A 72089-nucleotide genomic window follows, 5' to 3' on the forward strand; every position below is an offset into this window, starting at 1 on the left:
CTATATATGCATGTTCAATAGACTATAGCACAACAATAAGAATGGAATCACATCTCATTTTATCGTAAATTGTGTAATAAGCGATAAGGTAAAAACTAGGGCTAAAATCCTTCCAGCAAAAATGAAACAGAGCGACCTCAATTGCCCTAATTCATTCTGCTTTTTTCCTTTTTCTTTTTTTTTAAGTCTCTTCATTTTCCCTCTGTTCACATTATTAGCTTACACATGAGTGCATTATTAGAAAATAACAAAGCCAAACAGGGGGGCTTCGAAGGAGCGGGAGATAGGTTCCTTCTACAGCTGAAAGGTATTCTCATTTCATTTGTTAGGAGTTGCAAAAATAGTTTTATAGCCAGGGAGGGACAATGACCTTTCTCTTTCAACAAGCTTGGTGGTTGGTCTTTTGATGGAAAAACTAGGGGATACAACATCTGGTAATTTGTGTTACTGAGCTTAGCTGAGGTCTTAACGATGTAAGCAGATTATTCTTGAAGAAGAACAAAAAAAAAATTCCGGAAGACTCAATGGACTATTTAAAGTTATTAGGCAGTGCATTCTAGCACTTCAGATCTCTTTTCTGATTCATTTTCCCTTTAATGCTATGCCTTCGAAGCAATTTTTTTTTTTTAGGTCTACCTTCTTCCAATTCCAGTTGACTTTTTTGGTGGTCCACAGCTGTTTTGTCATTCATACCGGCCTCCTTTTTTCCATCACAGCAGAAATGATTACTTTGCTGATTAAATTTTCTCCTTCAGAACTTTAGGAAGCTCTCCTTCACCCCCGGGAGTCATTGCTAGATCAGAAGGGTCAAGCAACACCAAATAGCAACAGCCAAGCCTCGGCAATTTTAAAGGAAGAAAAAAATGTGAACAAGAGCAATGCGTGAAGAAAATGACCCACCCTGTCCAGGATTCTAGGCAAAAAAATAAGTGAAAGATGGTACTAAGTAGTTGCTGTGAGATCCTTTCCCCGCATGCATCATATTAAAATCACATCTAAAGTTTGTGTTCCTTACTCTGATATAAATGATGTGGGGTTCATTTAGTATATTTACTTTGCCCCTGTAAGAAAAAAGAGACCCAAATGAGACACATCATGCAAAGCTCGGAAAGATTCTTGGCACTCTTTTTAAAGAAGAAAAGAAATATTCTATATTGAAGTAAGTCAGTAAATAAACATTAACTTGAATATTCAAGTTTATCTGACTTAACTCTGGCAAAAAAAAAAAAAAAGATATTGCTGTAACTTTAAGTTTTATCTGAAAGTCTAGGCAAGTCAAAGTACAGAACACAGAAGGAGCCTCAGACTGTAGCCCACCTGGAAATCAGGGGTTCTGCTCTGTATCAGGTCTGCCTCCCGGCCAGAGAGATCGCATGTGCACACAGACTGGCTCTTTGATTAGCACATTGCTTTACAGTTATGAAATGAAGGAAGCAATAACATTACACAGCAATTTCAATCTCTCCCGTGCCCACAATTCTTCGGGATGGCAGGACATTATCTTAGATCACTATTTCTTCAAGTCAAAGGGCTTCACACAGAGCAAAGTATGTTACCTTAAAAGAGAAATAGAAAGAGAAAGTGAAAGTGAAAGAGAAAGAGACAGAGAGAAGAAAAATAAAAAACAAAAAACCCACCAACATTCTGATGAAGGATTCCATTTGGAAAAGAACACCAAACAATTTTCTATCTTAGAATAGCTACACAATAAAAAATATTTCTGTTAACACTTAGACAAACCATTGTATGTTGATTCATTACATATTTGATATTAAGTATAATTTCCCATGTTACAATATTTTTCCACGTGACTTCTGGACTTTCTGGGATTGCCAGGAACAGGAGAGGTCTGTGCAATGTAAACAGTAATTCTAGCTCAGATTATTTTTGAAGAATGCAATATACTAGATACATTTGAATTTTATATGATATTTATATTACCTTCAGTATTGCTTTGCTACATTTTAATTTTATTATGTATGAATCATTTATAATTAAGATCCCTTTAGGTAAGAGAGCAGTCAACTTATTTCCAATGTACTTTAAAAGGTTTCTTCTTTTAATAAGATGGGCAGTTAAATAAATATTTTTCAAATTGAACTAAAATCTACACTGATCATTTCAATTTTATCAATATTTGCCCGACATAGTGTTTGAATTGACACTATTTAAAGTTAACAGAAACAGTTGGCTCCTATATAATCTCAATTTACCTCTATATTCTATAGAGTTTTTGTAATTAAATGTAATTTACTCAGGTTTACTATTTTTTCTTTCATTACTAAGATACAAAATACTTCAAATGCGTCATGTAGGATATACTTGAGCATTTGGTACTTGTCTTTCCATCAGTTCTGCCAGTTTCAGATTCAAAGCAGCATTTGTTGAAGTTCTACTGCAGGAAGAAAAAAAGTATCCATTTTTGGTTATAAAGGGCAACTGCATCATCAGGGTATTGGCAGATAAACAATGGCAAAAAAGAGACCATTTACACAGAAAAACTGATGAAATCCACACACATAAGCACAAAAATAGTTTATCCTTCCACCTAACCTAGCCAAGTCCTTCACAGAAAGTTATGCTCACTTATCAAACCAAAATTTTCACCACAATTGGGTTGGTTAATTTTCTTGTTAAAAACTTAGAACCCTACCCCATCTTAATGGCAGATACGTTTCTCAGTCAGCAGTGGGACTCTACTTTAGTAATGGAGACAGGGCAAAGGAAAGCCCCAAAGGCAGTTTGTGGTCCGGTAAATTGTGCTCATAAACAAGGATTTCATCAGAGGATTTTAATTTTTTTCCTTGAATCAGTCGCATGGTTTCAAGTACTCTCTGTACATGTCAGTTTCTTTACATAAAACAGGGAGGGTGGCCTAAGAAAGAGCTAACTAGGCCAGGAACTTCTCATTTGATTAATTCCCCTCCTTGGTTTTATCAATATCCAATCATGTCCTTTTACACATTTCATCTTTTTTTGTCTCATTCTGAATCTACTCTGCCACTTCTATCCTTAGAATCCCTTTCTTAAATTTACCCTTTTAATGATATTCTTTCGTCTTCATATTAACCATCCCATGGCACCACTTGGATTCTATCAAGATCCTACTCAAAGTCTTGGTTGGTCACTGAATACAATCTAAATCTGGGGCTGATTTCAAGGCTATTCACCATCTGAGCCTACCTCTCTATCCAGATTTCTCTTCCAGTTTTTCTAATAAGAAGATAATGTAGTGGAAAGGGCACGAGACATGGATTCAGAAAACTTAAATTTGAACATAATTTATTATACGATCACTCTGTACCATTGGATAAGTCATCTAGTCTCTCTGAACTTTAGTTTCCACATACCAAACATTGACAGCTGGTGATCTACAGGCCAGGTGTGGACCCAGGTGTTTGCTCGAGACAATTTATTTCACCCTTCGGGATTATCTGTGTGGTTCCGTGGTCAGTGGCATGTGGGTCCATGCCTCATCTCCAAAAATGGGTATTGATGCCTATCACACCATATTGCTAGTGGATTAAATTAGGTAATATAAGGAGAAGTCCCAGGCTAGTGTTTGTTACAGGAGAGATTTTCAATAAAATTCAGTTCAATTTAAAACTGTTTCACTTGACTATGTCCATCTTCTGATGTGAGTTGTATGGATAACTACAAATACATTCTGTCATTGTCCATTTCTGGGCTTTTGCTCTGATGTCCTCTAAAACCACTCTCCTTTCTCTGCCTAGAGAAATCTCAAGAACAGGCCTAAATGTCCTTTCTCTCCATAAACCTTTTCTTGAGCCCCTGATGACTCAGTAACCTCCAGCATCAGTCTGAATGGCAGTAATAACGCTACCGGACTTAGAATCTTCTGGCCCAGTAGAAAACTTGAGATCTTGGAAACCAATCTTTTCACCTTCCAAATGAGGAAACCAAAGGTTAGAAAGTACATAGGACAAACCCAAGGCCACAGAACCAACAAGAGTCCAGGACTTACATCCAGCTGTCTGATCTCTCACGTCAGTTCCGTCTTTCTACTTCGCAGTTTACTATATGATTTTTTTTAATTTTCATTGTTTTATATACAGATGTTCTCTTCCTTCACTCAATTATAAGACTCTGGAACACATGGATATTGTCTTAAACACATACTTGTATATTGCACACAAACCAGTCCAATGCCTTGCAATATTCAATAATATTTTGAATAAAAAGAGAAAGAAAAGCAGGCAACTTTTTATGGTTGTGGTTTCCCACGCAAGCACCCAAGGGCTCAAGGTATAACTACTTCATCCCTGTTCTTACAGAGATTTCTATGTTTCAGATGCACAAAAAATAAACATTTTTTAATTTGCTAGTCTCTACTATGACCAGGTATTAGTATAAATGCTTTAAACTTCTTGTTTTGCTTAAAGTTCACAACACTTTACAGTAGTTACCGATATTGTCAACCATATTTTAAAATGAGAAAAAATAAGTTGAAGAGGTTTAAGTACCTTGTTCTAAGTCACACAGCTACAGTGGATCAGGGCTCAAACAAGATCTGTCTCAGCTCACAGTCCTACCGCTTTTTGTAATGCCAGTTTCCAAAGCCACCTTTGTTGCCCTGGTTGAATTCATGTTGCTCCATGTCACACTTGCACCTGTTGTCATCACCTAGGATAAGGACATACATTAAATAATATAAATCATCTTGTCCTACCAACCTTCTCCTTTCAAAATTTCCAGGTGCCTACAGAAGCCACCTTGGTATTGACTTGACCATCTTAGCCATTTTGATCTGCCCACCACCACAAGCCCTCAATCAAGCTGCTGTGAGGTCACACAATACACAGCTTGTTCTATAGCATCTTCCAAACTTGACTTTGGGGCTCTCCTTTTGCTTTTACAGTTTCTTCAGCAAGCCCAGCATAGATATTCCTTCTTTGCTGTGCATCTTATGCCAAAGTCCTCATTTTGTTTTCTTCCTTAATTTAACCATTGCATCTTGTTGAGCATTGCCGTGTGACACAGTCTTGTTCTAGAGGGTGAGTTAGAGAAAGGGAAGTAGGCGCAGAAACCAAGTGATGCAGTGAATCATTAAATGAGGTATGAACGAACTTTCTGCGGGACATAAAGCTGTGAATACAAATGGGCAGTGGTCACTTGAATGGCTTATTGGAGAGAGAGTCAAGTGACCACTGGAGAAAGGGTCACTTGATGTGGGTGAGGAAACATCGGCAGGTTTTTCTCATCTTGATGTAGAAACCATTATATAGACTATCTCCCTCTGAAACGTTTTAGGCAAGTTGATCCCCACTGCCATAGTGCTACAGTATCCCTCTAATCACATTATTATTTCAATCCTGTCAAATTTTAGCTCCTCAGGTAAGAATCTCTGCACAATGAGTACAGAAATTAGGGCACTCACTGGAATAGAACAAAAACACCTAGAATTTAAGTTGTATGTTCAGTCTCTTTGTTTACTTTCTATGCATCTAATTATTATGCTTTTAGTATAAAAATCTTTAATAACATTTACATATATAATCCAATGTAAAGTTCATGATCTTTCATTTATACAAATTAAGAAACCATGTCTTTAAATTAGGAACTTAGAGATAAGAAAGTCAAACACAAGTGAGAAAAATGAGTCCTAATGCAGCCTGAGGGCCAGGGCAGCTGCTGACTCAGAAACTCAGGCCCCACAGTGTTACTAATCAGAAAATCAGGTAGCAAAGTGAGATTTAATAATAATTATACTTTGGATTTCTATACTACAGTATGTTTATAAAGTACACACTTTCTCATACATATTTTCACCCTTGATTGTTATGATAACTTGCTAAGATCAGTTATCTTCTACTACTGCCATTATACAAGTGCAAAAGGTGAAATTTAGATGGGTTCAGTGATTTTTTGAAGATCACATCACTAATAAGCAGCAAACACAGAGCTAGAGAAATGACTGGCAGACTATCATTTCTACTTTTCTTCCATGATTACAAACAGTTACCCATGTTTATGCAGCAGACTCAAGGACATATATATAGGATTCAGTTCAGCAAACCCTTATGGAATCCTTGTATGGAAAATACTGGGTAGACCTTGGAGGATGAAGCAAAGCTAGGAAACAGACTTGCTTCCTATCCTTGTGAAGCTTACTAACTTTTGGGAAGCTCTGCAAAACAAAGAGTTTAGTTTCCATGAAAAAGGCTGCAAGGTTACAACGATCCTTCAGTGGTCAGAACAATAGTTTCCACATAAAATAAAAGAATATTACAAACCTAATCCAATTATTCTAAACATGTAAAGTTGCAAGGCTAGAATAGCCCTACAGTGCTAAGACCAATCATTTCTACATAAAACAAAGAAGTTATTACAAATTTAAATCAATTAGTCCAAAAATTCCAGACCATTAGCTGCAAAACCTGAAACAATGGTACTCTCAAGAGAACAATTTGTTAGTGAGATACCACCCACCATGAACCAAGATAATTATCCAAGTCCCTGGACTGGGAAAAAAGTGCTAGTGGGTGCCAAACTTATGAAACAACTCTCGTCAATGGTATTCCAGCTTTTGCATGCCTATATTCTACCCCAGGGATAGCAAGGCGTGGAAAATATTCTCACTCACCATGCCAACTAGCGAAACCAGTAATTGAAGCCATAACTGCACAGGGCTAGAGTCGTTCTTCCTTCTTCCTTTTGTCCTGTCAATTCCATCTCAGTGCAACAGGCCAACGTTGAGGCCAGAGATTATCACAGAACTGAACTCCAAAGGATTTGTCTCTGCAATTATTTTGGACTCCAACTCATTAGCAAATGCAAATCTTACATTTCTAAAATTTGACAGAAACCAGGACTTTGTGAATAGTAAATGATTTAAAAAAGTTATGAAAATTTGTATGTTTATGTGTCTCATACATGTAGATAATTAAGTTAGAAAATTCAACTTTCACGGTGTTTCTTAGGTGCAGTACAATACCTGTACAGGATAACTTAAATACTATCTCACTATCCCTGACTTTGAAGACAGGGAAAGTGGGCAAGTTGTCAGACTGAAAACGTATCAACTGGTTTTCATTTGTTTCTAATCAAATTCGCTTCATTTTTTTCCCTTCAAAGGGCAACTGCCCATTTAGGAGAGGAACTAGATCATCTGCTCAGGGTACGGCAAGCCTCTCTTAAATAATTCATGGCAAAAATGAAAAATTTACCCTACTTTTGTGATATGAAAATACCTCATTGCTTTTCTGGGCTTGTAAGTAGATTCATCCAGTTGACTGTTTTGGTTTCTTGGAATTCAGAAGTAGGAAAGCCTTCTGAAATTTGACTCATACTGCATATCCCTCCTGAGTAGTTAAGTGCACACCCACACAGAACTTTTCCCATAAACACCACATGCCTAAGCACACAGTTAAATCAGAATTTTTTTTCCTACCAAGGGAGTGGGGGCGTAGAATATGATCACCAGAGTGAAGCACTCCTTTCTGCAAGATATAGTAAGAACATGAGGCTTCTTCAATAGGTGTACATAGCGTGGGCCACCTTAACTGCATAATTCATTTTTCTTCGTTAATAGTTTTTCAGTCTTAATTTCTTGTGAAACCTAAATTCTCCATCTTACTTAGAAAATGTGGATTCTAAATTTTAATCTGATATTTAAATAATCTATCTCACTATATTTCTCTATATTTCTTTCTGGCATTGGATGGGTTTATTTTGGTAACTTTATTGACCTTTAATGTCAATATGTGTGGTCTTCTGTTAGACTGGTTATATGGCTGGAAGAATATGGGAACTGAGTTTAACTCATTCAAAAATCTCTCTTCTATATAAATCAAAAAATTCAAAATTATCCAACATGCTACATCTCTATTTATTCAAATAAACTTTGACATGTGTTTCTATAGTCTTGTAATGAGTATAGATCCTTTTTTGGCATTTTCTATATTTGCTTCTAAAGTGACTCAGCTTTTCAGGTCATAGGGCAATGACAGCGTTGGGGTTAAATGAATGGTCTTCAATAGCTTCTCTGTTCTTTCCAACAAGACAATGGAGTTGCTTCTGCCAAGGAGAGAAGGTATGTAAAAAGCTGATGATGAAACTGGGAGAGAGAATTTCAAGAGTTTTCCCCCAGATAAAGATTAGTAGAGAAAATTCATATAAGGTCACAGCATGTGAAGTATAACTTTCTGTGGAATCTTCACTATACCCTAAGGCAGATGTTTTTCATCAGCAAATCCTTTTCATTAGATTTGTGGGGCCAGTTAAGAACAGCTTTGGGAGTTTCTCTATAGGGGTGGGAGCTGCCAGTGCTCAAGTTTAAGTCAGTTAAACTGAGTTAGCCAAAGCCATTTTCTCCCCTCACTGCCAAATCTTGCCTCTGAATAAACAACCTTAACTTTGTTTGTGCAAAGCAGGGATAATGTATAACTCTTTCAGCAAACAACAACAACAAACAAAAACAAACAAAAAACCCATTGGCTTTTATTTAGATAATAAAAAAGATATAATTTATTCACTTCAATATCAGGCATGTGCCTTGAAATTAACTTTCCCTTAGTGTTTGAGAAGAGCAGTTCAGTGGAGTATGGGCAGTGATATGAATATTTGTATTAGTAGCTTAATTGCTAACTTGCAAACAATTTTGGAAAATAATAGGCTCTAAAAATATTCCATTTGGATTCTAACACCAAAATTAGCTCAAAGTTTATTTTGCTTTATAAACCTTAAATATGAAGTTGTAATCAATTTTCATAGAATCTTCTGACTAAGAACATACTTATGGTGATTCTTGATTTGAAGAGTCTTACCGTGGGTAGTACTTGCCATTGATGATCAATTGTTTGGATTTGAGGAGGAGCGAATTGAATTATGTTGGCCTACAACAACAGGAGCAGGTCAGTGCCTTTATGGTCCAAGTGAAAGTTGAGGTATACAAAATGTAAATCTTGGAGGCGGAGCAAGATGGCCGAATAGGAGCAGCTCCAGTCTCCAACTCCCAGAGCGAGCGACACAGAAGACCGGTGATTTCTGCGTTTTCAACTGAGGTACTGGGGTCATCTCGCTAGGGAGTGCCGGACAATCGGTGCTGGTCAGCTGTTGCAGCCTGACCAGCGTGAGCTGAAGCAGGGCGAGGCATCGCCTCACCTGGAAGCGCAAGGGGGAAAGGAATCCCTTTTTCCTAGCCAGGGGAACTGAGACACACAACACCTGGAAAATCGGGTAACTCCCACCCCAATACTGCGCTTTAAGGAAACAGGCACACCAGGAGAATATATCCCACACCTGGCCGGGAGGGTCCCACGCCCACGGAGCCTCCCTCACTGCTAACACAGCCGTCTGCAGCGATCTATCCGCAAGTCAGCAGCGAGGCTGGGGGAGGGGCGCCCGCCATTGCTGAGGCTTAAGTAGGTAAACAAAGCCGCTGGGAAGCTCGAACTGGGTGGAGCTCACAGCAGCTCAAGGAAGCCTGCCTGTCTCTGTAGACTCTACCTCTGCGGACAGCGCACAGCTGCAGTCCATTAGGGGAAAGAGCAGGGGCGGTGCAGACGCGAACGACTCTGTCTGACAGCTTTGGGGAGAGCCGTGGATCTCCTAACGCGGAGGTTGAGATCCGAGAACTGACAGACTGCCTGCTCAGGTGGGTCCCTGACCCTGAGTAGCCTAGCTGGGAGACATCCCCCACTAGGGGCAGTCTGACACCCCACACCTCACAGGGTGGCGTCACCCCTGAGAGGAAACTTCCAAAGAAAGAATCAGACAGGTACACTCGCTGTTCAGCAATATTCTATCTTCGGCAAACTCTGCTGCTGATACCCAGGCAAACAGGGTCTGGAGTGGACCTCAAGCAATCTCCAACAGACCAACAGACAGTCCTTCTGACTGTCAGACGGAAAACTATCAAACAGGAAGGACACATATACCAAAACCCCATCCGTACGTCACCATCATCAAAGTCCAGAGACAGATAAAACCACAAAGATGGGGAAGAAGCAGGGCAGAAAAGCTGGAAATTCAAAAAATAAGAGCGCATCTCCCCCTGCAAAGGAGCGCAGCCCATCGCCAGCAACGGATCAAAGCTGGTCAGAGAATGACTTTGACGAGATGAGAGAAGAAGGCTTCAGTCCATCAAACCTCTCAGAGCTAAAGGAGGAATTACGTACCCAGCGCAAAGAAACTAAAAATCTTGAAAAAAAAGTGGAAGAATTGACAGCTACATAATTAATGCAGAGAAGATCATAAACGAAATGACAGAGATGAAAACCATGACACGAGAAATACGTGACAAATGCACAAGCTTCAGTAACCGACTCGATCAACTGGAAGAAAGAGTATCAGCGATTGAGGATCAAATGAATGAAATGAAGTGAGAAGAGAAACCAAAAGAAAAAGAAAAAAAAGAAATGAACAAAGCCTGCAAGAAGTATGGGATTATGTAAAAAGACCAAATCTACGTCTGATTGGGGTGCCTGAAAGTGAGGGGGAAAATGGAACCAAGTTGGAAAACACTCTTCAGGATATCATCCAGGAGAACTTCCCCAACCTAGTAGGGCAGGCCAACATTCAAATTCAGGAAATACAGAGAACGCCACAAAGATACTCCTCCAGAAGAGCAACTCCAAGACACATAATTGCCAGATTCACCAAAGTTGAAATGAAGGAAAAAATCTTAAGGGCAGCCAGAGAGAAAGGTCGGGTTACCCACAAAGGGAAGCCCATCAGAATAACAGCAGACCTCTCGGCAGAAACTCTACAAGCCAGAAGAGAGTGGGGGCCAATATTCAACGTTCTTAAAGAAAAGAATTTTCAACCCAGAATTTCATATCCAGCCAAACTAAGCTTCATCAGTGAAGGAGAAATAAAATCCTTTACAGATAAGCAAATGCTTAGAGATTTTGTCACCACCAGGCCTGCCTTACAAGAGACCCTGAAGGAAGCCCTAAACATGGAAAGGAACAAGCGGTACCAGCCATTGCAAAAACATGCCAAAATGTAAAGACCATCGAGGCTAGGAAGAAACTGCATCAACTAACGAGCAAAATAACCAGTTAATATCATAATGACAGGATCAAGTTCACACATAACAATATTAACCTTAAATGTCAATGGACTAAATGCTCCAATTAAAAGACACAGACTGGCAAACTGGATCAAGAGTCAAGACCCATCAGTCTGCTGTATTCAGGAGACCCATCTCACATGCAGAGACATACATAGGCTCAAAATAAAGGGATGGAGGAAGATCTACCAAGCAAATGGAGAACAAAAAAAGCAGGGGTTGCAATCCTAGTCTCTGATAAAATAGACTTTAAACCATCAAAGATCAAAAGAGACAAAGAAGGCCATTACATCATGGTAAAGGGATCAATTCAACAGGAAGAGCTAACTCTCCTAAATATATATGCACCCAATACAGGAGCACCCAGATTCATAAAGCAAGTCCTTAGAGACTTACAAAGAGACTTAGACTCCCATACAATAATAATGGGAGACTTCAACACTCCACTGTCAACATTAGACAGATCAACGAGACAGAAAGTTAACAAGGATATCCAGGAATTGAACTCATCTCTGCACCAAGCGGACCTCATAGACATCTATAGAACTCTCCACCCCAAATCAACAGAATATACATTCTTCTCAGCACCACATCGCACTTATTCCAAAATTGACCACATAATTGGAAGTAAAGCACTCCTCAGCAAATGTACAAGAACAGAAATTATAACAAACTGTCTCTCAGACCACAGTGCAATCAAACTAGAACTCAGGACTAAGAAACTCAATCCAAACCGCTCAACTACATGGAAACTGAACAACCTGCTCCTGAATGACTACTGGGTACATAACGAAATGAAAGCAGAAATAAAGATGTTCTTTGAAACCAATGAGAACAAAGATACAACATACCAGAATCTCTGGACACATTTAAAGCAGTGTGTAGAGGGAAATTTATAGCACTAAATGCCCACAAGAGAAAGCAGGAGAGATCTAAAATTGACGCTCTAACATCACAATTAAAAGTACTAGAGAGGCAAGAGCAAACACATTCAAAAGCTAGCAGAAGGCAAGAAATAACTAAGATCAGAGCAGAACTGAAGGAGATAGAGACACAAAAAACCCTCCAAAAAATCAAGGAATCCAGGAGTTGGTTTTTTGAAAAGATCAACAAAATTGACAGACCGCTAGCTAGACTAATAAAGAAGAAAAGAGAGAGGAATCAAATAGACGCAATAAAAAATGATAAAGGGGATATCACCACCGACCCCACAGAAATACAAACAACCATCAGAGAATACTATAAATGCCTCTACGCAAATCAACTAGAAAATCTAGAAGAAATGGATAATTTCCTGGACACTTACACTCTCCCAAGACTAAACCAGGAAGAAGTTGAATCCCTGAATAGACCAAGAGCAGGCTCTGAAATTGAGGCAACAATTAATAGCCTACCCACCAAAAAAAGTCCAGGACCAGATGGATTCACAGCTGAATTCTACCAGAGGTACAAGGAGGAGCTGGTACCATTCCTTCTGAAACTATTTCAATCAATAGAAAAAGAGGGAATCCTCCCTAACTCTTTTTATGAGGCCAACATCATCCTGATACCAAAGCCTGGCAGAGACACAACAAAAAAGAGAATTTTAGACCAATATCCCTGATGAACATCGATGCAAAAATCCTCAATAAAATACTGGCAAACCGGATTCAGCAGCACATCAAAAAGCTTATCCACCATGATCAAGTGGGCTTCATCCCTGGGATGCAAGGCTGGTTCAACATTCGCAAATCAATAAACGTAATCCAGCATATAAACAGAACCAAAGACAAGAACCACATGATTATCTCAATAGATGCAGAAAAGGCTTTTGACAAAATTCAACAGCCCTTTATGCTAAAAACGCTCAATAAATTTGGTATTGATGGAACGTACCTCAAAATAATAAGAGCTATTTATGACAAACCCACAGCTAATATCATACCGAATGGGCAAAAACTGGAAAAATTCCCTTTGAAAACTGGCACAAGACAGGGATGCCCTCTCTCACCACTCCTATTCAACATAGTGTTGGAAGTTCTGGCTAGGGCAATCAGGCAAGAGAAAGAAATCAAGGGTATCCAGTTAGGAAAAGAAGAAGTCAAATTGTCCCTGTTTGCAGATGACATGATTGTATATTTAGAAAACCCCATTGTCTCAGCCCAAAATCTCCTTAAGCTGATAAGCAACTTCAGCAAAGTCTCAGGATACAAAATTAATGTGCAAAAATCACAAGCATTCTTATACACCAGTAACAGACAAGCAGAGAGCCAAATCAGGAATCAACTTCCATTCACAATTGCTTCAAAGAGAATCAATACCTAGGAATCCAGCTTACAAGGGATGTCAAGGACCTCTTCAAGGAGAACTACAAACCACTGCTCAGTGAAATCAAAGAGGACACAAACAAATGGAAGAACATACCATGCTCATGGATAGGAAGAATCAATATCGTGAAAATGGCCATACTGCCCAAGGTGATTTTAGATTCAATGCCATCCCCATCAAGCTACCAATGACTTTCTTCACAGAATTGGAAAAAACGGCTTTAAAGTTCATATGGAACCAAAAAAGAGCCCGCATTGCCAAGACAATCCTAAGTCAAAAGGACAAAGCTGGAGGCGTCACGCTACCTGACTTCAAACTATACTACAAGGCTACAGTAACCAAAACAGCATGGTACTGGTACCACAACAGAGATATAGACCAATGGAACAGAACAAAGTCCTCAGAAATAATACCACACATCTACAGCCATCTGATCTTTGACAAACCTGAGAGAAACAAGAAATGGGGAAAGGATTCCCTATTTAATAAATGGTGCTGGGAAAATTGGCTAGCCATAAGTAGAAAGCTGAAACTGGATCCTTTCCTACCCCTTATACGAAAATTAATTCAAGATGGATTAGAGACTTAAATGTTAGACCTAATACCATAAAAACCTAGAAGAAAATCTAGGTAGTACCATTCAGGACATAGGCATGGGCAAGGACTTCATGTCTAAAACACCAAAAGCAACGGCAGCAAAAGCCAAAATTGACACATGGGATCTAATTAAACTAAAGAGCTTTTGCACAGCTAAAGAAACTACCATCAGAGTGAACAGGCAACCTACAGAATGGGAAAAAATTTTTGCAACCTACTCATCTGACAAAGGGCTAATATCCAGCATCTACAAAGAACTCAAACAAATTTACAAGAAAAAAACAAACAACCCCATCAAAAAGTGGGGAAAGGATATGAACAGACATTTCTCAAAAGAAGACATCCATACAGCCAACAGACACATGAAAAAATGCTCATCATCACTGGCCATCAGAGAAATGCAAATCAAAACCACAATGAGATACCATCTCACACCAGTTAGAATGGCAATCATTAAGAAGTCAGGAAACAACAGGTGTTGGAGAGGATGTGGAGAAATAGGAACACTTTTACACTGTTGGTGGGATTGTAAACTAGTTCAACCATTATGGAAAACAGTATGGCGATTCCTCAAGGATCTAGAACTAGATGTACCATATGACCCAGCCATCCCACTACTGGGTATATACCCAAAGGATTATAAATTACTCTACTACAAAGACACATGCACACGTATGTTTATTGCAGCACTATTCACAATAGCAAAGACTTGGAATCAACCCAAATGTCCATCTGTGACAGACTGGATTAAGAAAATGTGGCACATATACACCATGGAATACTATGCAGCCATCAAAAAGGATGAGTTTGCGTCCTTTGTAGGGACATGGATGCAGCTGGAAACCATCATTCTTAGCAAACTATCACAAGAAGAGAAAACCAGACACCGCATGTTCTCACTCATAGGTGGGAACTGAACAATGAGATCACATGGACTCGGGAAGGGGAACATCACACACTGGGGCCTATCATGGGGAGGGGGGAGGAGGGAGGGATTGCATTGGGGAGTTATACATGATATAAACGTCATGCACATGTACCCTAGAACTTAAGTATAATAAAAAAAAAAAAAAAAAGAACATACTTATGTATTCAGCAACCATTTATTGGGCATCATGTAGGTGGCAGGCACCAGCCCAGGTGCTGAGAATGCCTGGCTGCAGCCTTTGCTGTCTTGCTGTCTAGCACAGGAGACAGATAAGAAGACAACTAGCCCAAGGAAGTGGATTCAGATTGTAAAGGACCTTGTGTGTTGGGTTAAGAAGAGCTTGGTCAATGAGAGCCCTCAAATAACTTTCAAGAGGAGAGAATGTAATCAGAATATCTTTAGACACATCATTCCTATTACAGTACAGGCAATGAATTTCCAGATGCCCAGGCTGGAGCAAGGAGGCCCATAGAAGGTGATGGCAGTCAGTGATCCAGGGATGAGGTTCAGTTTAAGTTGTATACAATGAGATGGAGTAGGAGAGAGAGATGTGAGATGAAGGCTTAACCATATGGTCAAAGATCTCTCTGAATGTCAACTAAAGTGGGAAGGATGGGCCTGAAATCATTCCTAGGCTTCACACTCTGGTTTGCTCTTTTGGTGATATGTAGACTTACAATGTTTGGTAAGTCTACATATCACCAAATGAGCAAACCAGAGAATTTTGCTGTACACTTGCACCTAGGTTGCTATTACTTACAATTTCTTTGGGAGAGAGTATCTCATCTAAAATGTTGCTTATGTGGAGGCAGAAGCTTGTTGGAGTTGCACACTTTCACCCAGTTTACTCCCACTCACAATTTTTTTGGGATCCTAATGAGAAGAGTATAGCAGGTTGAGGGAGTGGGAAGAAAGTCGGCCTCCTTCTAACTCTATAAACGTGATTGGCCTCTGTATGCCTCAGTTTCCTCATCTGTAAACTTCCTATAGGGTGGTTTCCTACCAGGGCAATCATGAGCAGCAAATAAATAACATATATGGATGAGTATTAAATAAGATGACACATATAGAGAGTGGGCTCAAAATGAACACTCAAAAATATTAGGACCACTTCTTTCCACTAACTAAAATTCCATATGTCCATCAAACCCTACATTGTGTGAAAGCATGTTGTAATCTAGACATACTTAAGTAAATATTCTTGGACTGCAGACATAGCTTCAAAGAATTTTGGCCAATTTAAGCTTCCTTGGTTGAAAATTTCCCAGAGGTGTGGATGCCATTCAGCAAGTGGGAGTTCACTCAGCCATCTTCTTTCTGCCAATGGAGAGTTGCTTTTCAAAAAGAAAGAAAACTCCTTTATTCTTTCCCTTCAGAAACAGCTGGAGTAGCCCCCCAAATAACGCATGATTACAAATCTGGCACCAGGGAGGTTTTGGCAAGACTTTGGTTAAATCTGCCTCTATTTGTGTCAACAAATGTTGCCAGGTAAGTGGCAAAGAAGGTTGGCACGCTTGTGCCAAGGGATAGCAGGGAAAGCAGCTGCTATATTGAATATGTTGACTAAGAGGAAGCAGAGCTTTATTATGAGAAATGGATTGTTTCTAAAATAATGAAAGATGCTTTGGCTGCTAAAGTAATTATACAAAACCTATTCCTTAAGAAAAATTGTTAACTTCTTTTAAAAAATGCCAGAAAGTTGGAGTTAGTAAAATAAAGATAAGACAAAAGGATGAAACAAAGGCATTGAAAAGCAGGCAGTTGTTCACTAGGAAATCAAAATCCCTGTTCAGTGTCCAGAAGTAGAGGGATTTAATGGGTCCACACTGAAAATACTACCAAGTAGATATCGCACTGCTTCGTGATCTCCATTTCCAATGAGCTGGACCTAAAGAATTGGAGGTTTATAATATGATTTTTCTTCACAGAGAACATTCATTCAAAGGATGCCTATTTGACAGATACATGAGTGGCAAGCGTTTGACAGACGTGATCAGAGTCAGGTTACAGATAGCATGGTGTCCTTGTGTTTCAGGATCACAATTTACCAAGAAATATGGATCATGCAAATGGTCCTTAATTAAATAAAATGAAACATACATACATACACTTATATGGTTTATCTTGGTGTTTTACTCCACGCATGGAAAGACCAGACTCCTAACAAGAGTATATCTAATTTAGTCATTTCCAAATATTTCATTTACTCCTATGCAAAAAAAGTATTGTAGGAGGCTTCAATAGTTCTTTTTCTACATTCTAAGGGTTGGCAAAAATTTTCTGTTAAAAAGCTAGATAGTGCATATTTTAGAATTTTCAGGCCATGTGGTCTCTGTTGCAACTACTCAGTTTTCGGTGAATTCAGTCATAGACAAGGCATAAAGGTCTGGCTGCATTCCTATAGCATTTTATTTACAAAAACAGGTAGAAGGCAGGACAATTTAATCTTCTAGACATAGTTTGCTGACCTTTGCTATATAGGTAGGGACTCTCCTGAAATGTTCTCTGCTAAGATGGAAATTTCGACAAAACTGCATCTACTAGTTTTCTATTCCAGTATTCATTGTCCACACTCTTCTATTTCATGGGCTTTTGGTGAGGAAGGAAAATGAGCAGTATGTTACTTTCCTCTTATTCACTACTTCAATGCACAAAAATGTTCACATTGGCATTTAAATTTTCACAAGGTCTAATGAAAATGCATCATACATCTTACAACGTACGTTGACCTGCTGAATGGCTAATAGAATACTCCATCTGAAACTTTACTGCAGAACAGCATGATCAGTGATAGAAAGACAAAAGAAGGGACCCAAGCAAGCATGCATGAAGAAGCCAAGGGGAAGAGAGAAAGACAAGCAAAGAAACAGCTTAGGTGAAAAATCATTCTGACCTCTCACAGGTCAAATGCTTACTGGAGAATAGATCTCATTTTGACCCTTGGTAAAATATAATAGTGGAGGGACCTTTCTTGGAATATGAGGTAGAGGAGCTCTGAGATGGCCTCACTGTTTAAAGATTTCTGGAGATGGACAAGGTAACAACAATGCATCCCCCATCTCACAATGCATCTTTCGCTACTCTAGGTTCTGAATCACTGCAAGTCTGAAGCTTGCTTGTTGCATATGATGTAAATAAAGAGATGATGAAAACTTCATGAATCGTGCAGCTTATTGCCAAAAAAAGGGATTTTTCTTCTAGGTTCACAATGCTTAATGAGGAGGAGAATAACACAAAGAAATCCTACAAGGAAAACACTCAGTAAATGAGGAACACCAACCACATAGTGAGGGAGTTCCAAAATTATTAAGGTCTAGTTGCTCAATTAGGAAGGCCACAGGCCTCTGTGGAAAGTGAATTCTAATTAAAGATTGAGGTGTACCTTTATAGGAGTGGTTCTCTGGAGAAGCTGGCTTGACCACCACAGCTGGGATCCCTAAAGTCTTCATGCCAGAGATCAGTGCCGGTGCTGGTAGACGAGGCTGCGGGGTCCCTAGGTCTGCCACAGCCTGAGTTCTGGGTGTTCTGAGAAGTGACTGGCCCACAGAGTATAGCCCTGCCACGAACTAATCTCCCCAAGGGCCTGTCAAACTCTTAAATGTGTATGTGTTTTGAAATCCACTAGTTGAGGTCAGTAGCTCACATATGGGGATGTCTGATAAGGTGACATTCCCAAGGGGAAGGGAAATTCACTCCAAGCACTCATTATGGGGGTGTGATAAGATAATCACACTCTCAAAGGAAGTGGGGAGTACACTTTAAAACATCAAACAGCATTTTATAAACAAATAAAAACTGCATAACAATGCCAGAGTTACTATACATTGCAGGGCAGGGCTGGCATAATTAAAGGCTTATCATGACAGCCAGGGTAGAAAGCCTGGTGATGTAGCCCCAGAAGTCCACAAAGGCAAAGTTTGTTCCAAATGGTCTGAAAAACAGCCACCGGTGGCTATGGAAGGGTGATCCCCACAAAGAGGTAGGGACCAATAAGGAAAACAAAATCATCATGATGTCCAGGGACAGTCACTCAGTAGCAAAGGACTTTTACACAGATGAGGAAGGCAATCCTCATGTCGACACAGATGAGGAAGGCAGTCTTCACATCGGCCACATTTGAGTGTTTGGGCTAAAAGTAAAAGTCAGCTTTTACCCATTTCATTAGAATACAGATACATTTCCTCTTCCTCCTCTCTTACCCCAGTGTGCTATTTACAGGAAGGAAAACTGAATTCTACAAGTGGCCTTAATTCAAAAGTATCAGAGAAAATGGCAATACTTTCAAAGCAGAGAAACACAGGCGAACCTGAAAACTGGAAGCTGTGCACACAGATTATTCAGACTCTTCCTGTATCAGGCCCACGGCTTTCAAAGTGCCGGGAGAACAAAAGTGGGAGTCCAGTAACCCAGGATGTTTATTAATAAGAACTACCTTGAACTAATATATCCTGACAGATCAACCCCACTCGTGTACCATTGGACTTGATGGCTCTTTGACCGGATCATATTTTATTAATGTGTCTCCCTCACCTGGCCAGCCCCGTTTGCCTAGTAGTTAAGAAGCAGCTTTGCTTACAAGAAATATATTCTCTAAAAATATTTCACTTAATACTCAGATGCCTGCCAGGTGTGGTTCTTCATCAAATTGATTGTGTTGTTGTTAATTGTAGTAAAGAATGGGGGGAGAGGACCAGGACAGGCTTCCAAATAAGCCAAGTCATTTTAAAATCAATTTCCACAGCTGCAACTTTGAAACAATTCTCCAGTGAATAAACATTCAGTTTCATTGTGTTCAGGGCCAGCATTCTTTCCTTGTGGAATATCTTATTGTGAGTTTCTTTGGACTTCAAGGATAGAGCCTCTTAACTTTGAGAATTTGCACACACTTTAATTTTTCAACCTAATGAGAAAAGCAGAAGGCGACTCCATTTTGATAGGTGCACTATTGTAGGTTTCATCTCACCCCATCCCATCCCATCCCCCACCCCAACTCCCAGCACAGCAAACCAGTGTGTGAAGATCAGTTTCTTGGATATCTCTGGTATCTTTTTATTTGTATCTTATTTTGACAAAGAACACAAGGAAAATTGCATTTTCATTTTCAAATAATACTAGAAGGTTTCCGTGCATACCTCCAACGGGAGCCAATCATGGCCTGTTAACAACAAGAAAACCAGTGATCTGGGGATATTTAATGCCGCATTGGCCCTGGAAGAAGGAGGACTCTTTCATTTCGCATACTTTGTCTCCGCCATGGAGCTGGCTGACATAATGGACTTTTACAAGGAGCTCTGAAGCAATTGGCAATTAAGTGGTTTGAAGGGGTGCTTCTAGGCTGCTGTGAAAGGCTTCAGGTGTGAAACGCTTGTTTTCAAGAGCACTGAACAAAATGTATGGTTGCTTTCAGCTCCCCCCTTGTCCTTCCTGAGGAAGGGGGAGAGCCGGGGGAAGCAAGGACACTCAAGAGCAATTTGCTATTCAGCATCTGAATGCCGGGCGCTTTCTTCCCCCCCCCAATCCTTGTGCGGCTGGTGAGGGGGGCAGATTGAGATGGCACAAACAGCTCTCTGCACAATGGTAGATCAAGAGAGAGGCAGGGAAAATGAGGCCCGGGAGAATGGACTCCTGAATGCAGGGAAGACGGCTTGATTGTTAATTGTGGGTAAATGTGTTGCAAGAGTGAAAAGGGTTCATGGGCTACTTTAAAGCTATACCCAAGCAATAAGTATAGAGAGTGGGGAAATAAGGAGATGGTCCTGACCCTTTTAAGGGCTATAGTAGTACATCTGGCCCACTTGAAAAAGTAAATTGAGAACTGTTCAAAAAGGTAGCCAAATGCATATGTGTGTTCGAATCCCATTGCTTATAAGAAAAAAAAAAATCTGGCAATTCCAATTCACATGCAATGTGCACTTTAAACTGTGTGCTATTCTTTTTGAGTATTAGTCAATAGGACAAGGATAATATGCAATAAGGACGCTGCCGAATAGATAAATATTTAAAATATGACTTTTCCTCAAGAATACAGCCTTCTATTCTAGGATAAAATATATTTGCACTGAAGCTAGCACAAGGGTAAAGGAAACTTCAAACAGTCTTCATGAAGGATATTGTTCCCTTAGTTCTGTTTCATGTCACTTTTCCTCGTCTGACCTTTACTTCCAACATATTGATTTTTTCCTAACCTAGCCTTGCTTTGCAGAAAAAAGGGGTATTGAGTCTTTGAGCTGCTTACATATCACTATTGTACATGCATCCTTAAAGGTGAAGGAGCCCCTTTCAGGAGATGACTATCTGACTGACAATGTGATTAGGATTGTCTGAGGACTTTTCATTTTAAATGTAGGAGGCCACATGTATCAATCTGGGAAAAGAGACAGAACGGGACTCAAATCGAGTTGTCTTTTAAATGCTTCTCAAAGACTTCCAGTTTTGCTCTAAGCAAGAGCTTCTCAGATAAAGTGTATACTACATAAAACTTTTGTCAATCAAGATGGGAATTTTATAATTTTCTGATGATTTCTTTTCTGAATATATACCTTTTATCCAAAACATAATTAATACTAGAGTTCTCTGAGATAGAGGCTCTTTTTTTTTTTTTTTTTAGCATTCTGATTTCCAGTAAGGACATTTGTTAAATATTATTTCACCAATGCCATGCTATTGAGACCGAATTTCCAACACTAATGTAATCAATAATGCTAAAGTATAGTGAGCGATTAAAAGCTGGATCTCTCCTAAAGCAGGCTATTAAAATAATTTGATATACTATAGAATTCTGGAAATTACTTCATGCCTGTTACTCAGTCCTTTTCATGGCCAGATGAGAGCCATGAGAGGAGGAAGGAAGTGACTCATCTTTCATTCTTCCCATTCCATTCCAGAATGTTGTTATGACCATGTCAGTACTAGGCTCACCTTGTACAGTGGGCAGATTATAGATGATGCCCTTAGGGTTGTACAGTAAACATTTTCATCTGTGCCCTTGTAGGAAACCCAAATCAAGGTTTCAACACAGCATCCATTCATCCCACACACCATCCCAAACTTGTTGAATGAATTGTGTGTTTTATATAAAGTATCAAACACACCCTGCGGTTCACTTCTGCTACTATTGTACAGCCTGGCCCTTTCACACCAATTCCAATCTTCAGCACATGAGATGGCTCATTGAAAATTCTGTTAGCTTCTACCCACTCCTTGGGTCCAATCTCTTTTGAGATTGTGAGGGTCTTATTTATCCCAACCTCCATCCTCTCAACAATATCATAGTTGAAACTGACACAAATAAACCTGACCTTCCTAATTGAGCAACTAGACCTTAATAATTTTGGAACTCCCTCACTATGTGGTTGGTGTTCCTCATTTACTGAGTGTTTTCCTTGTAGGATTTCTTTGTGTTATTCTCCTCCTCATTAAGCATTGTGAACCTAGAAGAAAAAAAATCCCTTTGACCTTTCTTGGAATATGAGGTAGAGGAGCTCTGAGATGGCCTCACTGTTTAAAGATTTCTGGAGATGGACAAGGTAACAACAATGCATCCCCCATCTCACAATGCATCTTCCACTACTCTAGGTTCCGAATCACTGCAAGTCTGAAGCTTGCTTGTTGCATATGATGTAAATAAAGAGATGATGAAAACTTCATGAATCTTAAAAGATTGAGAAATCTCTTCACATTCCAAGGTCATCAGCAGGGAAAATACCATTTCAGAACTACTGTGTGATTTTGTAAGGAACATATCCTACATCTAAGTCCTAGTCTGCCTTTTGTTTATACCCCTAGTAGAATGTTAGTTCATCTTACCTTCAATTACCTCTACACTAGCTGGAAAGAGTTGTCCATTTTTTCACACATACCATATACAGTTGTTCAACTTGTTTCCCAGGCAGATGCTCTCTCAATTTGTCATTTCTTTTGTTTTAGAAGTTAATTCTTAACTTTTTTTTATTCCCCAGGACATCGCATAATGTGTGTTTCTGAAAAGCGTGTTCAGCAAAACTAGTTTTAATAGCTGATACAGGGGATACAAATTTATTCCATTGTCAAATAAATTTGGAAAATGGAAGCTAAACAGAATTAATAGTTTTTCCTCTGTTATACAACTTCTCAGAGTCTTTAGTATGCTGAAATGTGTTCTATCAGTGTGTATTTGCAATACTTCTTAAACTTATTTCACCAGGCCGGGCGCGGTGGCTCAAGCCTGTAATCCCAGCACTTTGGGAGGCCGAGACGGGCGGATCACGAGGTCAGGAGATCGAGACCATCCTGGCTAATACGGTGAAACCCCGTCTCTACTAAAAAAAAAATACAAAAAACTAGCCGGGCGCGTTGGCGGGCGCCTGTAGTCCCAGCTACTTGGGAGGCTGAGGCAGGAGAATGGCGGGAACCCGGGAGGCGGAGCTTGCAGTGAGCTGAGATCCGGCCACTGCACTCCAGCCTGGGCGACAGAGCGAGACTCCGTCTTAAAAAAAAAAAAAAAAAAAAAAAAAAAAAAAAACTTATTTCACCAGGAAACCTTTTTTCCCTCACTGTCTCTAGGGTCTGATATTTCATTGAACACACTTTTGAAAATTCTGTTTTAGTATCATCCAATACATGGCATCAGCCTTTTCAGGCTTTTTCCTTCTTATTCTGGGAAACACCCATTCTTTCTCCATCCCAAGCACACATCATTGTATTACTCTTTAAATCCTTAATGCAGTTGTTCTCTTTGTGGACTGTATGGTAATGTGACTTGTTAATACAAATGTATGAACATGTTCAGTCCAATATCTTTCACTCTGATGCTATCTTTTAAAAAGACTAAAATTTACATCAGCGATTTTTATCATTGATCAAAACATTGTAGAGATACACTCCTCTGTTAGAAAGTATTTCTAACTACAGTAAATCATTTTTACTATTACCAAGAAAATCAGATTTTCACAATTTGAGACACAATTTCAGATCCAGAATAAAAACATAAAAATAATTTTAAATGCAAAAATGGTGAATATCCCAGGCAGTGCTAAATTTTAAAGACCCTCTAACCAGGTGGCCTATGAATAGCTTTAGAAACTCCATGAATTATTTGCAATTGTGTGCAAAGTTATGTGTGTGTGTGTGTATGTGAGTGTGAACTTTGTTCATTTTCCTAGGCAGTATGGGCCGTTACCTTTCACAAGAGTCCTAAAGCCATCTGTGACTCCAAAAGTTTAATCACCAAATCAATTTTTGTTTTTTTTTTTTTAAAAAATGAGGAATGTTAAGTCCAAAAATAACTTGCCTGAGGTCATAGCAAGAGAGTTTTAGAAGTGGAATTTGAGAATTTGGATCCATTTTTTTTCCTTCGTTGCTTTGTCTTGTAAGTCAGTGAACTAATAAAACCAGGAAGAGCAAGGGGGCTGATGGCACAACGCACCCACCTGCCTCCAGGTAGGAAAGTCCAAACACCTGAATACTTCAACTCCAAATTTGACCAAGAGGTCATGAGACCAACTTTTCCTTTTTTTCGTTTTGATTTTTCTTCTATTTTTGCTCTGCCCAAAACTTTGGGCAGCAAGCTTCTAGTCAAGTCGAGTGCATAATAGAACTTGTAGAAGCTTCCTTAATGGGGCCTAGGTATCAGCAAGTTGTTGAGAGTGTATGTTTTATTGCTGTGATCTAAAGAATGGACTGTAACATCTTGGGAAGCATTACAAGTGTTGTGAAAAGGACGAGGAAATTGCCTGTACCTCAAGCAAATCAAAACCAACGAAGAAATAATTAAAACATATATTTCTTTATGAGAGAAAAATAAGTCTGTTTTGGTCACTTGTGTGACTCCAGTGCTCATCATGGGGTTTTGCCCATAAGTAGGTGTTTTCTGAATAGTGGAAGATCAATGAATATACCTGTCTGCTGACGATTTCTGAATTGAACCTCCTCCCCACACATTCCTGTGAGGTCTCCATCACAGTGTCTTTCACAAGAATAGGAAAGATTTATCTGGGATAGTAGAATAGAAATCCTAAGTAGCAAATGTTGGCTTTGTGACTTGTGTGTGAATACTAAGCACCAGGGAGAAGAATGCAAGCACAAAGACATGGGCCTCAATCAGCTTTCACTAACCCACTCCACTGGTCTGTGCACCCTCATTTTAGATTGTCAATTTACAAGAAAATAAATAAAGTCTGAGAAACTGTCACAGCCAGGAGAAGCCTAAGGAAAGAGGATGGATAAACAGTATCCTAAGCAGGATCCTGAAACAGAAAAAGGATTTCAGAGAAAACTGAGAAAAAAACGGAGCAAAGTAGGGAATTAAGTTAAAGATAAATAAATAATAAATAAACAAGTGAAACTTCAGGCAGAAAAGAAAAAAAGGCTAAGGGAGTTTTAAAACATGGTTTGAACACTGATTCACCAGTCCTTGAAATCTGTAGCCCGAAAATTCTGGGAAAAAACAAAAAACAAAAAGCAGGAAACTTACAGGGAATACAAATAAAAAATAATTTTATTCAGAGTATTTTAGAAAAAGGCCATAAAGTAGTTTCTGGAAATCTGCATGATCCTGAGAAATGTGGACCTGTTAAAAACAACAACAACAACAAAACAAAACAAAAAGCCTGCCTTTCTCCAGTATGTACTGTGATTTCATGAACACCTACATGACACCATGTCCCCAGGTAGAATGAATGACTCCTTTCTTTATGGTTCCACTTTATTTCTTCACATCTACCTCCTCATACTTCCCTCCTCACCGTCATTCAAACTCTAGTCCCTTGCACAGGATTGGCATGTGATAAGGTCTTAATAAATAACCGCTGAAAGGATGAACTAGAACTGTTAGGACACCAATGAAACCTAGGTCCCTACATTTGGTGGACTCTCCTTCAACCCAAAATACAGGCACAAATTCTCAGACTATATAGATGAAATCCAGCCAGTTTTTCATGGCTGTTCCATGATTCAGTCTTTTTTGAGTCAAACATGGAAGAGAACAAAAGAAGAGGGCTTTTTTTTTTTTCTGTTTTCTTTATTTTTATGTGCCTCCTTCCACTCTAGACCCCAATTCTTTCCAGCTCACCCCAGGGGAAACAAAACTTGTAAATCCATTCTAGCAATTCAGTTTGTTTAGCAAAATTGTGCAAAAACACTAGAACTAAAATATTGCCCCAAGTAGAGGCAGAGTCTCTGCATAGAGAATTTGTCTAAGGATGTTAAAACACTTTCCAAATAGTTTCCTTATTTCAATGGCACACCTGCTTTTCTATCATAATATAGCTCATGTGTCTTTTGCTTGTCTTTGTTTAGGTAATTACCAGAGTTTACAAATACTCTGTAAAATATAATTACTGTAGATTTTCCAGGGAAGTTCCACAAGCTTTATGCAACAGTTTTTGAATTGTGTTGTACACACAGAACTATGTTGGTTTTAAATCATGATTACTTGCTCCCACTGGAGCTGTGTAACAAAAGTGGAGAATTGTTGGAAATTATGTAATTTTTTTTCTAAATTTACAATGACTTTTTTTCCACTTCCAACCCTCAACCAATCTTCTTTCTAATGCCTTCTTAAAGAAGAGGAAAAGCAACCATGGCCCATATTCGATACAGTAATGCAACTCAGACATTGCTAGCCAGTTCATGGGTTTCAGGGTCTATATCAAGTTACCATTACCCATCCTGCCTGTGACATTTCACTTCTGTTTCATTATTATTTTTGGAAGTTTTATGTCTTTGCTTCTTTTTTTATTTATTTTTTATTTTTTTTTTTATGGATGGAGTCTTGCTCTTGTTGCCCAGGCTAGAGTACAATGGCATGATCTCTGCTCACCGCAACCTCACCTCCTGGGTTCAAGCGATTCTCCTGCCACAGCTTTCCAAGTAGCTGGGATTATAGGCACCCGCCACCACGCCTGGCTAATTTTGTATTTCTAGTAGAGACAGGGTTTCTCCATGTTGGTCAGGCCTGTCTTGAACTCCCAACCTCAGGTGATCTGCCCACCTCAGCCTCCCAAAATGCTGGGATTACAGGCATGACTCACCAGGCCTGTCATGTCTTTGGTTCTTATCAACACGTACTTATCAAGTCACAGTCGACTGCTATCTACTACTGTGGCTAATAAACACAGGGTAACACCTAATTTATCCAAGCATCAATGTTCTGGTGCATTTAACGGGTATAAAAAGAGTGTCTGCTACATCAGATGCCTTTGTGGGTTGCAGGAGGTAATTCATAGAAAGCGCTTAGTATAAAAGTAGATGCTCAATACCTGTTAGTTATTTATATTATCACAGCCTAGTCCTAGTGGACAATTTCAACATTTCCTCAGCAGCCTTCAGGATTCAGCAAAAGCAAATTCTCCATTTTAATATTCATGTAAGCAGTATTTTCCAGTTATATTCTGAATATGAGACTATAAAATGGAAAATCCATTCAGAAGAGTGCATTACCAGAACCAACATTTTTAAACACCAACTCAACTATCAAAGCACTTTCACACTTGAGTTTCAGTCAAAAGAAGGAAGATGCCACCACTCCCACAGGCCTTTGAGCTCCAGCATCATGACTTTGAAGCCCAGTACAAAGGCTCCGCAGAGGGCAGCTGCATATACCTTCACACGTGCGGCCACACAGGAACAGAGACTTTACATATCACACTTCCTGCTGCATATTCCTATCCCTCAAGGCAGCTAAATGTATCAGGGAATTCTTTTTTTCCATCTTTTTTATTTAAATGCATAATCAGAATAGTTACCAGGGAAGAGCTAGAGAGAGAGAGGAAAAAAAAATAGTTCTAGAGAGTGGAGTCTTCTATTGATCTAAGAGCTGCTTTATAAGCTCTGAAAGTTTTATCCTCAGCACAAAAGTGCCTGGAGTCTATTATTTGTGAATTAATAAGCTGCATGAAGCAATACAGTGCTGAAAAATGTAGTCATGCAGTTTCAAATCTGGTATCAAATTTCAAGAATTTAATTCAAGCAACTTAGATGGCATAAAAGAACTTCCAAAACTTTCTTAACATTACATCCTTGACCCACAACCTTTCTTCTAACCTGTGTTGTCACCCTTGGCCACAACTCTAGTGTCTCTAACCTGATGCTTCCCCTGCCTATGCTTTATATCTCAACCTCTCTCCCAATCTCAGATCCATATTTTCAACTGCCTTACCTGTGGAGAACCTTCAAACACATGAATCTCAAAGTGCTACGGCACCTACAGCACCTGTCAGTATATTTCTCCTCTTACATGTTCCTTGTGATCAAAATGTAGCCAATCTCCAATGCCAGAAAACTCATTTTTCTGGGGGTCCCCATTCTGCTTCTCTGTGTATCATACACTGACCCTGTCCTATTATCTTCTCTTGCTTTAATAAACCCTTTGGGACAACTCCATAGAAAAATTATCACAGGATATTAATAGAAAATATCTAGAAAATAAGTAACTTGTACATGTATATTTTTTAAATGTTTAATCTCATTAATAATCAGGAAATGCAACTTGAAACTGTGAGCTCCCATTTCTTTTTGTCCACCAGATGGCCCAAAAATATTAAAGGTCCATAATATTCACTGTTTCTAGGGAGGCAGGAAAATAGACACTTGCACATATTAAAAAGAATGGATCAGGAGCCTGTAATCAGGCATTGGCGCTTTGCAGCCCATTGTTCTTACGACAATATAACATGCTGGTCCTGGTCGTTGAAAATACCACATGGACTTCTTCCTCTCTCTCTCACCCAACTTGTTTCCAATCACCAGAAGAGAACAGATAATCAGGACCCAATGGATGGGTAGGGATTGGAAGGAAGGAGAATGAGAGCTACAGCAAAGGCTGTAGCAGGCATGTGAGATGCTGGCCATAGCTTTGGGGAAGTATCTTAGAGGGCCCTGCTCTATCAGGCATGCGTCCTTTGGATTTAGATCATGGGGAGCTCCGGTGGTCTTGGAGGTACCAGGGTGGTAGGAGCAAGAGAAAAATTTCATGGGGCTCAGAGAGTAGGTATATTGTACCAATAAACAAAATATAATACAAAATTATAACAACCAGTGCAGCTGTACTGGTGGCTAACAAGTAATGTAAATCCTGGTTTCCTGTCTTCTTTGGGTTCCTTTATTTGCCTGTCCTTCTTCAGAATATATTGAATGAATAAGTAAATAAAGAATCAAGGCAGCTAGTCAAGGGATAATGAAGTCAAATAAGTAGAAAACAAGAAAAATAATAATATTGTTGCCAACTGTTCATCATTGCCACAACCCTCCCTGTCTTGTTAGAGAACATACCCTGCAAATTCTCTCATTACCCCACAAAGCCCCTGTGCCCAACTGTCCCAAGAGGAGCCAATCCTGAGAACAAGTTGAGCCAATCATATTTCTCGGTCAAGAATTAGAAGAGACACAGAGACACCTGAGTTGGATAAAAATGGGCACTTGCTACTGATAGGCAATCTTTGTAGAACACTTGCTACATGCCGGGTACCTTATAGAGATTATCTAATATAATCTCTATACTTCCCTACTACCTAGGAAGTAGGTAGTGTTAATATCCCCCTCTTTCGCAGGTAAGCAAACTGCGGCTTACAGACGTTAAGAACCTTTGCCCTAGGTCATATAACCATTATGTGAAAGAAACACGATTGGAATCTAGGCAAGTTGCCACCAGAGTCTGTGCTTTTAACCACGAAGCCAGACTGACAGCAGAGGCACTTGTGTTGGGGAAGTAGAAGCCCCATGCTGATGACTGTAATGAGGAAAAGAGGAGCCAGTTTCTAAGGCAAGTGTGGGAATGGAGCAGACACTGGAAGATGCTGAACCCTTGTAGGAGAGAAGCCAGGGCCCCAGTGTTCCACTGCAGTCTCGATAAGGCAGAAATGGGATTAGATTCCATCCTTTGGATAGTACAGAGATAATATAAGGAAATGTTGCCATCAACTTCCTCTGCATGATTGGGTGTGCTTTTGAAGATGATGCTAGCTCCAGGAGTGACCAACTTTTGAAAATGGATTGGAACCCAGATGTGTAGAACTCTGAATCTAAAGGATTTCAACAGAAGCCCCAACATAGCTCTCTGTCTTCCTAGGAAATCCCAAGACTTCAGATGCTTCCGGAATGCTATCAGAGTGCCATCTTCAGCAGATGGATTGAAACAACATGAAAGAAAAGAAGGAAGGGGAGGAGAGGGGAGAGGGAGGAAGGGAGGGGAGAAATGGGGAAGGAAGAAAAGAAAGGAAGAAGGAACGTAGGCAATTACTAGAAGTACTTTGTTTCTCCTAAATACAGAATATGAAACGAAAACAAAAAGCCACACAACAGAAGCACATTTCCAGCTCTCAGAGCCTTCTGCTGCAAGTTCCTAGGGAGGCCACAAGCTGCTGCTTGACAGTGGTGTCCGTCTCTTAATTAGCATTTTTGGATCCACCACAAATCAGCTGGATGGCCATTTCCTCACAAATGATAGTCACCTGGAAATGGCTGTCACAGCTGGGCCACAGATCCCTCACCCAGGGAGCCTGTAATCGAGCTGCTTAGCAGCCTTGTTCAGACATAATTAATATTTCTGGAACCACTGCTCAGAGGCTTCTGTAACTGTGCTGCACCAGGGGGAAGCCAGTTGGAAGTGGATTTACTGTTGGATGATGGGTGACCCAGCTGTGCAGGCCCCAGGCCAAGATGACAAGAGAGCTTGGAGACAGTCACCCTTCACCACCTGTAATGTGAGAGTGATGGAGAAGGGAACGAGCAAAAAGGAGAGTGAGACATGGTCGTGGCTTCAACTCCTGGCTCTGATGATCATGGTCTAAGGCTGCAGAGGGGACAAAGGTAAGACGACCACTGGCGTTTTTGGCTGGCCTTCCACTTTCCTCCCTGGCCATATGTACATGTCAACTACCAGCCTTTCTCCTTGCAAGCTGGAGCTTCCAAAGCTAGCAGGGAATAGTGTACAACTGGAAGGAATTTGCAACAGATTTTGTTTAACACCCTTGAATTATAGTGAGACCAAAGGAGGCCCAGATAAGTTAACTGGCTGGAGCTCAGGTCGATGGTGGCTGCTTAGACAGACTGGAAGGAGGAAGACCTCTCAAGTTTTAGTCTGTCCCTTTTTCTGCCACTACAAGCTTGAAGGTGGAGAGGAGATGTATGTAACTGAGCTTTGCAGTGACATGGGCCTTAGTTGATATCCCTTCTATATCACCTGGGGTTGTGAGACCCTTAGGGCTGTGGGGAAGCTAACTAACTCATGAATCATCAGTTTCCTTAAGCAGAAAGACACACACACACACACATACACACTCCAGTATATCGATGATATGTAACTGGTAGCTCTCATAAATCATTTGCTGGTATTCTTATGTGGTCATTACTGTTACCACCAATTCTTGTGAGCTGTGAGCTTGGTTGAATCACAGAAACTCTTTGAACTTCAGTTCCACATCTACAAAATCAATACAAGAGAGGTCCCATCTTCCAAAAGCTATTGTGAAAAGTCTGTAATTTACTCTATGTGATGCACTTGTAACAATGCCTGGCATGCAGTGAGATCTCACTAGATATCTGCTACTTTGTTATCTTCCTTAATATCATTTTAATGGCAAAGTTCTCTATAGCTCTGACCTTATTAGCCCCCTTATAGCCCCTTGACCTTCAGACTCAAGTCTCAAATTCTTAACTGGACACTGTGGATCCTCGAGACCTGAGTGCCGCATCTCTGTGCAGCTAATAATTTGGCAACCCTTCGAGGGATCTCACTTTGTCACCCATGTCCTGCCCTCTGGTCAGTCTCTGCTTCACCTTTCTTCTCTCTGTTTCACCTTTGTGCCTTAAATACATAGCTTTCTCTTTCTGAAATTCCTTTCTTCTCCTTCTTTCTTTTTCTTTCTTTCTTTCTTTTTTTTTTTTTTTTTTTGAGAGAGACGTATAGGATCTTGCTCTGTTGCCCTGTTGCCTTGTTGCCCAGGCTGGAATGTGGAATGCACTGGTAAGATCATAGGTCCCTGCAGTCTGCAACTCCTGCTCTCAAGCCATTCTCCTGCCTCGGCACCCTGACTGGCTGGGAGTACAGGTGCACACCACCTCATCTAGCAATTTTATTATATTTTTTTTGGTAGAGATGGGATCTTGCTATGTTGCCCAGGGTGGTCTTGAACTCCTGGCTTCAAGTGATCCTCCTGCCTTCTTTCTCCATTAACAATTACTTCCTCATCAAGGCTTGGTTTACTTGTCACAGACTTCAGACTTTTTTATGCTCCCACAACTCTTCCAGGCTGTGCCTCTAGGATATGGCTCTGTCATAGCACTTACAACTCAATGGAAACCCTGGCTTATCTGACTATCACATGCCTACAGTGGGTCCTTTGAAGACATGAACTTGACATTTATCTTTGTTTCCCCAGTTCCTAACATATATTAGGGCCCAATGAATGTATGCAGTCTAAAGAACTCAAATCTAATAAGAAGAATATAGTGTATGCATTTAGCATAAAGACTGCCACATTTTTAAATACTTGACAAACATTTGTTAAATGAGTAAAGAAATAAGTGAATAATCTGAAGATTGTTATAATCTCTATAACAATGCAATATTCTCATCTTCTATAGGATTTCAAATAAAAAGAAAAGTACTTGACTGCAAAATTACAGAAGTGTTCATCTTTTTAAAATGTTCAACTCTTAGCTCAGCATTGTCAAAAGTAAAAGTTTGGTGAATCCCTAAGCTACCAAATAATGTTTGAGATAGTTTAGGAAGGAAACCAAATTATTTGGTATCTTATAAGAAGTATAAGGCGCGAAGGCCCGCGGCGGGTGTTGACGCGATGTGATTTCTGCCCAGTGCTCTGAATGTCAAAGTGAAGAAATTCAATGAAGCGCGGGTAAACGGCGGGAGTAACTATGACTCTCTTAAGGTAGCCAAATGCCTCGTCATCTAATTAGTGACGCGCATGAATGGATGAACGAGATTCCCACTGTCCCTACCTACTATCCAGCGAAACCACAGCCAAGGGAACGGGCTTGGCGGAATCAGCGGGGAAAGAAGGCCCTGTTGAGCTTGACTCTAGTCTGGCACGGTGAAGAGACATGAGAGGTGTAGAATAAGTGGGAGGCCCCCGGCGCCCCCCCCCCCCCCCCCCGTCCCCGCGAGGGGGCGGGGCGGGGTCCGCTGGCCTTGCGGGCCGCCGGTGAAATACCACTACTCTGATCGTTTTTTCACTGACCCGGTGAGGCGGGGGGGCGAGCCCCGAGGGGGTCTCGCTTCTGGCGCCAAGCGCCCGGCCGCGCGCAGAAATCAAGGGTATCCAGTTAGGAAAAGAAGAAGTCAAATTGTCCCTGTTTGCAGATGACATGATTGTATATTTAGAAAACCCCATTGTCTCAGCCCAAAATCTGCTTAAGCTGATAAGCAACTTCAGCAAAGTCTCAGGATACAAAATTAATGTGCAAAAATCACAAGCATTCTTATACACCAGTAACAGACAAGCAGAGAGCCAAATCAGGAATCAACTTCCATTCACAATTGCTTCAAAGAGAATCAAATACCTAGGAATCCAGCTTACAGGGATGTAAAGGACCTCTTCAAGGAGAACTACAAACCACTGCTCAGTGAAATCAAAGAGGACACAAACAAATGGAAGAACATACCATGCTCATGGATAGGAAGAATCAATATCGTGAAAATGGCCATACTGCCCAAGGTGATTTATAGATTCAATGCCATCCCCATCAAGCTACCAATGACTTTCTTCACAGAATTGGAAAAAACGGCTTTAAAGTTCATATGGAACCAAAAAAGAGCCCGCATTGCCAAGACAATCCTAAGTCAAAAGGACAAAGCTGGAGGCGTCACGCTACCTGACTTCAAACTATACTACAAGGCTACAGTAACCAAAACAGCATGGTACTGGTACCACAACAGAGATATAGACCAATGGAACAGAACAGAGTCCTCAGAAATAATACCACACATCTACAGCCATCTGATCTTTGACAACCTGAGAGAAACAAGAAATGGGGAAAGGATTCCCTATTTAATAAATGGTGCTGGGAAAATTGGCTAGCCATAAGTAGAAAGCTGAAACTGGATCCTTTCCTTACCCCTTATACGAAAATTAATTCAAGATGGATTAGAGACTTAAATGTTAGACCTAATACCATAAAAACCCTAGAAGAAAATCTAGGTAGTACCATTCAGGACATAGGCATGGGCAAGGACTTCATGTCTAAAACACCAAAAGCAACGGCAGCAAAAGCAAAAATTGACAAATGGGATCTCATTAAACTAAAGAGCTTTTGCACAGCAAAGAAACTACCATCAGAGTGAACAGGCAACCTACAGAATGGGAAAAATTTTTGCAACCTACTCATCTGACAAAGGGCTAATATCCAGAATCTACCAAGATCTCAACAAATATACAAGAAAAAAGCAAACAACCCCATCAAAAGTGGGGAAAGGATATGAACAGACATTTCTCAAAAGAAGACATCCATACAGCCAACAGACACATGAAAAAATGCTCATCATCACTCGCCATCAGAGAAATGCAAATCAAAACCACAATGAGATACCATCTCACACCAGTTAGAATGGCAATCATTAAGAAGTCAGGAAACAACAGGTGTGGAGAGGATGTGGAGAAATAGGAACACTTTTACACTGTTGGTGGGATTGTAAACTAGTTCAACCATTATGGAAAACAGTATGGCGATTCCTCAAGGATCTAGAACTAGATGTACCATATGACCCAGCCATCCCACTACTGGGTATATACCCAAAGGATTATAAATTACTCTACTACAAAGACACATGCACACGTTTGTTTATTGCGGCACTATTCACAATAGCAAAGACTTGGAATCAACCCAAATGTCCATCTGTGACAGACTGGATTAAGAAAATGTGGCACATATACACCATGGAATACTATGCAGCCATCAAAAAGGATGAGTTTGCGTCCTTTGTAGGGACATGGATGCAGCTGGAAACCATCATTCTTAGCAAACTATCACAAGAAGAGAAAACCAAACACCGCATGTTCTCACTCATAGGTGGAACTGAACAATGAGATCACTTGGACTCGGAAGGGGAACATCACACACTGGGGCCTATCATGGGGAGGGGGGAGGAGGGAGGGATTGCATTGGGGAGTTATACATGATATAAACGTCATGCACATGTACCCTAGAACTTAAAGTATAATAAAAAAAAAAAAAAAAAAAGAAGTATAAGGTGTACTATTTACTTATAGGAAGTAAATAATAGGAAATTTTTACCTTTATAACTTCTTTTGGTTCTTTTAGTGGCAGTTACACTTTTTTTTTTTTTTTTGAGATGGAGTCTTGCTCTGTTGCCTAGGCTGGAGAGCAGTAGCACAATCTCAGCTCACTGCAAGCTCTACCTCCTGGGTTCACTCCATCTCCTGCCTCAGCCTCCCAAGTAGCTGGGACTACAGACATCCACCACTATGCCTGGCTAATTTTTTTTTTTTTTTTTTTGTATTTTTAGTAGAGACGGGGTTTCACCATGTTAACCAGGATGATCTCGATCTCCTGACCTCGTGATCCACCCACCTTGGCCTCCCAAAGTGCTGGGATTACAGGCCGTGAGCCACTTCCCCCGGCCAGGTATACTCATTTTAAGATAAAGAAGAAACTGTATGGCAAAGAATTACTAGAAAGCTGGTTTCCTCTTCCTGGACATACAACTTAAACTTCTTTTCCCAGATTCCCTTGGGTTTAGATTGGAACCATGTGATAGAGTTCTAGCCACTGACATTAGACTGAAAGTGATGTTAACGTCCTGATGTCAGCACACCTGGGATCCTCCATCATGAATTTTTCTTTTCCATGCAGGCCTTGACAGCAATTAGTTTGACAATGGCAGAATTACAAGATAGAAGCAGCTTAGAGTCTCTGAATAACTACCTGGAGAAAATATCCTCTTCACTACTAATCATATTAGACAGTAATATAAGCAAGTAATCAGCATTTACTCTTTGAATTTACTGAATTTTCAGATTTTGAATACAGTAGTCCTGCTTATCAGTGGGGAATACATTTCAAGACCACTAGTGAATACCTGAAACCACAGATAGTAAAGAACCTTCTATGTTTTTTTTTTTCTATAATGCATACCTATGATAAAGCTTAATTTATAAATTAGGGACAGTAAGAGATGAACAAATAAAATTGTTCTAACAAAATAAAATTGTTCTAATAAAAATAAAATGAAATAAGTAAAATAAAATAAAAATAATTTTTTTCTTATAAAATAAAACAATTATAACAATATACTGTAATAAAAGCTCTGTGAATGTGGTCTCTCTCTCACTTTCAAAATAACTTGTTGTACTGCACTCACCCTTCTTCTTGTGATAACATGGGATGATAAAAGTCTATGTGAAGAGATGAAGTGAGGTAAATGACATAGGCATTATGGATAGTATTAGGCTACTATTGACCTTCTGCTGATAGATGAGAAAGAGGACCATCTGCTTCAGGTGATCTTGGATCATTAAGCCATGACGATGTTGATGGTAGGATATCAGGATCAGACAATGTTGAAGACTAAGGGGCAGTAAGTATATATGGCCTGGATATGCTGGATGATTCATGTCCTAGGTGGGATGGAGTAGGATGACGTGAGAGTTCATGGAGTGGGATGGCATGAGTGTTCATCACACTACTCAAAATGGCATGCAGTTTAAAACTTAAGAGTTGTTTATTTCTAGAATTTTCCATTTAATAGTTTTGTACCATAGTTGACTGTGGGTAATCAAAATCTCAGAAAGCAAAACCATGGATAAGGGGGAACTACTATAGCTCTCCTTAGTATAGAATATGACAGTTTTAACTTGAGAACTGTCAAAACATTTCAATTTTATCACATTGTCTTAGGAGTAAGTTGGTAAAGAAAGAGATATGATTGGCTGGAAATCCATGTCAGGTAGTGGCAAAATATTCTGTAAAACCACTAGCTGCTATAACTTGGAAGGTAAATCACATGCTTACTGAGTTTGTTACACTAGGGAAAGATGTTGGAAAGCAAAATGTGATGCACTTTGTTGGTTGTTACTGGTTGCATTTGGCAAGATAATTGATGAAAGAGCTGAACTCATTGATGGCTTTATAAGCAGAAATGATTAGAATACAGTTCAAATATATGGAGACTTGCAGGAAAATACAACTATTTCTACACCATGAAGAGTAAACTGTGGAATTATGACAGTCTTACTGGGACAAAGACCAGGTGATATTTCCCAGTTGAACAGTTGTCTCAACCTTGAAAACAGATCAAATGAAGGGTGTGGTCTTCCCACTCAAGGAACCCATCAGTAAATTAAGAGAAACTTTTAAGAACTAGGACAAAAACATAAAATGTAAATGGCACAAAATCCAGAAAGAGCTTTGGGTGTGGCTTTTGACGCACATAACTAAATGAGAAACAAATACATCAGAGTCCCACTGAGTTTCTAAATGAATTTTGTTGCCAAAGAAACCACAAAACTAGCCTAAGAGATTGGAGTTGTTTGACAGCCCTAGAACCATCCTTGGGTTGAAAGTAGACTACAAAAACAGGGTTGCCCTCAAAGAAGCAAACTTCCTCAATACCCTGATGTGACCTAGGAGGAGAATAGGAGGTTTCCATAGGTTGGAGCAGGACTCATGAAATCAATTCCTGAGGCCAAGGAGCTACTCCCAGACAGCAGAACCGAGCCTAAACAAAGAAGTCCTTTGCCCAAGCTTAAGGAATCCTCACATTGTTTGTCCAATGTGTGGGATTTCAGGGATGTTATGGACTCATGATTGCTGTGCCCTGCTTTTCCTTTTCTGTGTTTTAGGATGAGCATATAGGGGAGGGAATCAGGTTGCTTTTCTTTTTAATTCATATATCACTAGTCCATGGGAGCTATTTCCAGACCTAATAGAGAAGAATGTGTGTCTTGGACATATTGGATGCAGGATGCAAAACTGGATAAGACTATGGGTTGTGTCTCTTGGTATGAGACTGAGTGTGATCTTTGTAGGGAAGAAGAATAAAACTTATTGACCAGGGAATAGATTTTGGCAGAAATGGGCTAGAGGCTTACCAAAAATATAGAGAGAAAAACAGTAAGTTGGAGAGAACGGTATCAAGTCTTCTAGGGTTAACATCCCATCCCTAAGGGTTTTGGGGATTTCTCAGCAATCCACAAGTTAGGGTGGCCAGATTGAAGAGAACCAACATGATCTTTATGATCTATGACAGAAGCATTTGAGGAATCCATGAAAACCCATCAGAGAGACCTGAGCAGGAAGAACTCTCATATATTACCTATTTTAATTCTTCCCTTTTATGCTCCTTCGTTCTTTTGTTTGAAAAATATTTATTGAACACTTCCTGTGCACAATAGCCAGAGGTAGCTACTGGTATACAAGTATCAATCAGACTCAGTTACTATCGTCCACTCTAAGAACTGCTCTAAAACAATGGGAGCTATGGTAACCATCTCCATACACCACAAGGCCATAAAAACCAAACTGTCTCTTTCCTTCTGAGGGTCCTGGAAGGTCTCTCAGAGGTCAATTGCCTGACCGAAGTCCTATAAGTAGCAGAGGTCAAATCTAAGGTATTAGAAGACAATAATTGATTCATGTGACATTTAGGTAATATAATAAATTACCATAGCATTTTCACTTTCTGTGCAAATTTCTCATTTCTGTCTCTAACAGTGTGGCCAGTATAAACTTGTAGGCTAGCTTCTAAAGATGCAGGTCTATATTCTGCTGCATTCATATTTCTTTAATACCTATTTGTTTCACTAGGTATATAAAAATGCAAATGTCATAATCCCTAAACTCAGAATGGCCACAACTTAGTGCTACTCTCTTTCAGATGTAGCACTTTATGCCTTGATTTCTTCTTTAGAAAACTAGGAGTAATCAATCAAGGGAATTTAAATAAATCAACAATGCTTGTTCTTTAAACTCATGGGAGCACCCTATCCCTCAATCCCTCCAGTTACCTCAATCCATTACTGTTTGGCTCCTCCTCTTTCCCAGCCCAGCTTGGATCCCATGATGGCCATTTAACTCACTCTTTCACCAGCCCCTTTTATTCTCCTGTAACCACAACTTTCAACTCAAGTGAGCCAGCCAAATGCCAAGCCGAAGCCATGCTATATTCTGCCCTCATTGCTCCTATAGCTGCATGCCTGAGCTCCTTGGACAACCACTCAACCACTCAGCATTGCTCACCAACTCTTTAACTTGTTTTTGATCAGTTACTACTCCTTTGCTCCTATTGTCCAGTGCATACCTTCCCTAGTATCATCAAGCCCCATCACCTCACAGTGGACAATCTTACTTCCTTTGTCAACAATCTTCTGTGCTGGCTACAAACGCACATTTATAACTACATCCACCCCAGCTCCCTTAACTCAGAGTCAGCCATTGGGACCTGCCTGTTCAAAATCAAACCTCCAACTTGGGCCTTAGACTTTGACCTTTTTTTTTTTTTTTTTTACTTTTTACCTACAGGGGCTAAGTTCGTTAGAAGTCACCTCCTGGCTCTTACCCTTTGTCTTAAAGACTTTCTTAGGCCTCTGTCTTATTAAAAATAAATATATTTTTAAAAATCTCCCTTGACTCGGCCGGACGTGGTGGCTGACGCCTGTAATCCCAGCACTTTGGGACGCCAGGGCAGGCGGATCACAAGGTCAGGAGATGGAGACCATCCTGGCTAACAGGGTGAAATCTCGTCCCTACTAAAAATACAAAAACAAAGAATTAGCTGGGAGTGATGGCGGGCTCCTGTAGTCCCAGCTACTCGGGATGCTGAGGCAGGAGAATGGTGTGAACCCGATAGGTGAGGCTTGCAGTGAGCCAAGATCACACCACTGCACTCCAGCCTGGGCGACAGAGTGAGACTCTGTCTCAAAAAAAAAAATCTCACTGATGCTGTGCTTCTTGCTAGATGCTATCAGTCTCTTCTGTGCCCTTCTCAACTGAACTTCTTTCAAGTTCTCCACTTGCCCACTTCTGGTGACTCATGAATGATCTGCATTCCAATACTTAATGATCTCCTTCTTGCCAAAGCCAACAGATCCAACTTAGCTGTCATCTGGCCAGAGCTCTCAGCTGCTAGGGACACTATTAGTCAGCCTCTCCCAGGCTGTGGCTCTTGACCTCTCCTCCGCTTGGGCAATGTTCCCACCTGTCCCAGAGCTTCATGAGCCTTCAATGCATGACTGACTCTGGTATTGCCATTGCCAGCTCAAGACTGGCCCTCAATCTGCAGAGTGAAATAACCAGCCGCCAACTGATTCTGCCAAACCGACTGTCCACAAGCAATTCAAATTCAGCAAAAACTGAAAGCCCCATATTTCCCCTAAGCCTGCTTCCACTTACCTGATCACAAACTCAGTCTCTCAAAACAGACAGCCTACTGTGGATCCCCATAGCCAATCCATGGCTAGTTTCTGCTGACTTCACTTTGTGACTATGTCTTGAATCTGGAGCTTCTTTCCAATTCCCTGTCCTTTCTCACATGAACTATTACCATCCTCTATATATTGCCACCAGAATGATAGATCTTAAATACAAATCTGATCACATGACTCCATTTATAACCTGACAATGCTTTCTCCTAAGGGACAGAATAAAGGGTAAAATCCTTCACATAGCACTCAGAACTTCCCAAAAGGAAGCCTCTCCTAATTTCTACCTCTGTTTTCTGTCATTCCCTTTATATTCCATGCTGGTTCCCTACTTGCATGTCTCTGCCTAAGCTGTGCCCCTACCTGGAATAGCTCTCCTTCTCTCTCTAATTTTGTCCCACCTGCAAGCCCCCAACTCCCTCCCCGGGTCTACAGAGTAATGTGCAAGGAATTCTTCAAATGGATCTTTTACCCCTTGGGTTAGGGATACCCTACACTAGAAAACTCATCACTGGTCATCAGAGAAATGCAAATCAAAACCACAATGAGATACCATCTCACACCTGTTAGAATGGCAATCATTAAAAAGTCAGGAAACAACAACTGCTGGAGAGGATGTGGAGAAATACGAACACTTTTACACTGTTGGTGGGATTGTAAACTGGTTCAACCATTGTGGAAAACACTATGGCAATTCCTCAAGGATCTAGAACTAGAAATACCATGTGACCCAGCCATCCCATTACTGGGTATATACCCAAAGGATTATAAATCATGCTGCTATAAAGACACATGCACACGTATGTTTATTGCGGCACTATTCACAATAGCAAAGACTTGGAATCAACCCAAATGTCCATCAGTGACAGACTGGATTAAGAAAATGTGGCATATATACACCATGGAATACTATGCAGCCATAAAAAAGGATGAGTTCGTGTCCTTTGTAGGGACATGGATGCAGCTGGAAACCATCATTCTCAGCAAACTATTGCAAGAACAGAAAACCAAACACCACATGTTCTCATTCATAGGTGGGAATTGAACAATGAGATCACTTGGACTCTGGAAGGGGAACATCACACACCGGGGCCTATTATGGAGAGGGGGGAGGGGGGAGGGATGGCATTGGGAGTTATACCTGATGTAAGTGATGAGTTGATGGGTGCTGATGAGTTGATGGGTGCTGACGAGTTGATGGGTGCAGCACACCATCATGGCACAAGTATACAGATGTAACAAACCTGCACATTATGCACATGTACCCTAGAACTTAAAGTATAATAAAAAAAAAAAAAAGAAAAGAAAACCCTTGACCTCTTCCCATCTTCTTATACTCCACCTCCAGAAAGTTTGGTTCCCTCTTCTCTGGTACCATTATGCCTTGTGTATTGCTTTATCATTTTAAATAGCAATTTTGTTTTGGTCTTCCCTCAATTGGACTGTAGCCACTTGAAAGCAGGGACTGTTCTGCTTGTCTCCAAACCCCTGCCACCTAGTGTAGTGTCTGCTCAATAAAAGTAAGAACGTCTTACTCTCCTAGTTTTTATGACAAAAAAAAAAAAAAAAAAAGATGATGTGAAAGAGCTTACATGATCTACCTAATCTCCTCCATTAAGATTTTCTGTATGATGGGGTCATTCCTAGGGTTTTAAATCAAATCTGCATCCTTCATCCTTGATATAGTTTGGATCTGCGTCCCTATCCAAATCTCAGGTTGAGCTATAATCACTCGAATTGGAGTTGGGGCCTGCTGGGAGTTGATTGGATCACGAGGATGGATTTCTCATGAGTGGTTTAGTGCCATCCCCATGGCGCTGTCCTCTTGATAGTGAGTGACTTTGGACAAGATCCGGCTGTTTAAAATACATGGCATCTCCCTTCTTCTGTCCTGCTTTCTCCACGTGATGTGCCTGCTCCCTCTTTGCCTTCTGCCATGATTGGAAGCTCCCTGAGGCCTCCCGAGAAACAGATGCCACTATGCTCCCTGTACAGCCAGAGGAGCCAGAAGCCAATTAAACCTCTTTTTGATAAATTACCCAGTCTCAAGTATTTCTTTATAGCACTGCAAGAATGACCTAAAACAATCCTCTATGAGATCACATCTAAATTTGAATCAGCTACATTTCAAATCTTCAGTAGCTACACGTCTAGTGACTACTATTTTGGAAAACACTGCTCCTACACACAGAAATTATAGTGCTTGGAGCTATTATCAAAACTATGTGGAACAATATACAGGAAATATCTACCATAGGCAGTGACATACAAAGATGCACACAAATGTTTAATTATTTCTCCCTGCCCATGATACTAACCTTAAAAGATAATGCCACCCGTAACATCATTTTCCTCATGGGGAATATATGGAGGAAGAAGTTTTTGAATTTTTTTAACTAGAGACAGATAAAATACACAGTTAAAATATTTATCTGTGTGATATTTGTCATCTCTATGAACTCAACCAATAAGAATAGAATAAAAGGAAATGCAGATAACCATTATCCCCTCTAAACTCCTGGCAGTGGTAGAGAAGAATAGCAAGGGAGAATGGGAGTGATGCTCAGGACACCGTCAGGCTCACACCGTGTTTACGATCCAGCTTTCAGACTTGATGTGTTTGGCTGCATGGACGTCTTCCAAGACTCACTTCCTTTTATGCTAAAGGCATAGGAACGTAAAAGCCTCTGAGTAAAATTTAAGCCACATAACAAATGTTTTCTTCCCACAAATCTTGTTTTCCTTGTAGTGAGGAAACAAGGGCTTTAACTCTAACCACAAATTATAACCCAAGGTGGGGAAAATGTCCATGAAGAAAAGTGGAAGATCACAAATAAGTTGGAACAAAGAGGGACTTGGAGGGGTGGGTGGAGATTAATCTTATTAGGATCGTATATCATGAGGGTGTCAGATGTGAAAGCAAACGAATGGCCTGTGTTTATCTGAGCTAAACCGTGTGGTTCACCCAAACATTCACTCCCCAGAGCGTTTTTTTTACTGGTAATAAATTGGCCAAGTCGTCGTAGGGTGTTGATAATGAAGAATGCTTAGGTGCAGTTAGAGATTTCTGGCCGGGTTTTAGATGCAACCACCCTCTCCTACTCTCTTTTTCTCGCCTTCTCCCTCTCCCTCTCCCTTTTATCACAGCTGATTCGAAAAGCCCTTTGGAAAGATGAAGTAGGTAGAAATCAAAATAAATGGATTCTATTAAAACCGGCAATGCATCAACTGCTTGATAAAGTGATTAATAAACAGCTTAGGATGGTGATTGATTAAACTCTTTAATCAAAGTGCTAAACTGACTTAATATGGAGAGTTTCAACATGTTCAAAGTGTACATTTTGCCTGCCTAAGGTTCACAGTTGTTTATGTAACTTTTCTGAAGTGTATCCCTTAGGTCTAACCTTCAGAGAACTGGGACTATGGAATGTGTAAGGATTATAAAGTATCACAAACTGCATTAGGTGCTGAAATGTGCTCATGAATTATAGGACCTTTCTGCACAGCAACAAGTCATTTTTCAGAATTCTGAACCTCTTCACCAAACAAGTTTTTCGCTTGCATCACTTCATATCTCTTTAAGTCTTAATGTGTAAAGCAAGACAGTGCATTTTAAAAAGTCCCTATCACTCACATTTCATTCTCTCCTTGAAGCACTTATTGTTTTATTGCATAAGGTCAAGATTTTAACGGTGAGGAAGAAGGCTTATTTATACCGTGAAAGTAATTTCATGTTCATTAGAATCTGGTGTATTTCATTCAATATGTGTAATTCTCAATATCAGGCATCATTTTTGACACAAGTAATCATCTGCACACCAATTTAGTAAACCATTTGACTCCTAAAAGTTTATGAAACCAAAATAATGTCTTGCAAATCATGTTCCTCAGAGGCTACATAATGACTTTTTTTAATTTTTAATTTTGACGGGTACATAGTAGGTATATATATTTGTGGGATACACGAGATATTTTGATACAGGAATACAATGCTTAATCATCACATTGATACATGAATATGATGCTTAATAATCACATCAGGATAAATGAGGTATCCATTGCCTAAGGCATTTATCTACTCTTTGTATTACAAACACTCCAATTATACTCATTTGGTTATTTAAAAATGTACAATAAATTATTGTTTACTATAGTCATCCTGTTATGCTACCAAGTACTAGTTCTTATTGCTTCTATCTACGTTTTTGTACCTGTTAACCATTCCTACTCCTTGCCCCCTACCCCACTACCCTTCCCAGCCTCTGGTAACTATCTTTCTACTCTCTGTCTCGACGAGTTTAGTTGCTTTAATTTTTAGCTCCCACAATGAGTGAGAGCATGTAAAGTCTATATTTCTGCATCTGGCTTATTCACTTAACATAATGACCTCTAGTTCCATCCATGTTGTTGAAAATGACAGGATCTCATTCTGTTTAACAATTGAATAGTACTTCATTGTGTATATGTAGCATATTTTCTTTATCCATTCATCTGTTGATGGACACAGATTGTTTCCATATCTTGGCTATTGTGAACAGTGTTGAAATAAACATGGAAGATATGTCTTTATAAAAATATGTTTGAAGTTGGCATTGGGGAGGAGAGGAAGGGATAGTACTATAGCCCCATGCATTAATGGAACAGCATTTGTGACCCACACTGCATCTATGTGATGGATGAAATTCAAGGAATTCATTTAATGCCAGACATAGTTCTCTGTGTAATAAAGAACTATGCTGGGCCTTGTTTGCAAAAACAAAAATAGCTCTGCCCCCAATTCAGGGATCGTAGTACACAGTGAGGGAGATCCTGCAAGGTGGAAAAGGTGTTTGTTTTAATAATTTAGAATCATTTATTAAAATTTAATAATTTTAAAAGGGCTTGACTAAGGCAAAGAATGGTAGGGAAAATTGGGAAAGCATCTAAGATACCATTGCAGTTTATTTGACTTGGAAAGATAAATAGAATTTAGATAGGGAGACAGATGCTGAGGAGTGGGTCTTAGAATGTGGAAAGATCATTACTCGAAAGCAGTGAGGCATCTTTAGGGACCCCTGAGTAGCCCACTCTGTCTAGACTGCAGTGTTCACTTAAAAGGTGGGGGCGGGAAATTGTGGGCAGGAATCCTTGTACGAAGAGTCCTGAAGTCTATACTTAATATGTTGGGGAATGGGCAGCTATTGAAGGATTTTGAATGAATCACCAGAACATAGGTGGGCTGATTTATGACTGGTGCATGATGCTAGAGCCACAACACACAGGCTTAAATCTTAACCCTGACACTTAGAAATTGCATGACCTTGGGCCAGTACTTAAACTAAATGTGGTTTCCTCACTTTTAATTGCACATAATAACATTACAATCTCCTTGATGGGGTTGTTGCGTTTGACCATTTAAATTATGCGAAGATCTTAGAATTGTGCCAAGCAGTAAGGATTCAATAATGTTAGCAAGGATTCTCATTGCTATTTCCAAAGAAAGTCTTCCTAGAAGTAGAACTGCACTATAGGAAACTTAAACTAGAAGGAGCTTTTAAAGACCATTTGGGGAGAAAAGCTACAGGAAGCAGGCAAATCTGTCCAGGGCCTATCTAAGGAGCCTCAGAGCTATCATATGAAACACCCAGCAAGGAACTAATATCCAGAATCTACAAGGAACTCAAACAAATTAGCAAGAAAAAAAAAAATCTCATCCAAAAAAAAAAAAGGGGGGGGCGGGGGAGGCTAAGAATGTGAATAGATAATTCTCAAAACAAGATATACAAATGACCAAAAAACATGAAAAAATGCTCAACATCATGAACTATCAGGGAAATGCAAATCAAAACCACAATGTGATATCACCTTACTCCTGCAAGAATGGCCATAATAAAAAAATAAAAAATAATGGATGTTGGCAAGGATGTGGTGAAAATGGAGCACTTTTACACCCTTGGTGGGAATGTGAACTAGTACAACCACTATGAAAAACAGTGTGGAGATTCCTTACGGAACTAAAAGTAGAACTACAATTTGATCCAGCAATTCCACCCTGGCTATCTACCCAGAGGAAAAGAAGTCATTTACGAAAAAGATACTTGCTCATGCATGTTTATTGCAGCACAATTTGCAATTGCAAAAACATGAAACCAACCCAAATGTCCATCAATCAATGAGTGGATAAAGAAATTGTGTTATACATGTACCATGTAATACTATTCAGTCATAAAAAGGAACAAAATAGTGGCATTTGCAACAACCTGGATGAAATCAGAGATCCATATTCTAAGTGAAGTAACCGAGGAATGGAAAAGCAAACATCATATGTTCTCACTAAGCTATGAAGATGCAAAGGCATAAGAATGATACAATGGACTTTGGGGCCTTGGGGGAAAGGGTGGGAGTGGGGAGAGGAATAAAAGACTACACATTGGGTACAGTGTACGCTGCTCCAGTGATGGGAGCACCAAAATCTCAGAAATCACCACTAAAGAACTTACTCATGTAATGAAATGCCACCTGTTCCCCCAAAAACCTACGGAAATAAAAAATAAAAATAAAAAAATAAAAAATAAAGAACTTTTCTTTAGGTATCACCAGGAACCAGCAAGACAGAGACAGATGTGAGAGAAGTTAGAGAACACAGGCAAAGAAGGATAAAGACACGTCAAAGAGGCTCCTAAGCTGTTGTTCCTATGTTCTGTTTTATATTTTTGCTGTGGTGCCATGAGGAGAAGCTAGTGGCTGTATGAAACTTCACACCACACAGGACAGTCAGCAGAAACATTCTGGGCCTCAGTAGACACGCTGGAACTTGCCACACAAATGTGGGGGCCACACACCTATTTAAAGCTAGTGTTTCATAGCCTGAGGGAAGGGAAACAGAAGGGTCTGAGGAGAAGCTTCTGGAGAATGCCTGTATTTAAGATGTGGATGGAGAATTAGTGGTCAGATGGAAAAATCTGAGGAGAGGTAAAGTTTTGAGACTGAGGGACAAGGAGTATTGAATGCCAACGGGGATTCTAAAATGGATAATTGATGGGCCCTCATTCATTCATTGTGCTTTCAATAGTAACCCAATTCTACGTCTAGCCAGGATTGGTCTAATTAGGTGATGTGACTCTTCCAAGGGATCATCAAGTCCAAGTTCCATGCTTACTCAATGGTGCTAGATTTTGTGAGGAATACAAGAGCTTCTTTCCCTTGGTAAACTGAAATTGTGATCAAATGAAAGAGGACATGAAATTGACCGCCACCATGTGCTAACACCAGAAGTCCTATCAGATTCCAACAGTGCATTCACTGAGTGATGTATTCATTTGGTAAATATATAGTAAGTATGTATCAAAGGGCTGCTATGTTTCAGGCTCTGGAGCAGGCAAGAATACAATGCTAAAGATGGACATTCCCGGCACTTGGGAAGCTTAGAGTGCTACAGGGAAGACAGGCATTAAACAAATAAGAAAGCAATTATCCATCAATTACAATTCTCGTGAATTTCATGGAGAAGCAGTGCAAGGTGCTATCAGCGTATTGGGCAGGGATCTGGGTCTTTCTGGAGAGTTCAGGACATTTTCCTGAGAAAGAGACATTTAAGCTGATATTTGGGAGATGCATTATAGCAAAATTATAGGAAGAAGACGCAAAAGGAAAAGGGCCTAGAGACAAGAAGGATTGTTTCTTCTTTGAAAAATAGAAAAAAGGTCAATAGGATGAAGCACAGAAAGAGGCAGGGGACAGAAGAAATTGAAGGGACTGTGAGGTGGTCAGGGTGATAGGCCCCGGCAAGAATGCCAGCTTCAGTCTAGTCAACTTCAGCAGTGGAGAGCCATTGAGAGGTTTTAAACACAATCACATTTTGCTGCAGAATGAACAGTGAATGAAAAGGTTATTACAACTGGGCTATTATAATATCTGAGGCAAGAGATGATGGTTGCTGGAAATACACAAATGTGAGTGATATTGAATGAGTCACATAAACCGGAATTGTGACTGAATATAAGAGGATCAGAAAGTGAAGATGGTGATGACGATTGTAGGGTTTCTAGTAAAAAGTAAGGAGTTTCTCCCCTCCCCTCCACCTCAAATGCCTTCCAATATACACAGAATAAAATATAAAATCCTTAACATGGACCTTCAACTCCCTGTATTTTCTGGCTCCAGACTCCTTCTCCAACTTGATTTTCTCCCTACCTTATCCACATCTCTGCACATCGACTGCTGTGGCCTACGTGCTGTTCGTGAAGCACGTGAGAAACACAAGACACCAGGGCGACTGCAGATTCAGTTCCAGGCCACCACAATAAAGCAGATATTGTAACAGCAAGTCACAGAAATTTTTTGGTTTCCCAGTACACACAAAAGTTTTGTATATACTATAATTATATACATACTTAAGTATATACTTAACATGTGCAATGACAGTGTGTCTAAAAAAAGTACATGAGATTAAATTAATTTAAAAACTAATTAATGCTGGACACAGTGGCTCACACCTGTAATCCTAGTATTTTGGAAGGCCAAGGCAGGTGGATAACTTGAGGTCAGGAGTTTGAGACCAGCCTGGCCAATATGGTGAAGCCCCTTCTCTACTAAAAGTAAAAAATTAGCCGGAAGTGGTGGCACATGCCTGTGGTCCCAGCTACTTGGGGGAGGCTGAGGCAGGAGAATTGCTGGAACCTGGGAGATGGAGGCTGCAGTGAGCTAAGACTCTGTCCCCCTCAAAAAACTAAAAATAAAAATAAATTAATTAAAAGTTCATTTTTGCTTAAAAAATGCGAATCATCTGAGACTTCAGGAGGTAGTAATCTTTTTCCCAGTCATAATCTTCTTTTCCAGAAATCATCATCGCTTGCCTGGAATATTATAATAGCCCAATTGTAATAACCTTGCCTTGATGGTCGTGGCTGCTGACAGATCAGTGTTATTGTTGTTGCTAGAGGCTAGAGTGGCTATGGCTATATCTTTAAAAAAAATGAAGTTTGCCTCATCATAAAAATATTTCTCTGTAGCATATGATGCTGTTGGATAGCTTGTTACCTCATAGTAGAACTTCTTTCAAAATTGGAGTCAATTCTCACAAACCACACACTGCTTAATCAACTACATTTATGTAATATCTTAAATTCTTGGTTGTCATTTGAACAATGCTCATAGCATCTTCACCAGGAGTAGATTCCATCTCAGGAAACCACGTTCTTTGCTCATCCATTAGAAGCAAATTTTTTTTTTGTTTTTTTGTTTATTATTTGTTTGTTTTTGAGACAAAGTCTTGCTCTTGTTGGCCAGTCTGGAGTGTAACAGTGCGATCTTGGCTCACCGTAAACTCCGCATCCCGGGTTTAAGCAATTCTCCTGCCTCAGCCTCCCGAGTAGCTGGGATTACTGACTTGTGCTACCACGCCTGACGAATTTTGTATTTTTAGTAGAGGCAGGGATTCTCCATGATGGTCAGGCTGGTCTTGAACTCCTGACCTCAAGTGATCCACCTGTCTCGGCCTCCCAAAGTGCTGGGATTATAGGCGTGAACCACTGCACCCGGCCAGAAGCAACTTCTTATGCACTCAAGTTTGATTATGCAATTGCAACAATTCAGTCCCATCTTCAGGCTCCACTTCTAAGTATAATTCTTTTACTATTTCTACCACATCTACAATTACTTCCTCCACAGATGGCTTAAACCCCTCAAAGCCATCCATGAGAGTAGGAATAAATTTCTTTCAAACCCCTGTTAATGTGGATATTTTCAGCTTTTCCCACGAATCATGAATGCTCCTAATGGCATATAGAATGGTGAATCCTTTCCAGAATGTTTTCAGTTTACTTTGCCCAGATGCATCAGAGGAATCACTGTTTGTGATAGTAACAGCCTCACAAAATGTACTTATTTAAATAATAAGACTTGAAAGTCAATATCACCACTTAATCCATGGGCTACAGAATAGATGTTTTAGCAGACATGGCAACAACATTAATCTTCTTCTACATCTCCATCAGAGCTCTTGGGTGACCAGGTGCATTGTCAATGAGTAGTAATATTTTGAAAACCTATTTGGAAGTTCAAGCAGGGGAGTGCAGCTAATCTTATACTTATGACCGAAGACTGGTCCTCCTCAATTAGGGATGGTCGATCTCTTCATCTGAGTGTACAGCTTCAGGAGGAACACACATAGAGTGGTAAGGGGGGAAGGCAAAACCCTTTTAGCCAGCCAGATCAGCAGAATCAACCTTGGCAATCAATGGGGTGAGAGATGTTGCAGCCAGATTGCCCTCACATCCAATGAGCAGTAATATTTTGAAGGAACCCTTTTTTTTTTTTTTCTGAGCAGTAGGTCTCAACAGTGGGCTTAAAATATTCAGTAAACCATGCTATAAATGACATACTGTCATCCATCTTTTATTGTTCCACTTATAAAGCATAAGTAAAGTAGATTTAGCATAACTTTTAAGGGCCCCAGTATCTTCTGAATGGTAAATACACATTGACTTCAAATTAAAGTCACCAGCTTCATTAGCCCTTATCAAGAGAGTCAGCCTGCCCCTTAAAGTTTTAAAGCCAGGCATTGACTTATCCTCTCTAACTATAAAAGTCCTAGATGGCATCTTCTTCCAACAGAAGGCTGTTTTGTCTATACTGGAAATCTGTTGTTTAGTGAAGCCACCTTCCTCCACGATCTCAGCTAGATCTTCTGAATATCTTGCTGCAGCTTCTACATGAGCACTCGTGGCTTCACCTTGTGCTTTCGTGGTATGGAGACAGCTTCTTTCCTCAAACTCTCCAAGCTTCAGACTTATCCTTTGTGGTTTCCTCACCTCTCTCGGCCTTCACAGAATTAATGACAATCAGTGCCCTGCTCTGGGTTAGGCTTTGTCTTAAGAGAATTTTATGGCTGGTTTGATCTTCTACCCAGACCACAATAACTTTCTTCACATTATTAACAAGGCTATCTTGTTTCCTTAACATTCTTATGTTCACCAGTAGCACTTTAAATTTCCTTCAAAATCTTTTTATTTGCATTTACAACTTAGCAATTTGGTGCAAGAGGCCAACTTTCAGCCCACTGTGCTTGCAAGCTATCTCAGCTTTGAACATATCTTTTTCACTAAGTTTAATTATTTCTAGATTTTGACTTAAAGTGAGAGACATTGGACTCTTCCTTCCACCTGAACACTTAGGGGCCACTGTAGGTTATTAACTGAACTAATTTCAATATGTTGCATTGCAAGGCATCAGGAGACCCAAGGAGAAAAAGAGAGACAGGGGAATGGCCGTTCAGTGCAGCAATAAGAATCTACACATTTATCAATTAAGTGTACCATCTTATATAGGCATGGCTTATGGTGCTCCAAAACAATTACAAAGTCACATCAAAGAACACTGACCACAGTGCTATAACAGATATAATAATAGTAAAATTTGAGATATTTGTGACACAGGGGCGTGAAGTGAACACATGCTGTGGGAAAAATGGTGCTGATAGACTTGCTTTGAGCAGGGTTACCACAAACCTTCAATTTGTAAAATAAATAAATAAATAAATAAATAAATGTAAAAATGCAATATCTGTGAAGCATAATAAAACAACGTTTACCTGTATTTTTAACTTATGGGACTTTGCTCCATACCTGCCTGGTTTCCAGCAACATTTTCTTCCCATTAGTTCTCCTCCCATCACATTTCAAAGCATAAATCTGATAATGTCATTTCCCTGCTTAAAACCTATCATTGGTACCAAATTGACATGGGATAAAGTCCAAGTCCCCTAACAGGGTTTCTCAAAACTGTCCACTAATAAAAACTAATAGTGGACAGGATTAAATGAGAGACGCCACAGGCTTTGAGGGAACAGGGAGTGATGCCTGGTAAAATTTCTTTATCTTCTCAAGTTTTACGTTAAAAACTCAAGCAAAGTTGGCATTGTATTACATAATATAGCTATATTTACTTAAACATGAAGATACTTTTTTAATTGTGGTAAAATGCATATAACATATCATTTACCATCATAAATATTTCTAAGCATACCGTTTAGCAATGTTGAGTGCATTTCCAGTATTGTGCTACCATCGCTACCGTTCATCTCCAGAACCTTTCTTCATCTTGCATAATTGAAACACTGTATCCATTAAACACTAATTTCTCATTTCTCCCTTCCCCCACCCCAGGAAACCACTATTCTACTTTCTGTATGAATTTGACTATTCTAGGTACCTCAAGTAAGTGTAATCATACAGTATTTATCTTTTTGTTTCTGGCTTATTTCACTTAGCATAATATCCTTAAAGTCTATTCATGTTGTAGCATGCACCAGAATTTTTTTCTTTTTTAAGTCTGCATAATATTGTATTGTATGCATATATCACATTTTGTTTATCCATTCACCTACCCATGGACAATTGAGTGACTTCCACATTTTGGTTATTGTGATTAATACTGCTCTGAATATTGGTGTACAAATATCGCTCAAGTTACTGCTTTCATGTCTTTTGCATATATACTCAGAAGTAGAATTGCTGGATCATATGATAAATCTATGGGTAATTTTTTAGAAACTGCCATACTGTTTTCTGTAGCAACTGCATCATTTTACATTAACAACAATAGTACATGAGGGTTCCAATTTCTACGCATCCTCACTGACATACATGTTTTTTGTTTTTGGATTTTTATTTTTATAGTAGCCAATCTAATGGATGTGAGGTGATATCTCATTGTGATTTTGATGTTAATTTCCTGAATGATCAGTGATGTGGAGCACCTTTGCATGTGTGTGGACACTTTTACAGCCTCTGTTGAACTGATGCTCTCAGAATCTCCAGCTCCCACATAAGTGCCCCACATTGAGATCTGAGCAGACATTCAGAGCCCTGCAGCTTGAGTGCTCACCTACCTTTTCACCTTGAGCTCTGCTCCTTCACAGCAACGATCTTAGAAAATCTTTCATACCAGCACAACAACAGTCAAAACTGAAGACTTCTGTGACGTCAAAATATCTGGAGATTTCTTTCCACCAGCAGGCAAGCAGTCAATTCTGCAGGGGACGTGAACTAGGCATTGTCCAATTCACTTCCCACACTGTCTACCTGGAGATAGCATCAGATCCCACAGGTTGAGGACTCAGTCCCCAAGACTGCACCCGACTTCAGACACCAGTCACAAGTCCAGACCTCAAGAACTTCTGACTGATCAGCTTCAAGTTATGGTTCTCATGACCCTAACATAGTTTGCTGGAGCAGCTCACAGAACTCAGGAAACATTTACTTATGCTTACTGGTTTAATACAAAGGATATTACAAAGGATACAGATTAAGAGATGCATAGCACAAGGTATGGGGAAAAGGGCCCTGAGCTTCCATGTCCTCCTTGGGTATGCCATCATCCAGGAACCTCCACATGTTCAGGTATCCAGAAGCTCTCTGAATCCTATCCTCTTGGATTTTTATGGAGGCCCGATTACATAAACATGATTGATTAAACCATTGGTTTAATGGCTATCAGTGATGAACTTGACCTTTAACCCCTCTCCCAACCGAGGACATTGAGGGCATGTTGGGCTGAAAGCTCCAATCCTCCAACCATGCCTCTATCTTTCTTGTGACAAGCCTCATCCTGAATTTTATCAGTCAACATTAGCACACAACAAGACAGTACTTTGGCAATTCCAAGGATTTTATGAGTTGCATGGCAGCAAATGGGATGAAGACCAAATCTATATTTCACAAAATAGCAGGTACCATATACTCTGGGGGTTTCCAATGCTGTACTTTTTATGCTACGTGCCCTACTCTCTTTCACCTCCTGCACTTTGTACGTGGTTTCCTCTGATTGGAGGCCTTTCTTTCTTTCCCACTTACTCATCTTTCAGGGCTAAATATAAATTTTCCCTACCACCATATTGGTCCTGGTTCAACATTTTTAGAGAGATTAAATACCTTCACTTCTAATTCCCATAATAGCTTTTTCCCATTTTTTCCATTCAGCCAGTATCGTGATTGTGTCATTTTTCTCATGAGACTGGCTTTATTATCTTTGTAATCTCAGCTGGCAGCCCAAGGCCTGACTCATGGTTGAAGCTCCAAGAAATGTCTGCTTAGTGAATAGATGGAGAGGGCTTTGCAAATGGGAAGAGCATGAGCCAAGTTATGGAGTGATGAGCAGGACTCAATTTCAGAAAAGTTAGTGCCGCAGGCTTTACATCTACATAAAAGTATGGGGATTTGCAAAGTTTAAGACACTGCAGATAGGTGGACATTTGAATTCTTCAGAGGCTAGAGATCTTACCGATGTGACCTGGCCTCACATAAGAAACATTCGATAGCTCAATCAAAGCCAAGGAGTGAGGAGCAGAGGGACCAATGGCTTACAGAAAGAGCTTACAGCTTGCCTAGCAAGAGTCAATAAAACTTTAAAATCAATATACTGATGAAGTGCCAGCTAGAAAACATCACGGAATAGGTTGATGTGGCCATAAGGGATTTAAGGATAATCTTGTACTGCAGTCCTGTCCCTCATCACTGTCCCCAGGTATCTGAATACTACAAAATCTTTGTAAGCTCAGTGGTTCCTTATAGAAAAGACATTAAAAGTTCTATTTTCTCAGATTTTATTCAACAATAAAAGTGATGGATAATTATGGGGAAAATTTAGAAAACATAAATAAAACTAAAAAAAAATCAGAAACTGTCTAGAGGTTACCACAATTAACAATTACATGAGATCCCTTCCTTCCTTGCTTCCGTCCTTCCTTCTGTCCTTCCTTCCTTCCTCCCTCCCTCCCTTCCCTCCTTCTTTTCTTTCTTTCTTTTTTTTTTTTTTTTTTTTTGTAGAGACGGAGTCCCGTTCTGTCGCCCAGGCTGGAGTACAGTGGCACCATCTCAGCTCACTGCATCCTCCACCTCCCAGGTTCAAGTAATTCTCCTGCCTCAACCCCCATCCTGTCCCATGTATCTGGGACTACAGGCACATGCCACCACGCCCGGCTAATTTATTTTGTATTTTAGTAGAGACAGGGTTTCACTATGTTGCCCAAGCTGGTCTCAAACTCCTGAGCTCAGGCAATCCCCCTCTCGGCCTCCCAAAATGCTAGGATTACAGACATGAGCCACCACGCCCGACCGATATCCCTTTGTTTCTTAAGCACATGTTTTGGCATGACTGAGACAATTCTCGACATGTATTTGATATATTTATTTTGTAATGAAACAACAGCATTGACTTATGCTGCAGAAAACTCTTTGCAAGCATCATTTTCAAGAGCTACGTAAGTCCCTCATTAAAACATGATTTATTAAACATTGTTCTATTTTTGGACACTTAGATTATTTCCAATATTAAACAGTATTTATGTTCATGAAACTTTTAGAAATGTTTTGTGTTAGTTCCTTAAACAATGTGAAATAAAGATGCTTAATACCCATCTACCAGTGCTATTTTGAGGGTTATGAGACATTAACCCACCTACTATACACTTTTATGCATTCTGAAATCTGAGGATAAGTAATATAATTTTTATTTAACCTTGATAGAATAAGAGAAAAATTAGTAATAACAGAGTTGAAATCAGGGGACCAAAATTCATTCTAGCCAGTAAAATATAAACAAATTGTCATAAAACTTGTCTCAGTGAAGTACATTCCTTACCACAAACATTTTTTATGACCTCATCTTTCTAGAATACAGTAGGAATATTATCATTCTAATCATATACATATATGTAGATGTGCACACATACACATAGTTGTCTACAGAAAACTATATTGCCACTCTTTCAGTTTAAATGCTGTTAAAACATTCTACATACCACAAAATAATAAATAGCATATTATGATTCATCTGAAAGAACCAACCCAAATTACACTCAGCCAAAGTGCATTTAAGCACAGAAGTGATCTTAAATAATTTAAATACAGCCTTTAGTTAAATTAAAAATGCTTATCAAAAAGATTTTGATAACTCAATTTTAATAAATTTAATAAATTATCTCTAAGTCATTATTTTTTACAAATAATTTGATTTTATAAAATAACCTTTATCAAACCTCCCTCTGAATTGCATGTGTCTGAAAATACAGTGTTTTTAGAAGAAATTTTAACCCTGTTTTTCACGGTTTAGAGAGCCTATATTTTTGAGTTCTTTGGCTCTTGAGTCTATTAGTCTATCGTGTTCTTCTATGGCACACCATGGATGCCATTTATGAGGCAGCTATCATGACATTGATAGAAAATTTCTAGTAGAAAGGAACGATGCCTGTTTAATTGAAATTTAACAGCAGCTAAAAATGTGCAACATCCAAGTAGACCCTTAAAATCCACTGTGATCCCCAAGACTCAGAGGTGAGGTGCACTTCTGAAAATAAAAAGCCATTCAGAAATTGCTTAGCTGGAGAAAGTGGCTTAAGAGGCTTCTGCTTTTAGGCTGAGCTTATCAGAATGGGAATTACCTTTACTGTAAATAAATCACATTGTTTTCTTCACAGGTGGCTCAATTTAGCTGTTTAATCTGAGAGAAATGATAGACTTAAGAGCAGAGGAAAAAACTCTTGGTTCATCAGGCTTGGAGGAGTATGAAAAATACTTTATCTCCGTTTCAATATTTCTATCTGATAATCAGTTGTGTAGACTGTAATTTCAGAGTAATTTGAAGCATAGAAAATAGAAAGTCTTACACATAGGTGTGTCTTGGAGTGTCATATAGATGGCAGCAGGCTAAGGTATTTGTTTAGAAATAATATTTTGTTTTTACTGTCATGTTTAATAACTTGCCCAAAATATATGTGTACATATTTTCTCAGGCAGTTTTCCCAAGGAAAAGGTCATTCAATTTTGATGACTGGCCGCGTAATGTACTCTATGTGGTCAAGACAGGAAACTGGCTGAGGTAGGAAAAAGATAGTTTAGAAAACCATGCATGCTTTAAACTAAGAATAACTGAAAGTAATGCAAATCTAAATCTTTATTAGGCTAAACTCTGTTACAATTATGTAAACTGCAAATGTAAATGTGATGTACACAATTCAAAAGGAAATGTAAGGAAAATATATTAAATTCAATACAGAAATAATTCTAATGTTTAATAGAGAACAATGAGTCCATGCCTACTTTTAGAAAATATAACACGTTAGAAAACACATATAATGCAAAAAAAATTATTAACACTTCCTCATAATAACATATTTTGCATGCAATACCATAACTTGAACTAGTGAAATAACAAAAAGTATATGGTTTTAGTTGATTTCTCCAATTCTGTGACATAAAGCCTAGGAACTGACCTAAGGGAAAATCCTAACAGGGTAAAATGCAGTTTGAAGAGACTGGAAAGCTGGGAAACGTCCTGAGAAAACGCTATACCCAAGAAACAAATGTTTTAAAATAAAAGGCAAAAATAAATAAAGTTTTAAAAGTGATCCATTAACAATACTTTTAATCTGTAATGTTATGACAAATCAGCATTCTAATTAATTATAAATTAGAACTTCAGGCTGAATATGCTCAAGAGCTTTTTGACTTGAATGTTCCATTTCCGTGTACCATATTTACTGTGGGCGGTGGGTAGAAATAATGACCATGTTGGGGCCCTAGTCCATTTGCAGTGCCTGTCTCTCTGTTTCTAGACTCCTTGAAAGACAAGACTTATGCTTGTGGGTGTGCATCTGCTCTTCCACCTCAGGGCTCCACAGCATTTTGGTAAAAAGGCATTCAACAGACATTTATGCAAGGCATCACTGATCGTTGACAGAAGCAGTTCTAGAAAGCTACTGACACCTCTCCACAGGGTCTGGAGTAAATTAGAAATGTCTAATGCTTTCTGAGCTACCTGAGGTAGCTATGAGGAAGACAGGACAAGATGGTAAGGATGGAGCTGAAGAGGAATACACCCTAAAGGGAAAGGATCAGCTACTCCCCCCATTTCACACCCCTACAGAAAAATGCTGTGTTGTGTCCAACTTCTCCAGGGACTTGGGGATATAGCAGAAAACAAAACCAAAATGGCCGGAGGCAGTGGCTCACACCTGTAATCCCAGCGCTTTGGGAGGCCAAGGCGGGCAGATCACGAGGTCTGGAGATTGAGACCATCCTCGCTAACACGGTGAAACCCCGTTTCTACTAAAAATACAAAAAATTAGCCAGGCGTGTGATGGGCGCCTGTAGTCCCAGCTACACGGGAGGCTGAGGCAGGAGAATGAGGTGAACCCAGGAGGCGGAGCTTCCAGTGAGCCGAGTTCGCTGCACTGCACTCCAGGCTGGGCCACAGAGTTGAGACTCCATCTCAAAAAAAAAAAAAAAAAAAAATGGCGGCAAGGAGCTCACCTAAACTTTTAATCCAATAGAGGCAGACAGATGATAAATGCAGTAAATACGTAAATTATGAGCTCATCAGAAGGATAAAATTGCTTTAAAAATAAGAAGGATGGGGCATGCATTGGTTAGCTTGTAATTTAGTTACCAAGGGAAGGAAGGTCCAGGTATTGAGGACAGCAAACACAAAAAGCCTTGATACAAGGGTGGGTCTTGCGGGGTTCATGGAATAGTAAACTGATTTTTCCCTTTAAGTAGGTCAGAAAGAGTAATAGTCCTTTGTGAGTTTCTGGCTATTTCTTGACAAAAGCAACCCTTATTGGTGCATTTGCTTTAAAGACATCTGAATTATTCTACCAGATGAAAAACAAGAAGGGCCTACAATCTGCCCTGTACACAGATGACACTAGAAAGGAGTCAGGCCTGCTGCAGGATGAGGGTGGGAATTTTTCATGGCAGAGATGAAAAGTCTGAACAAATCACAAAGATAGAAGGCCACAAAGGAACTGTCTTAAAAGCATGACAGAGGCACAGCTAAAGGAGAAATGTGAACGTACTCAAGTAAAGACAGGAAGCTCATAAATCAGCAAACTTTGCATTTGGTAAAGGCAAATGGCATTGTAATAATTTGAGAGATAACCTGTCTCCTAATGCCTGATTTCCTTATTCTAAATTATTCCATGTTACAGAAAAATGGAACTAAGGAAAGGAAATAATGAGTACTATATAGGCAGAAGCCCCATTTCTTACGCAATTCCTGTTTTAATCGCTTTTCACCTCTTCCTCCAAATATAGATGTAGTTTCCATTTAACATTGTTGGGAAAGTAGTTGAAAGTGTCAAAAATCAAGAGAAAGGTGAGATGAGCCGAGGATTCTTCTCTGAGAAACATCTCCACAAGCTGCCATTTTGATGAGGAGACTGGTGACTCATTGGAACGTCTCTTCTATATGATGGCAGACATGGTGGTTTGCTGACTAGAGGGATAAACACTAATAACAACATTTCACCAAGTTAATAGATAATAGAGTCACAAGGGCTAATGGCAGATCTGTTCATTTCAATGCAGAAAAGGATTACACACACAAACAAACAAAAAGTAAGACAGGCAAACTCCTTGGCAGGTAATACAGCTCTGGGTTATTCAATGTAATGTTTTGGGGAGTGCAAATGCTGTGACTTCTTAATCCATGCATGGGTTTTTATACATGGATGTATGTTCATGTAAATATACAGTATTAAGCAGGAGAAGATCATGTTTCCCACAATCCCTCTCCTCTTCCTTCTTCTGCAATAGTGGATAAAATTAGATTATTTGAGTAAAAGATATTAGCACTTATCCAAAATATGGATACGGAAATGTAAATAATAATGTATGCGACCAGAATTTGTAACCTTGAAACACTACAGGTTTTGGTTGAGAAGATAATACAGCATACTGCCTTAAAACTTATACTCCTTTGCCCCAGGAAAGTTGATTCAAAAAGATTTTGAATTTTTTTGAGTCAAGTGGGTAAAGTCAGAGATATCTGTAAAGCTCCCTGTCCTGAATTCCTTAGCATGGTAAGAATCAGACCTCCAAGGACCCGGGGTAACCTGTCACATACTACCTGTCAAAAAGTAATACTTTCTTGATCGCTGAATATGTCCAAGTGAATTCTTTTTTTTTTTTTTTTTTTTTTTCAGATGGAGTCTCCCTCTTCTGTCACCCAGGCTGGAGTGCTGGATTGCAGTGGCACGATTTCAGCTCCCTGAAACCTCTGCCTCCCGGGCTCAAGTGATTCTCCTGCTTAAGCCTCCAAAGTAGCTGGGGCTACAGGTATGTACCACCATGCCAGACTAATTTTTGTTACAATTTAAAGACATTAGAAATTTATTTATTTCACCTGAGAACTAGCTTTTTCTGCCTGCAGATATGTTAGCTTGCTCAACTCCTAGATTTCCAGAATAAATTCTTAATTTCCTCTTTAGCTAAATGATAGTGTAGTTCAGAAGGTAAGTTAGATGACCAATGAATGCTTTTTGCATCTTAGCACTATTTAGCCATTGCCTTGCCAACCACAACCCAAACTCCAGATTCAGGCCTACAGTCTTTTCTTGACACTCTTCTAGAGAGAGAAGAAAATGTTATTGATCCACAACTTTGGGGGAAGTTAAGAAGGAGGCAGAGTCAGCTTGGAATTGAGTGAGTCCTGTGAAGATTTTCCATTTCAGATGTCTAACAGGGCCTTCGCACATGAAAATTATTAAGTTTCACAATTATGTGCTAGTTTAAGCAAATACCTGGAAGGCAATTGACAAGCATATTTAAGCCTCTTTGTAAGAGGGATTGCTATGCACAGGGATTTGAAAAACATCAGCTTTACTGGGCTAGTTTCTTGTGTAACGATTGTAATGTATTACATTTACATATATTTTAAAGCCAGCAAAACTCTTTCACAAGTGGCTTGTCATTGCCAAGCATGTGTTAGAAATGATTGAAAACTCTACAAAGTGAATTAAAAGTGTAAAAATGCTACATATTTTTATCATGAAAAATGAAACCAAATGTTTTAAAAGCTGAACATTTTCGGACAATATATGGCAATAATCAGTCAATGGTTTCAGCCTTAGTTTTACCACTTGTCTACTGTGGGCTTAAAGTTGATGTCTTATTGCATTGCAAATTATCTGATAAGAGAAAATAAAATAAAATAAATTTTACCAACATGAAAGGGTACCAATAACAAGAAAATTGTGGCCAGGCGCAGTGACTCACGCCTGTAATCCTAGCACTTTGGGAGACTGAGGCAGGTGTATTGCCTGAGCTCAGGAGATCAAGACCAGTCTGAGCAACAAGGTGGAACCCCATCTCTACTAAAATACAAAAAAATTAGCTGGGTGTGGTGGTAGGCACCTGTAATCCCAGCTACTCTGGAGGCTGAGACAGGAGAATCGTTTGAACCCAGAAGGCAGAGATTGAAGTGAGCCGAGATCACACCATTACACTTCAGCCTGGGCAACTGAGCAAGACTCAGTCTCAAAAAAAAAAAAAAAGAAAAGAAAAGAAAAGAAAATTGTAAGGAGTTTTCTCAATTAATAACCCACATAAGATAATTCTTTCCATGTATCAGTCACGATACTAAGCACTTTATATTTGTTTATGTTATGTAATCATTATATCATGCATGCAAGGTAATGAGTATTATTTTCCTCATTTTATAAAAGAGGAAACTGATGTTTGAGGCTAATTTGCTTAAGACCACAGAATTAGCAAAGGCAAAGATAAGTGAATGTATCCTTGATACCCTTTAACACTTCATACACAGCTTCCCCACAATGTCCAGTATTAACTTCATAAATGAGCCATACCACCAATATGAGAAAATAAGAAACGTCCACATGTGCCAATTATTCACGTATGATCTCTTAGCTCCTTCTATACTCTGCCCTGTAATGTTGGCATTGAGACATTGTGAACTGCCTTTCCAAGATTCCTTTCTTAGCTGTCTTTCTGATGGATTCTGTCAATATGAGGCACTACAGGAAAATTGGAATGAGAGAGAAGATAGAAGGGACTTCTGACAGCTGCCATTGTAGTATCAGTTGAGCTTCCTGGCAGCAATTATTTCCAGCCTCCAGCTTCTTCAGGCAGTCTCAGAACCAGTCTTATCAAACCTTCTCCAAAATACCAGCACCAACTAGTCCTGCTCAGTGGGGCTCCACATCCAAGCTCCTATGTTCTTGAAGTTCAACAATTCTCTTTGTTCATGCAGCCCTGGACATGACTGATGGCTCCGTTCATTATCTTGGTTTCTTCGGTGTTCTTTTCTTCTCTTTTTTCCTTTCTTTTGCCTCCTTCTACTACAAAACCTATACAGCCAATTTCAGTAAGCTCTGTTGAAATATTTGGTTTAGTTTCTCTTTTCCTCATAAGACCCTGAACAAAACAATACTTGGTACCATGAATAAAACATTCAAAGGAGATATTCTAGGATTGATTTGGTTATGCCTTTGCCCATGAGCACAGCTGATGAAAAATAGGATACTGCTGATCTCTGCTATGTTGTGACAGTGGGAAGAATTAAATTATCATCTTTGTTTGCTTAGAGTGAAGCACCTTTTGAAACAAGTGCTTTGGAAGACCAAGTAGCTGATGCGCTTACTGTTATTATAGTAATAATGACCACAAGAATTACGTGGTGGGTTGGCTGCTTTCAAATGCATGGAAGAGTTTACAGGAAAAAAAAATCAAAGCCCTGTGTTGTAAAGCAACAGCTCAAGTAAGGGCCAGACAATCAGTCAAGTTATTACAGTAAAAATACCCAAGAGAGGTTGGAATTTCTTTTTTCCTCATGATGGTAAAGCAAAACTATTACCACTCAGGGAATTATAGGAATCACTGACATTAAGAAAGACTGAAAGATGCAGATAGATTCCTACCTCTATTTAAATTCTTTAATAGAGACAGGAAATAGAGATTCATATCTCTATTTAACTCTGTCATTGGGACAGATCAAAAGGATATTGGAGAATAATGGTGGATTTTAATTAATTGTATAAGGTTAACTAATTATAACAGTTGCTCCAGATATTATTTACCAGGGCAAGTCTATACATCTCCCAACACCTGACACCTTTTTTTTTTTTTCTCTATACCAATTTGTAAGGATCACCAGAAGCAGTTTGCTTTCACTTGTCAGGAGCAACAGTATACCTTTACTGTCTTGCCTCAAGACTATGTCAAATATCTTACTCTTTGATATAATCTAGTTCACAGAGGTCTCAATGACAAGCATGTCCCACAAAACATCATGCTGTTCCTCTTCATTGATGGCAACATGCTGATTGGATCTCATGAGCAGGAAGTAGCAAGTACCCTAAACAATGTATTAAGACACATGTATGTCAGAGAGTAAGAATGAAATACCAAAAAAATTCACAGGCCTGCCACCTTGGTGAATTTCAGGACATCCAATGATTTGGAATTTGATGGAATATCCCTTTAAGTGAAAGATAGTTGCTACACTTCACGCTGCATGGTAGGCTGTTTGGATTTTAGGGACAATGTAGGCCCATTTGGGTGTGCTAATACAACCCATTTATTAATTTAACTATAAAGTGACTAGGGCTTAGTGAGATCCAGGGGAAAAGGTAGCATTTCACCATCCAGTCCACAACTCTGTTCGTTCATCCTTGTGACTCAGAAGATGCTTGGGTACTCCTTGTATCTGACAAACAGGCATGTTGTGTGGAGCATCTTACAAGCTACAATAGAGAGATCACAGTGCAGATCCACAGAGATACAGTTAAAAAAAATATGATACTCTCTTTGGCAGACATCTATTCTCCTTTGGAGAAGCAGCTTTTATATTTTGCTGGGCTCTTATACAGCCTGAAAGCCTAATCATGAGACATCAAATGATGATGTAGACTGAGATTGCTGTCATAAAACTGGTGTTCTAAAAACTGGTGCCTTTGGCCAGGTGCGGTGGCTCAAACCTATAATCCCAGCACTTTGGGAGGCCGAGGTGGGTGGATCACCTGAGGTCAGGAGTTTGAGACCAGCCTGGCCAACATGGTGAAGCCCCATTTCTACTAAAACTATAAAAACTAGTCGGGCATGGTGGCATGTGCCTATAGTCCCAGCTACTCTGGAGGCTAAGGCAGGAGAATCACTTGAACCTGGGAGGCAGAGGTTGCAGTGAGCTGAGATCGAGCCACTGCACTCCAGCCTGTGCATCAAAGTGAGACTCTGTCTCAAATAACAACAATAATAATAATAAAATAAAACCTGGTGTTACTATAAAGCTGCATGTACACAATAGCAATTCCACCATTATTCCACCATCAAATGAGAACCATAGATAAGATATCTACCTTGAGCAGATCTGAAAGTTACATTTCAGGATCTCGGGCTTGTAGCTCACCTCTACCTGCTTCCTTGCCTCCTCTTACTCAATCCCTCAATCCACACCTCTGACGTCATGTCAAAGTGTTACTGGGGAGGAAAAAATTTCGGGCCTGACTTACAAATGTTACTGCACAACATGTTTGTACCTACCAGAAGTGGTTTTAGTACTGCAGGTACAAATGGGAAGTTCCTGAAAGAAAATCCTCCCGGTGGAGAAAACTTTGAATTGTGCATTTGGTGATCCATTTTATCTGGAGTGAAAAATGGTCAAGGATGTAGGTATATATTAAGTCACGGGCATCAGATTACCTAAATGACCAGAAAATTGCAAGGGAAAAGATTGATAGTAAGGAAGTCTGGGGAGAAGCTTATAGATGAAGTTTTTAGAATGGACACAGAGTTTAGAGATTGTTTTACCTTGTATGAATTTCTGCCACATGGCATTCTTTGCAGAATAAGATCCCATTCATCAAACAGAAAAAAAAAAAAAAAAAAAAACTAAAGATTTTGTGGACAAGGACTAATCCTCCTCACCAGGAATACCTAATTAACTATCATGATATTCCACCTAACATTGCTTCCAACCAAGAGACACATTTGTCAACAACACAAAAAGAGCCATAGTGGTCTCATGGACACAGAATTAGCGAATGTTCTCCATCACTCAGAAGCAACTGGCCTGATAAAATGGTGGAGTATCCTACAGAAATCTCAGTTGGGAGACAACACCCTGAAAAAATGTATAGGATTTATAGAAGATTTCATTTATAGGATGCAATATAATTTTCTGCATAGTAACCAGTGTAAGATGCAGTTTTTCCCATAGCCTAGATACAGGAATTGCAGAATCAAGCAGTGAAAATAGAAATGATTTCTCCATTACTTCTAAAAAAAAATCCACTTACAAAAACTTTGCTGTCTTTTAAACTTTGCTGAACTAAAGGTATTTGTCCCTAAATGAGGTGTGTTCCCAGTAAGCAGCACAACAGTTTTATTGAATTGGAATTTGAGACTGTAACTGGGCCAATTTGGGTTTTTAATGTCAATGAAACAGGCAAGGATGAAGGCAATTCTACTGGCTGAAGTGATTCCCTGATTGTCAAGAAGAAGTTGGATTGTTACAATACAATGAGGGAAGAAAGGGTGTCTGGAAGTCAGGAAATACTCTGACATGCTTCTGAGTACTTCAATGTCCAGTAGTAAAAGTTAATTGAAAATTATAACAAGTGAATAAATTCAGTACCACCACTGAAGCTGCCTGCAGGGAAAGGTGACATGAAATGGGTAGTGTTAAGAATGATGTTATAAAAACTAATGACCGCTTTGTGACCAATTACAGTGAAAGAACTGTAGCAGCTTGGTGAGTTGTTTCTATACAATTTTATATTCATGTTATATATTCATATGAATCAACTAATTCTACCTTCCACATCTTCTCTTACTATTTTATGAGTTTTTGTCTGCAAGTTACAAATCAGGTAGGAAGTTAAGACTGCCTTGGGGCCGGGCATGGTGTCTCACGCCTGTAATCCCAACACTTTAGAAGACTGAGGTGGGTGGATTACTTGAAGTCAGGGGTTCGAGACCAGCCTGGCCAGCGTGGTGAAGCCCCATCTCTACCAAAAATACAAAAAAATTAGCCAGGCATGGTGGCAGGCACCTGTAATCCCAGCTGCTTGGGAGGCTGAGGCAGGAGAATCACTGGAACCAAGAAGGCATAGATTGATTACAGTTAGCCAAGATTGTGCCACTGCACTCCTGCCTGGGCCATACAGCAAGACTCAGTCTCAAAAACAAACAAACAAAATACATTGGAGAGGATCCACGCCAAGATGGCCAAACAGGAACAGCTCCAGCCTCCAGCTCCCAGTATGAGCGACACAGAAGATGGGTGATTTCTGCACTTCCAACAGAGGGACCGGGTTCATCTCACTGGGGTGTGTCAGACAGTGGGGGCAGGACAGTGGGCGCAGCCCAACGAGCAAGAGCCGAAGCAGGGTGAGGCATCACCTCGCCCGGGAAGTGCACAGAGGAAGGGAATTCCCTTTCCTAGCCAAGTGAAACCGTGACACACAACACCTAGAAAATCAGGTCACTCCCACCCTAATACTGCGCTTTACCAAGGGTCTTAGCAAACGTCACACCAGGAGATTATATCCCGTGCCTGGCTCAGAGCATCCCACACCCACGAAGCCTCCCTCATTGCTATCACTACAGTCTGAGATCTAACTGCAAGGCAGCAGTGAGACTGGGGGAGGGGCGCCCACCATTGCTGAGGCTTAAGTAGGTAAACAAAGTGACCAGGAAGCTTGAACTGGGTGGAGCCCACCACAGCTCAAGGATGCCTGCCTGCCTCTGTAGACTCTACCTCTGGGGACAGGGCATAGCCAAACAAAAGGCAGCAGAAACCTCTGCAGATGTGAATGTCCTTGTGTGACAGCTTTGAAGAGATTAGTGGTTTTCCCAGCATGGAGTTTGAGATCTGAGAACGGACAGATTGTCTGCTCAAGTGGGTCCCTGACCCCTGAGTAGCCTAACTGGGAGACATCCCCCACTAGGGACAGACTGACATCTCACACCTCACATGGCTGGGGACACCTCTGAGACAAAGCTTCCAGAGGAATAGTCAGACAGCCACATTCGCTGTTCAGCAATATTCACTCTTCTGCAACCTCCACTGCAGATACCCAGACAAACAGGGTCTGGAGTGGACCTCGAGCAAACGCCAACAGACCTGCAGCTGAGGATCCTGACTGGTAGAAGGAAAAGTCACAAACAGAAAGGACATCCACACCAAAATCCCATGTGTACGTCACTATCATCAAAGATCAAAGGTAGATAAAGCCACAAAGATGGGGAAAAAGCAGTACAGAAAAGCTGAAAATTCTAAAAATCAGAGTGCCTCTCCCCCTCCAAAGGAATGCAGCTCCTTGCCAGCAACGGAACAAAGCTGGATGGAGAATGACTTTGACAAGTTGAGAGAAGAAGACTTCAGCCAAACTTCTCTGAGCTAAAGGAGGAATTATGAACCCAGCACAAAGAAACTAAAAACCATGAAAAAAGATTTGACGAATGGCTAACTAGAATAACCAGTGCAGAGAAGTCCATAAATGAACTGATAAAGATGAAAACCATGATGCAAGAACTACATGACAAATGCAAAAGCTTCAGTAACTGATTTGATCAACTGGAAGAAAGGATATCAGTGATTGAAGATCAAATGAATGAAATGAAGCAAGAGGAGAAGTTTAGAGAAAAAAGAGTAAAAAGAAATTAACAAAGACTCCAAGGAATATGGGACTATGTGAAAAGACCAAATCTATGTCGATTGGTGTACCTGAAAGTGACGGGGAGAATGGAACCAAGTTGGAAAACACTGCAGGATATTATCCAGGAGAACTTCCCCAACCTAGCAAAGGAGGCCAACATTCAAATTCAGGAAATACAGAGAACGCCATAAAGATACTCCTCGAGAAGAGCAACTCCAAGACACGTAATTGTCAGATTCACCAAAGTTGAAATGAAGGAAAAAATGTTAAGGGCAGCCAGAGAGAAAGGTCGGGTTACTCACGAAGGGAAGCCCATCAGACTAACAGTGGATCTCTCGGCAGAAACGCAACAAGCCAGAAGCGAGTAGGGGCCAATATTCAACATTCTTAAAGAAAAGAATTTTCAACCCAGAATTTCATATCCAGCCAAACTAAGTTTCATAAGTGAAGGAGAAATAAAATCCTTTACAGATAAGCAAATGCTGAGAGATTTTGTCACCACGAGGCCTGCCCTACAAGATCTCCTGAAGGAAGCACTAAACATGGAAAGGAACAACTGGTACCAGCCATTGCAAAAACATGCCAAAATGTAAAGACCATTGATGCTGGGAAGAAACTGCTTCAACTAGTGAGCAAAATAAGCAGCTAACATCATAATAACAGGATCAAGTTCACACATAACAATATTAACCTTAAATGTAAATGGGCCAAATGCTCCAATTAAAAGACACAGACTGGCAAATTGGATAAAGAGTCAAGACTCATCAATTTGCTGTATCCAGGAGACCCATCTCACGTGCAGGGACACACATAGGTTCAAAATAAAGGGATGAAGGAAGATCTACCAAGCAAATGGAAAACAAAAAAAGGTAGGAGTTGCAATCCTAGTCTCTGATAAAACAGGCTTTAAACCAACAAAGATCAAAAGAGACAAAGAAGGCCATTACATAATGGTAAAGGGATCAATTCAACAAGAAGAGAGAACTATCCTAAATATATATGCACCCAATACAGGAGTGCCTAGATTCAGAAAGCAAGTCCTTAAAGACTTACAAAGAGACTTAGACTCCCACACAATAATAATGGGAGACTTTAACACCCCACTATCAACAATAGACAGATCAACAAGACAGAATGTTAACAAGGATATCCAGGAATTGAATTCAACTCTGCACCAAGCAGACCTGATAGACATCTATAGAACTCTCCACCCAAATCAACAGAATATACATTCTTCTCAGCACCACATCGCACTTATTCCAAAATCGACCACATAGTTGGAAGTAAAACACTTCTCAGAAAATGTAAAAGAACAGAAATTATAACAAACTGTCTCTCAGACCACAGTGCAATCAAACTAGAACTCAGGACTAAGAAACTCCATCAAAACTGCTTAACTACATGGAAACTGAACAACCTGCTCCTGAATGACTACTGGGTACATAACGAAATGAAGGCAGAAATAAAGATGTTCTTTGAAACCAATGAGAACAAAGATACAACATACCAGAATCGCTGGGACATATTTAAAGCAGTGTGTGGAAGGAAATTTATAGCACTAAATGCCCACAAGAGAAAGCAGGAAAGGTTTAAAATTGACACCGTAACATCATAATTAAAAGAACTAGAGAAGCAAGAGCAAACACATTCAAAAGCTAGCAGAAGGCAAGAAATAACTAAGATCAGAGCAGAACTGAAGGAGATAGAGACATAAAAAAATCCTTCAAAAAATCAATGAATTCAGGCGCTGGTTTTTAGAAAAGATCAACAAAATTGATAGACCGCTAGCAAGACTAATAAAGAAGAAAAGAGAGAAGAATCAAACAGATGCAATAAAAAATGATAAAGGGGATATCACTACCGACCCCACAAAAATACAAACTACCATCAGAGAATACTATAAACACCTCTATGCAAATAAACTAGAAAATCTAGAAGAAATGGATAATTTCCTGGACACTTATACTCTTCCAAGACTAAAGCAGGAGAAGTTGAATCCCCGAATAGACCAATAACAGGTTCTGAAATTGAGGCAATAATTAATAGCCTACCAACCAAAAAAAGTCCAGGACCAGACGGATTCACAGCCGAATCCTAGCAGAGGTACAAGGAGGACCTGGTACCATTCCTTCTGAAATTATTCCAATCAATAGAAAAAGAGGGAATCCTCCCTAACTCATTTTATGAGACCAACATCATCCTGGTACCAAAGCCTGGCAGAGACACAACAAAAAAAGAGAATTCTAGACCAATATCCCTGATGAACATTGATGCAAAAATCCTCAATAAAATACTGGCAAACTGGATCCAGCAGCACGTCAAAAAGCTTATCCACCATGATCAAGTGGGCTTCATCCCTGGGATGCAAGGCTGGTTCAACATATGCAAATCAATAAATGTAATTCAGCATATAAACAGAACCAAAGACAAAAATCGCATGATTATCTCAAAAGATGCAGAAAAGGCCTTTGACAAAATTCAACAGCCCTTCATGCTAAAAACTCTCAATAAATTCGTTACTGATGGAACACATCTCAAAATAATAAGAGCTACTTATGACAAACCCACAACCAATATCATACTGAATGGGCAAAAACTGGAAGCATTCCCCTTGAAAACTGGCACAAGACAGGGATGCCCTCTCTCACCACTCCTATTCAACATAGTATTGGAAGTTCTGGCCAGGGCAATCAGGCATGAGAAAGAAATAAAGGGCATTCAATTAGGAAAAGAGGAAGTCAAATTGTTCCTGTTTGCAGATGACATGATTGTATATTTAGAAAACCCCATCATCTCAGTCCAAAATCTCCTTAAGCTGATAAGCAACTTCAGCAAAGTCTCATGATACAAAATCAGGGTGCAAAAGTTACTAGCATTCTTATACACCAATAACAGACAAACAGAGAGACAAATTGTGAGTGAAATCCCATCCACAATTGCTTCAAAGAGAAGAAAATACCTAGGAATCCAACTTACAAGGCATGTGAAGGACCTCTTCAAGGAGAACTACAAACCACTGCTCAATGAAATAAAAGAGGACACAAACAAATGGAAGAACATTCCATGCTCATGGATAGGAATAATCAATATGGTGAAAATGGGCATACTGCCCAAGGTAATTTATAGATTCAATGCCATCCCCATTAAGCTACCAATGGCTTTCTTCACAGAATTGAAAAAAACTACTTTAAAGTTCATATGGAACCAAAACACAGCCTGCATTGCCAAGACAGTCCTAAGCCAAAAGAACAAAGCTGGAGGCATCATGCTACCTAATTTCCAACTATGCTACAAAGCTACAGTAACTAAAACAGCATGGTACTGGTACTAAAACAGAGATATAGACCAATGGAACAGAACAGAGCCCTCAAAAATAATACCATACATCTACAACCATCTAATCTTTGACAAACCTGACAAAAACAAGAAGTGGTAAAGGATTCCCTATTTAATAAATGGTGCTGGGAAAACTGGCTAGCCGTAAGTAGAAAGCTGAAACTGGACCCCTTCTTTATACCTTATACAAAAATTAATTCAAGATGGATTAGAGACTTAAATGTTAGACCTAAAACCTAAAAACCCTAGAAGAAAACCTAGGCAATACCATTCAGGACATAGGCATGGGCAAGGACTTCATGTCTAAAACACCAAAAGGAATGGCAACAAAAGCCAAAATTGATTAATGGGATCTAATTAAACTAAAGAGCTTCTGCACAGCAAAAGAAACTACCATCAGAGTGAACAGGCAACCTACAGAATGGGAGAAAATTTTTGCAATCTACTCGTCTGACAAAGGGCTAATATCCAGAACCTACAAAGAACTCAAACAAATTTACAAGAAAAAAAACAAACAACCCCATCAAAAAGTGGGCAAAGGATATGAACAGACACTTCTCAAAAGAAGACATTTATGCAGCCAACAGACACATAAAAAAATGCATATCATCACTAGCTATCAGAGAAATGCAAATCAAAACCACAATGAGATACCATCTCACACCAGTTAGAATGGCGATCATTAAAAATCAGGAAACAACAGGTGCTGGAGAGGATGTGGAGAAACAGGAACACTTTTACACTGGTGGTGGGACTGTAAACTAGTTCAACCATTGTGGAAGACAGTGTGGCAATTCCTCAAGGATCTAGAACTAGAAATGCCATTTGACCCAGCCATCCCATTACAAAGGATTATAAATGATGCTGCTATAAAGACACATGCACACATATGTTTATTGCGGCACTATTCACAATAGCAAAGACTTGGAATCAACCCAAATGTCCATCAGTGACAGACTGGATTAAGTAAATGTGGCACATATACACCATGGAATACTATGCAGCCATAAAAAAGGATGAGTTTGCGTCCTTTGTAGGGACATGGATGCAGCTGGAAACCATCATTCTCAGCAAACTATT

At 39.8% G+C, this 72089-nt stretch overlaps 1 long non-coding RNA gene across 1 annotated transcript; it reads left to right on the forward strand.

The window, feature by feature from the left end:
• Positions 1–32614: 32614 nt before the first annotated feature.
• On the forward strand, positions 32615–49167 carry LOC117070154. The gene is made up of 3 exons (XR_004431795.1): positions 32615–33071; positions 37750–37757; positions 49156–49167. It is a non-coding gene; the product is annotated as an uncharacterized LOC117070154 (long non-coding RNA).
• The last annotated feature ends 22922 nt before the right edge of the window (positions 49168–72089 follow it).

This window comes from Trachypithecus francoisi, unplaced genomic scaffold (assembly GCF_009764315.1).
Source record: "Trachypithecus francoisi isolate TF-2019V2 unplaced genomic scaffold, Tfra_2.0 Lachesis_group3, whole genome shotgun sequence".
Lineage (NCBI taxonomy): Eukaryota > Metazoa > Chordata > Mammalia > Primates > Cercopithecidae > Trachypithecus > Trachypithecus francoisi.